At 41.8% G+C, this 69,293-nt stretch overlaps 2 protein-coding genes across 2 annotated transcripts; both read left to right on the top strand.

Annotated features, from left to right (window-relative positions):
• The first annotated feature begins 9,374 nt into the window (after nucleotides 1-9,374).
• On the top strand, nucleotides 9,375-25,406 carry LOC138620733 (sodium/potassium-transporting ATPase subunit alpha-1). Its single transcript, XM_069698152.1, has 23 exons — nucleotides 9,375-9,600; nucleotides 10,017-10,127; nucleotides 13,641-13,700; nucleotides 15,304-15,405; nucleotides 15,572-15,673; nucleotides 15,759-15,872; nucleotides 16,352-16,486; nucleotides 16,665-16,782; nucleotides 17,001-17,269; nucleotides 17,368-17,676; nucleotides 18,344-18,478; nucleotides 18,640-18,832; nucleotides 18,937-19,112; nucleotides 19,217-19,353; nucleotides 20,006-20,156; nucleotides 20,270-20,438; nucleotides 20,528-20,682; nucleotides 20,767-20,890; nucleotides 21,105-21,250; nucleotides 21,356-21,486; nucleotides 21,647-21,748; nucleotides 23,166-23,257; nucleotides 25,220-25,406. The coding sequence occupies exons 1-23, from the start codon at nucleotides 9,589-9,591 to the stop codon at nucleotides 25,246-25,248; spliced, it is 3,072 nt and encodes a 1,023-aa protein (XP_069554253.1). The 5' UTR covers nucleotides 9,375-9,588; the 3' UTR covers nucleotides 25,249-25,406.
• A 3,524-nt stretch (nucleotides 25,407-28,930) lies between these two features.
• LOC138620749 (sodium/potassium-transporting ATPase subunit alpha-1) lies at nucleotides 28,931-51,506 on the top strand. Its single transcript, XM_069698215.1, has 23 exons — nucleotides 28,931-29,162; nucleotides 39,812-39,925; nucleotides 40,589-40,648; nucleotides 41,710-41,811; nucleotides 41,965-42,066; nucleotides 42,195-42,308; nucleotides 42,577-42,711; nucleotides 43,012-43,129; nucleotides 43,220-43,488; nucleotides 43,572-43,880; nucleotides 45,359-45,493; nucleotides 45,826-46,021; nucleotides 46,107-46,282; nucleotides 46,437-46,573; nucleotides 46,874-47,024; nucleotides 48,521-48,689; nucleotides 48,795-48,949; nucleotides 49,049-49,172; nucleotides 49,754-49,899; nucleotides 49,990-50,120; nucleotides 50,476-50,577; nucleotides 50,740-50,831; nucleotides 51,141-51,506. The coding sequence occupies exons 1-23, from the start codon at nucleotides 29,151-29,153 to the stop codon at nucleotides 51,167-51,169; spliced, it is 3,078 nt and encodes a 1,025-aa protein (XP_069554316.1). The 5' UTR covers nucleotides 28,931-29,150; the 3' UTR covers nucleotides 51,170-51,506.
• Nucleotides 51,507-69,293: the final 17,787 nt, after the last annotated feature.

Below are 69,293 nucleotides of genomic sequence, written 5' to 3'. Positions count from 1 at the left end.
AGGGAAAGCTGACACGACTCATTGATAAGTTATCCATTTTTAAACTTGCTTTTTGTCACAGTTTTAGGATGCCCACATGTATTTTATTGAAACATGTTGCAGGTGTGTTTCTCTTTTTCTTTTTCATGTTGTAATTGAGTTTTATCTGAACACACATTTGCAGCCTTTTTCATAACACAAGTGGCGTGAGCATAGTTTTGGTTTTAAGACAACAATTATATGTTGCTTTGTTTTGGTAGGTGAAACCAAAATGAGTAAGCACCGGCGTGTTTACAATTATGGAAAGTCATAATGACAGCTTACTGTATAAAGTAGTTCTCTTCAGCAGAGTCCCTCAGCTTATTTTTTGATAACGGTGTCTTAAAGCAGGGGAAAGATTTCCAAGCACAGCTAATTAAGCAACACATTCACCTTATCAGAGGGCTGAGTTCACAGTTTGCAATGTTTGATGGTCATTTCAACACATTCCCTCCCATGAACTCCTGATCTTTTGACCCGAGTTTGACCCCCAGCCAGACAGATGAAGTCGTGTGTGCTTAATCAGACTATGACTAAATCTTCAGATCTTGGAAAGAGCAGTTTTGGTGCCCTTTCTTCATTTTATCTTTTATTTTGTCACACACTGTTCATAGATGATTTGTGTCAGCGTTGTCAGGAAGCACCAAAAGTTTAACAAATGCAAAGAACATCTGAGACTGACATGACATTTTTGGGATATTTATAACTTAAACAAAAGTTTTCCCACATTAAAAGGTTACCTGATAATAGGGCTTGAAGGGGGGGGGGGGGGGGGGGGGGGGGGGGGGGGGGGGGGGGGGGGGGGGGGGGGGGGGGGGGGGGGGGGGGGGGGGGGGGGGGGGGGGGGGGGGGGGGGGGGGGGGGGGGGGGGGGGGGGGGGGGGGGGGGGGGGGGGGGGCAATTGGGGGATCATAGAAACTGTTTAAATGCATGTGGTGGGGGATATAAATGTGTGAAATAAATTTAGCTGTTGAGATATTTCAGTGGAGGATTGACTTTAACATTGTGACGTTGCATCCATGACAAAAAAAAACGCAGCTGTAGTACTTGAACCTGCATGAGGCGTCAGTGTCAGAACCTTTTCTCGTCTGTAATTGTACTTTTGGTGTCTGCAGGCAGAAGTGCAGGTGTGATTGACGGCCTGCAACGGACCTGAATTAACATGTTAATCCTTAATCCAACAAAGGCTAATCTTTCCATCAATCATCCAGACATCCAGTGTTTAGAAGAAAATCACTAACATACTGTATTAGTCACAATTGGTGGCCATTTTGTTGTGTGTCTGTCAGCAAGCTTGCCTGCAGCCACACTGCAGTTTACACATTACAGTGTGCGTGCATGACTGCTGCGTGAGACACAGTGAGCAGAGACAGTGGCTCTTTGTTGCCGTTGCCAGAGTTGTGGATCAGCCAGGCTGGCAGTACTCTCCTTTATCCTGTCACTAGTTCTCTGTGCCTTTGTACATTTGCTCTGCATAATGATGAAGGATATACAACTAAAAAGTCACATATTTCATTCTAAATAAGGTGAAACCAAGCTCTTGCTGTTTATTTATCAGAATGACGGGTGCTCTTTTTAAAACATGGGATAACTTTAGGTATGTTATATTCTGTTGCGGTGTTTGTTTACGCACGTCTTCACATGTCTTTCAGTAAAAATAGAACATGAGCATCCAAACCTGCACAACAGGGTGAGCTTCAATAGCAAGATCAAGATGAGCACAGAAATGAATATGAAAAATAAAAAAACTTGATGAAGCCTATACGTTTCTGATTTGAATAAAACTGAGTTATATTGACACAAGATGTATGGAGTGAGCTGCTCTCTTCATGAATGTTGCACATGAAGGAATCTTACTGTCTTTGTGAAAAATAAAACAACTTGTACATGTGATTGAAGTTTAGAATTGATTTGATTTGTGTGTGACATTAACAGCCGTAGGCAATAATCAGAATGAGAGAAATACATCTTTCTCTCTGTCTGTCTCTGTGTCTCTTCCCCTCTCTCCCATTCCTCTAATTACAGCCCGTTAATCCTGAACCAGATTAGAAATCCTTCTTGTGTGTCTGTGTGGTCTGAGTGAACAGCGCATAGATCTCTCGGAGATTACTCGATCCCTGGCATCATCACGAGGAATGTGATCCAGCAGCCTGTGAAGCAGCTAAACCGAACCACTGAGCCTGTGCTTCATGACAGAGATGCTGCATTGTGTGTTGTTGTAGCCTCATTTGATTACAATTTGATCTGTCAGCTGTGTAGTCTATTGCTCACATCAAAGCTGATTTAGATCCTTTTCACATTCACTAATTCCACAGCAGTTTTCCACTGAAGTAAAAATCTGATTTCAGAAATTCTGCCACCTCCCTCTTTGTTACAGATTGGCCTTGTGTAACTGGAATTTCTGGCAAACGTTTAAAGCTATAAATAGCTGGGCTCTCCCCTATTTGTGTGTCTCTTCTGCTCTCCTGCATATGTCTGTGCCTTAATTGATCTACATTTGCAATATGATCCTTCAACTTAAATGCAATTTATTTTTGTCTTAGCTTCCAAAAAAAGCCATAATTCATGTGTGAACAGTGACCCAAGAAGCAAATGTCCTCACTTATAATTTCTCTGGACAATGTGTGTGTTTTTGCTGGTGGATTTTAAGATGTTGTGGAGTTCATATTTTTTTGTTTTGCAGTTGTACTGTGTTACAATCTCAACTTACTTGTTTAATGGCATTTTGCAAGTTAAGGATTAGGTCAAGGAGGTTCTGCCAACTGAGTTGTTATTAAAAAGTTTAAATGTGAGGCAAAGAAAACACCCAGGATTGCACTTTTATGATGGTCTGGGCAACAGAGGCTCAGTGTTCTTGGATGATACCACTGTTTTGCCCTTACAGTCAGCCAAAATATGTCTCTCTCTCCTTTTTTCCTCTTTCAGTTATAATTACTCTTACTTCCAGATTCTTATTGCAACTGCAAGTTGTTGATTTTTTTTTTTTTTCTATTGGGGTAGTCCTCTCCTGTTAGTAATCTCAATTTCCTTTAGCTGACCTCAGTTTGTTGTCGATAAAAGGGTGGAAGCGGTGGAGGACAAGGCAGACATACTTTTTGTGACTCTCCTTATCGGTTTCACCAGCTTGGAAAAGAGCACGTTGTTTTCTCTTGTGTCGTCGCTTTTAACTGTGTTTTTCACATATTTCCCACAAGAAGGATGTTGGACCTTGACACAGATTTCCCTACTGGCAGATGAGTGAGAAGACTGAAACTGTTTTTTCTCTCTCTTCTGTGATTTTTCTTTGTAGAGTTACAGAAATGTTTGCATGTGCACCCGACATTATTTTTTTTTTTGTCCTGGTGAAAGACATCTGTTCTATCTCTGAGCTCCCACAACAATTATCAGTAAGGTTAAAGTTTGAAAGTACTTGTGTTGTATTTAGCTGGATGATTGGCATCAAGAATCCACTCAAAAGTTCCACCTCATTTAATTTTTTTTCAAGCTTGAAGCAAACACCTCAGTTGGAAATTTCGAGCAGGTGTGTGAAGTCTCCTTTTAGAATTTCTGAACTCCTACTGGAGAGAATGCGCTCTGTGGCATTTGATCAGTTTTCACTTAAACGAAAATAACTATTACTAACAGACTTGAAGAGTTTGTGTCTGGCAATGAAAGCTGTCTGAGTCTTAGAGCGACTCTCGTGGGAACTGGGAGTGTTACCAGTCAATGGTTTCAAGTTTGGCACCGCAAAAACCCTAATAGGGAGATGATCTAGCACTCTGTACATTTATTTATTTATTTTCAGAGAAGCTGTGAAGTGTATGGTGTTTGGTTTGACACCAGAATTAAAACATCAGACTAACATGCATCCTGGGTGACTTGATTACAAGTGGACTGCTCTAGGCAGAGATTTGATCACTTGGACTGTATTCGGAGGTGGTCAGGGCCAAATAAGACTACATTCTTTTAGCAGTGTGTACGTGAGTCCTGGGCCACATTGAATACCAACCTACTCATCTGATGTCCTCTGCTTGAGTTTAAAACACACTTGTGCACTGATTAGTGTCATATTAACAACAAAAATAAGCCAATTCTTCAGATTTTCTTAATTTCTGCCAGACTCAGCACAGGAAGTGCATCACTACCTCATGCTGGTTAAAAACAAAAATGCATTCGGTCTTTGCAAAGGGAAGTAGTGCATGTGTTTATTTGCATGTAGAGCAAGGAAGTGAGATGTAATCACAAGTAGTTGCTGCACACTCATATGGAGACAGTCTGATGCAAGTTGTGAACTGTCGTACTGAGAGCTCTCCACTTGTGATCAGATTACCCAGGAGGCATGGTAATGACAAGTGTGAACAGGGCCATAGTCTTTAGTTTTCCACTGCAGAAAAGGCAGTATTATTTGTCATGCAAATCTCCAACATTAGGTACATTGTAAAATTCAGTTGGTCCACTCGGTCAACGATTAACGGTTAACTCATCCTCCTGTTTTTAATGTGTGGCAAGACAGGTTGTGCTTTTAGCTTCTACTGTAGTCTGAAAAGAACATATTTTTCTTTTCGAACCGGCTGCAATCTTGACTCTCAGTTTGACACAGCCACTGCACACAGCAGAGACAAAAGAGAAAGATGACATCATGTTCAATGTGATTTAAACTCAGGATCCTGAATAAACTTGCAGTGAGTATACTGCTATGAGGAGCTTATACGACGGAGAAATTCACATAAAATCCCAATAAAAAATAATTAAAGTGTTCAAACTGACAAAACATGATGAACCTTTACTCAGTTGTGGTAGAACATTTAATTAAAAACCTAAATTATCGTAGTAAAAAGGAGTATGTCTGCTCTGTATCAGGGAAATACGCTATGCTGACTACAGAATGATTTGCAGTTTAAATTTACTCACTAAAGTAAATTGCAGCATTTAGGGAGGTGTTACAGTTGACAAGCAGAGAAACAGTGTGTGAAGTCATAAATAGAAATCATGTGTACTGTTAGTAGTACAATAGAAGCAAAGGAAATCAGTTTGAAGAGCCAACTGTGAGGTGTCAATTTCTGTGTATAAAGGCCTACTTTCCAGATCAAAATCACATTTGAGTGCAAAGAAAAAGGTCACTGGATCATTTATGTTCGGAAATACACTTCAGATAAGTAACATTGTGCTTTTACAGTACAGTGATGTACTGTCTGAATGATGGAGGCTCAATGGGCTCAGAGACATACTGTTCCTATAAAGTGGTGGGTTGGAATTTAATTTATGTGTGTGGTTGTATTTTGCATATTTGTGCCTTCTTTCCCGTCACTCTCCACTGGAAATGTTGTGTATAATAGCACGACACAGTCAAAATCATTTAAGTGTTTTATTTAATATTACTGTTTATGGCTCCAATCCAAACCAGCATCTGTATACTGTGTGCAAAAACTCGGGGAAACTTAGAGGCCGTGTAAATAAGAACATTTTAATATATCTCGACGGCTTCAGTGAGGACAAATTTTGACAAACTTGTTACAGGTTTAGTTGAAATCTTGTGATAGCTGTTGGAGGAAACAATAGATCCTTGTCTCGTCAGGGTCCTCTGGAGGAGGAACAGCTCAACAAGGCAAGTTTTCTCCCCACATGGACCTACATTTTTCTGTCACCTTCAACAATGAAATCTCAACGACCTACATGTCCGGAATCATTGTATGTGTACTGTAAACTGTGTGCTTGTGTAGAGATGAATTACTAAATGACAGATCCAGCAACAAAGACAAGCATACTATGCTTTCAGACGAATAATCATTCTTTTATGAAACTCACTGGATGTTTATGTAGCCAGATATATTTGATATAGTCGTGTTAACATTCTGGGAAAAATATACGTCTGCAGTTTTTGTTTTGGTATACTGACCATTATTTAGTGGCAATTTCATCACTGCAATCAGCTCATGAATTTAACAGACACAAATGTGAATTGGACTTTTAATGTTTGTGCTTGTCCTGGTTTAAGGACATCTCTTTCTATAATATATTTGGTACCTTTTTTAAAATATATTTTGGTGTTTATTCAAGCCCAGTTGTGCATCTCTCTGACATCACAGAGCTCAGTTTAAAGCTTTCAACCCTGCAGTGTCACACATTTTTTCCATGCCATATATGCCCAATGCAGAATGTTTGATTAATGGTAATTAAGAGTGTCACTGCGGCAATATTCCAACATCAGGCAAGCGTGCCCAGTAATCACACGTTTATATCTTTGCCAAATAAACCCCAGACAGCTTGTCAGTGTCAAGAGTGTAAATGTAATCTCAGTCAGTGGTGTTGGGATGAGGGCGTATTTGTTTGGATAGATGGTGTCTCCTCTTTTCTTGTCAATCAGTGCTGCTCTTCTGTCAGACACTAATATATATATGAACCCCGGTGCTTTTGGTTTGATTATTAAATGCTTTAAATGCCTCAATGTCACACTTGGTCCAAAGTTCATGACAGCTGGAGTACTATGAGGACAAGCTGCAGCGTAGTGAAACATTTACAATATGGGCATGTAGACTTCCCAAAGGAAATGTTAAACGTTACCCGACAGCAACGGTAAAATGGCAGTACAGTGAAACAAACAGCATATTTAAAAAATATATAGTTTACCCAAAATAACATTTACCACAAGTGGTATTTAACTAGTCACATAGTTTTAGTTTTATTGCTAAAGTTTTGATATATCCATTGCTGATTTTTCTACCTCTCCCAAGTAATGATAATAATGAAACTCAAAAATGTAATTCACAAAAGCCAAACTATTTGCATAAGTATGAAATATATTTTTTTAAGTTGAGTGAACAACTCCTTAATTTCCATTTTAACCACAGTTTTGCCCCGAAAAGGACAAGAAACAAAGTACCAACACTAAAAACTACCAATGTTAAATCTATCACAAATATGGCTATTAAATGACATCCATGCTGTGTCACTTGCTGCTAATGTTTGCGCTAATAACATTACTATTACCTCTTGTACTTGTTACTACAGTGACATTGCAAAGGCCACGTTTTACGTCTTCAGCTCCCACAGCTGTTTATGTACGGCAGAGCGTTGTTTGGGGTTAAACAAGAACCTATACTGCATCAATTACAGAGCAGCCACGTAAAACCTCTGAGGGAGCCACTTAGGCTCAATCATGGTTTGCTGTTTTATTGATGCAGCATTTACATCATATCTGCGTGGGAGGTTAATTTCCCAAAGAATTTAATGTGCTTAAGTACAAATCCAGCAGATAAAAGTGTAAACAGGAGTTCTTGGTGTGTGTGTTTGAATAGAGGGTGTGGCCGTGTCATTGTGAAAATTAAGAGACAGGTCCTATCTATGTGTACACACACATATATATATATATAGCTGCTGTCATGGTGTGCTGTGAAGCATGTGTTGTTAGTTAGCGTCCTAATGAATTTCAGCAGATTATCATGAGTTGCCACACCACAAACCAATTCCCTTTGGGTTCTATTGTACTGTGGCGAGTTAGAGACGTGATATGAGTGGGGACACAGCCATCTGAGTGAGAGGAAAAACAGTTTTTTTTAATTTTTATTTTGGGTTGAACTGCCCCCTTAAGGGTTTCCCCAACCTTTCTACCTTTCTCTATCTCTTACATCACCGACCTCGTTCTCCTGGATCTGTTTCATCCTTGTGAATAGAATTGGAACAAATTCAATTCAATACACTGCCGGCTCTACTTGCAGGTCCTCTTGCACTATGTGCTGTTAAACCCCGCAACAACATTCATGGTACAGCTAGAACAGAAGATTTGCACTCTGTGTGTGTCTCTTATTTTTTTAATTTTGTCATTCACCTTTTTACATTTCTCTCCTGTTCATTTCTCCATTCTCCCGTCCCCTACGATTTAACAACACTCCTCCCTGCATAGTTGAGTGACTACAAACATTTGGGAGTTTACTACAAACACATCCGACCAATCCCCATCGGCGAGTCAGCCATCAAGGGCAATTCTTCCTCCTCCCTGCCTGTTTCAATGAACAGGAAATGCAGGTCTCGGTTTTGTGAGAGACTTCAGGGTCACGAGTGACCTTTGGTGCCGCCACATATCTGCAATGACATTGTGACCGAGCTGAGGCTCAAAGAACTAGTCGAGAAAGCTTTTGTCTTGTGTATTTCCTGCACAAGTATTCAGGTCATAATATTTGACATTGGTTTGTACCAATCTGATAAGAAGTGAGAGATCACTTTGTCTGTTCAAGGACACAGTGTATTTCAAGGGTATTGTGCTGCTTAATCATTCATTGAAAGCCTCTGAGTTAAACTTTATGGCTTTGATTTAGATCTGTGCTAACCACAGGAACACTGAGGTGAGGCTTCCAACTGTAGCTGAAAACCTTTTTCCTGTTGGCGTATCAGCTGAACCAATTAAATATGCCTTTGTAGTTACCTTTGCCCAAGTTTGGAAGAGAAACCAAAACCTCAGCCAACACAAACTAAGTCAAATGGGTTTTTTGTGGGTTTTTTCAGGATGATTAACGAATATTAATCTTTTAGTCAATGTAAAGGAGCAAGGGTCTTTTTGAGCAATATAAATATATGTTCAACACACTGGTTCAGCATTCCAGAGCTTCCACAGCTGCTCTTTTGACATTTCCTGAGGTGAAAGGACTTCAAAATCAAGGCAAAGCTAAAGGCTCAGTGGATTACTCCCTTTGCATTCCACGTTTTATCTTTGCTATGAGCAACAGTTGTGTTCAGCCTCTTTCTCCTGCACCTTCCCAGAAAAGAAAGTCCGTTTTAATCAGCTTCTCACCTTTTTTTTTTCCTTCTTTCTTTCACTCTTTGTTATTCAAATGCAGTGCTCCACTCTCTGCAATCAGTCACCCCCAGAGCTGCACTTTGACCTTTCTGGCTTTGGCTTTATCTGTATGTGTCTCTTATTCACTATTCCACTATCTTGCCTTTTTTGTTTTTCTGTTTGTCCCTGTTTGTACTGTAAACTAAGCACACACAGACTGAGACAGTACACACAGGGATTCACTGAAACTGAAGCGGGTTTTAGTCGTTCACACCACGTGAATGCAATGCTACCAGTGAAAATGTGGCTTAGTGAGAATGAAGGATGGATTTTAAGGCGACAGAAAGGAAAAACGAGTAAAGAAGGGAAGCAGTGAGAACAAAACAGGGAAGTTGAGCAAGATTCACCCCTCCTCTTTCTCCTGCACTCCTCCTCTAACATTACCTCCCTCTTCCAGTGCACCCCCCCACCACAACTCTGCCACTCACCTGTCTAGTTTCAGCTCCCCCTTGTCTCCTCTTCCCCCAAGCTCCACCTCTCCAGCACAGGTAGAGCAGTTTAGGGTATAAAGGTATGCAAATGTGAGCAACCTATCTTCTCTGCTCTGAGTGCGGAAGACACAGGACGCAGCAGGGCTGAGAGAGAGAGAGAGCGAGAGAGAGAGAGAGAGAGAGAGAGAGAGAGAGAGAGTGAGAGAGAGAGAGAGTGTGTGTGTGTGAGAGAGAGCGAGCGAGAGAGAGAGAGAGAGAGAGAGGCGGAGTAGGGAAGTTTCAATTTAAAAAGACAATTGGATTGACTGCTCTCAGACTTGCACTGCAACCATGGGGCTGGGAGTAAGTATGGGAACTTTGTCACATATTTTGGCCTTGTTTCTAAGAGAATTTATACTCATGCTGTTTATTCATTTTCCAGTTTTGTGCTCAGACCAAGTTTTGGTCATAAGTTATTGGTTAAGCCAGACAGTTGTGGGTTGCCTGCCATACTTTGAACCTTTAAAATCTGCTGTGTGAGCTTAAACTTTCTTTTACAGTTAAAGACATTTCTGTTAAGTCAAAACTTTATAGATTGGATCTTAATTCACCGTCCTTCTGACAATGATTAACACAAGTTTCACAGCATGTTTGAACAGTAAAGTTGACACTGCTTTCGGCTCTTACTTGTTCAAGAATAGAAGAAGTTTCAGAGCAATCTTCCTACATGTGGTCAGTCTTGCTCAGAGGCTCTTTTTGTCTCACTTTCTTCAATCCAGAGAGGGAAAGATGAGTACAAACTGGCAGCAACCTCAGATGGCGGCGACAAGAAACGCAAGAAGGGGAAAGACAAAAAGGATATGGACGATCTGAAAAAAGAAGTTGACCTGGTGAGTACATGAAATTAAAGCCAACTTGTAATTATCTAATGCTTCAGCACTTAATTGGGGGTAATCCCATTATGCCATGGTGATACTTAAGCACTCAAAAACATCTTCTAAACCAGTTGTAAAGAGCTTTTAACTTGCAAAATCCCCATTACTTAAAACTGATGGATTGAATTAATGAACTGTACAACCTCTCATACACATTGTCAGTCTTATTCAGGCCATGTTAACACTTGGTCTCTACCATTAGTCACAGCAATGACACACTCATGGCTGAGACAAACTTCAGCTTTGACCTCATGGCTAGTCACATGAGATGTCTGCCCCATATTTCATAAAGATTGCTACTTACACCACTGCATGTCCTGTCACATGTTATTAAGGAGTTCACAGCTATCATTAACTTCTAAGTCATGCTTATCTGGATTGGTTTTCAATGCTTAAATGATGGGTGAGAGGCTCTGTTGTCATTACAGTCTTTAGAGTCTCAAAACATATCCGTCTCCCACAAACAGTAAAGACTTCTAATTTCCTTTCACTCTTATATCATTGTTAGTTCAGTCAGTCAAGTAAATTTCATTTACTCTGCAGCTGTAATGTGTAGGCAGACACTGAAACATTCATCAGTGCACTAAGCTTCTAAGCTAGAAATGTGCAGAGTTGTAAAGTTGCAAACATAAAGGTCAAAGAGGGTTTGAAGTATCCTGTGTTGGCTAATTTCCACCGGTGTCAGCTTTTACTCAATCTGAATCTGTAGCGGGCTGAGGTCATTTCCCAAGGTCGGTGAGGCACTGGTTTTAACTTCATGACTAAGTACATGAAAAGGGATCCTGAGGGATTTACCATCACTAATTTTAAATGTTTCACCTGAAATAGTTTTTTTAAGCAGGAGACATTTGCCAAAAACTCAGCTCGCCTCTGTTCTTTATAACAGCTTATTAAAAATCAACATGCCTTCTAACTTTCATCATATCGTGTCCTTGACAAGGTCAGTTCACAAAGAGCCAGATTAATGTTTCATCTCAAAGCACCGGTTAGAAATTGGTGAACAAGTCATGTTGAAATGATCTGCATCACAGTAATTTACAGTTATTCTGCAGTGATGAACTTTAAATGTGAAATGACTTTGACAAGGTCATTCAGTACAGGTGTAGATACATACTGTTAGTTTGTTGAAGGTAGCAACAGTCCATCCTGCCCAATGTCATCCAGTAGGTCACACAGTCTGGCATGTTATTAGGTAATAAAATTCACATCTTGGTGACACATTTATGGTTATTGTCTCTCTGTACGTCTTAACTAGATCTCAAAGTCCTGGCGCCACTGAAGGACATTTCAATGCCATAGCAACCGTATCTCCAATCTGCCGTGACCTCCCTGACTTGGCATATCATTTCCTGCAATTAACAGCAGGCGCTGTCTTTAATGTTTCTGGCTGCTGCTGAAAGTGGGTCTGCAGAAATGATTTTAATTATAAATAAGTTTAACTTTTGGAACACAAGAGCAGCGCTGATTTACTTTAATTGATAATCCACTGATTTCTAGATTTGAACTGTGGTTAAATAATAATAGCATATTGGACAGTGGTAAAACTAGTAAGAGTAAGTAGGGAGCAAGTAGCTGACATGTTAATGATTATTGTACCATCATACAATTAACTGAGGCATCAAAGTCCAGCTGAAGACAATGGAAAGTATTCCAACATAATGCAGCTGGTGATTTGATAAAATGTGACAAAGCCTAACAGAAAATGCCAAGTATAGAAGACGTTCAGCTCGATTGAGCAGGACAGCAGTGGTGTCCACAGACTGTTCCTTATTTGGCCGTCCAAACATGATCAAAATGTTGGTGTTTAGGAGCCAGAATATCAAAGTTAGTAGAATAAATATCCACAACTGGCTTCAGAGGAACTGCTGATTAACAGTTAAAAAAAGCAGCAGTTGTTTGTGGCATGTGATAACATATTATCCACGGCGCATTTGCTACGGACCACTTTGTTTCTTATTATAATACAACACAGCGTCGGGAGAGGCAGTGCCGTGCAAATACACCCATTTCCTCGAAACAGGGCATGTAAATGTGACGGGACTCCCTTCAGCCAGTAACAGCTAAGGACAGCAACTTTTCAGTGGTCAAATTAATCAATTTTTTCATACATTATTGATATAAAATTCAAGCAGTAGAGGATTGAAACATTAAACTGCTCCAAGTGAACTTTCTGGAGGTAATATAATGGGAGACTGTCACTGAGTGGCGTGAGCTGATGCTTTCATTTGTTTATTCATTCGTTCATAGACCACAGCTGCAATTATTTGCATACTTGCACATATAATAGAGTATTATAAGAAGGTCAAAAGACTGCTTTTACTACAGATCATAATAATTAGATTCTGTAGTAAACAAATATTATTCCTCAAACATTGTAGTCTTTACTACTTCTACTCTATGTAGTCGTAATGGATCCAAACAGATGGTTACAACATGACATACTGTCCTTATATATAATGGAAAAATACAAACTATTATTGCCACACTGAAATGGAAAATTAATTGAGATTATTGTTCTTTTAGTGGTTTATTCATCACCAACCCAATCACAACAAGGATTTGTCACATATTTGAGGTCAATGTTTCACCCAAGAAACCCAGCGTGGGCATCTTTACTTCACTGGCTTGCATTCTGTATAAAGATTACAATACTTTTTTTTTGTTTTACAGTTGAAAAAAAAAAAATGAAAAGTGGGAGTCAGATATTATTGCAGATCATCCAAATTACATCGGAAAAATCTCTATTCATTCACTCGCTGTAGGCGTTATTAAAAGAAACAAAACAGTGTAGGCACATGAATGTGTCAGCTCCTCTGGTTGTTCATTTGTAGAGACACTTTCGTTACTGTTTTCCCCTCGTTGTTTTATTTAAAAAATAAAGACAGTGCTGCTGGGTTAAGACTTTTCCTTTCGTTATAGGCACTCTCTAAGAAAAACAACACTTCAGGTGATGAAATCATCCACTAAAATTCACCTTATGGCTCTGATTTTGAACCAAGTGCAGATATGAGTCTGAAATAGTGGGCTCCACTCCCAGGGGAACCCCAACAAAACGTCAAAACACATGAGCAATACTCTTGGGAGCAAACATCAGTGTATCAGTTGGGTGACATTGATTCATCAGGATGGAGTGTTTGCTCGCAGCAAACTGATGAATCCATACGTGACCGAGCTTGCGGCGGCTTGGGCCTCATGTTTGGCTGTGACTTTTCAATCATCAACACACTTTAATTTTACTCGAATGTCTGCTTTGACTGATCTTAAAATCACACTCTATGGAATGACGTGCATCCATAATCCTGATCAGATGACCCATTTTGACCTGTTATCTTTATGCTCCCTGCGTCCCTCTGGGGGACATGACGGGACATTTTTTTTAATCCTCAAAGGACATAATATCTGTGGCTTGAAAATGACAGGGATTTTGACTTGTTTTACGCAATGTAAACTCTCTCTTTCTCTCCATAGGATGATCACAAGCTAACCTTGGATGAACTTCACAGAAAATATGGAACCGATCTAAGCAGGGTGAGCACTATCAGTGTACTAACTCGCTGTTTTTGTACTGACTGCTGGTGGCAGTTTCACAGAGGAAGATAAGCCCAAAGGTCAGAGAAGATCTGCCAGCACAGATAGAGGTCAAAAGCACACAACTACAAAGACACACTTTACAGTGACAGACTTTCATGTATTGAAAGTTGTACAGATACAGATTTAGCAAAAACAATTCTCACCTCCCTCTGGTGGCATCTAGCCCTGCAGGTTTGTATGTTGGTGGCCTTTGTTTACAGCTGTCTTTTCTGCCTCTGCCTCAATATTATGGAGATTAGTGAAATTTTGTTTGACATACTTTGAGCACAGAAGCATGTCATTTTTATTCTTAACAATCAAAACAGTTTTTTTTTTTTTTGCCAGACACCGCATCCCTGTGATTCTGTGACCAAAAGCTTTGGCTAGTGACCCTTGGGTCAGTCTGCTCATGACCCACATCATATGTTGTGGCCTTAGTTTCGACATGAGTTAGAAGCAGCTCAACCACATACCAAATTGTCTAATTTGAGGGATTAAATGAGGCCTGAAAAGGTAAAAGTGTCAAGCATTTTACCCCCAAAAAATGCTGTATCATATCTTTGTTCTGTTTTATCCCTTAAATTATCTTGAGATATTTTTGCAACATCATGAGAGGGACATTATGTTAAACCGCTGCTCTGAATAATCCACAGAACACTATCAACATGCTTATTGGGACTATTTCTTTGGTATAAAGAAGTTCTACTCATGGGGGAGTCTGTAGAAACACAATTTTTCACTGCTATGAACATCACAAACAGAACTCAGTGATATTTCCGAAAAAAAATGGCTCAACTGTATGGCTAGATGCTCTTCACACACACACAAAGAATCCCATTTCACAAGCCAATACAACCCCAGAGGCCAGATTCTTGACTGATGCTAATTACCTGCTGAAATCTGATCTGTCTGAGTTTGCCCCAAAACAAAGACTTCATTCACGCAGGAACACCGATCTTATTGACTCTACCAACAAGAAAAAAATGCTGCATTTCACTCCTGAAGAGACCTTGACTCACACTTTACTCTAAATTCTTCCTCCATTTTAATACACTCTAAGAAAAGGTGATCTCAACTTTATCAAAATACACATTGTTCATTGATAAAAGAGAGACAACCTGAATGCCCTGCATTTCTCTTTTGATATCACAAGTTATGATTTACCACAAACTCAATTTTCGACTGTCTCCTTTTAAAAAGAGGAAGCTGTTATTGTAAGATTACTGAGATCTTTTCTTCCTGCGGCTGTGGTTTCTTTTGCTTCTGTGTCAACCTAACTTTAATACCTATTTACCAAATAAAACTGTTCCGCAGGAAACGTTCTCGTTCTCCGTCACGTTTCCCTCCAGTAAACGAGGACGAAGACAGATTTAGACAAACCAGACCCGCAGGTTTTTCTATTACAGTTTTTCACAGTTTACACAGAACTAACAGCACACATCACCACCTGGACAGATACTCATGACTCAACCCTGCCCCGAACTGTTAAGGGAAGCATGTGCAGTATTTATTCAACATGCACCACTAAACTTTTCTCCTTGCTATTTGTTTTTCTTTTTAGGGTCTTTCCTCCTCCAGAGCAAAGGAGATCCTGGCCCGTGATGGCCCAAACGCCCTCACCCCTCCTCCCACGACGCCTGAATGGGTCAAGTTCTGCAGACAGGTAAAAGTCTCCCTTTTCTGGGCTGAAACTCAGAGTTGGCACTGCTACATTTTCAATGCAAAGCTGGTTTTGAATACTCAAATTGTAGAAAAGCAAATTCAGTCTGATTTGTTGTTGCCAGGAAAACAAGTCTTAAAATGTGAATGTCTTTTGATGTTGTTTCCAGCTGTTTGGTGGTTTCTCCATGCTGCTGTGGATCGGAGCTATCCTCTGCTTCCTGGCTTACGGTATCCAGGCGGCCTCAGAAGATGAACCGGCCAATGATAACGTAAGTATGTCTTAGTTAGATAGTGTACGATGTGTAAATATTATCCAATAATTGAAGAATTAAGTCGAAGTCTCTCCTCCTGTAGTTGTACCTGGGTGTTGTGCTCTCTGCTGTCGTCATCATCACTGGTTGCTTCTCCTACTACCAAGAGGCCAAGAGCTCCAAGATCATGGACTCCTTCAAGAACCTGGTCCCACAGGTGAGATTTTACTGGCAGTACATTCTCATTTCTCACTTAACACATCAAAGTCCTTACAGCAGAACTTTACAATATTATACAGAGAAACCCAACAATTCCCACATAAGCTAGGAGGGGAAAAAAACAACTCCTCTTTAAGGGAGAAAAACCTCCAACAGAGGGAAGGAAAAACTCCCTCTTAACAGGAAGAAACCTCCGACAGATCCAGGGTCAGAGGTGGGCGGCCATCTGCCTCGACCGGTTGGGGTGAGAGGAGAGCAGAGAGAGTAAAGGACAGCATAGAGATACAAGAGACGACGATCGCAGAGCAGAGACATGCAGCTCCATGACGGGACATCTGCAAAAGAAAGAACAGAAACTTCGCGAGCGAGGGAACTGCTGCTGAGAATACAATCCAAACCTTCTCATTAAGTGCCATGTCTTCTGACGTGTTTAATTGATGTTCCCTTAATACACACACTTCATCTTTGATTTCTTAGCAAGCCTTGGTCATCCGTGACGGCGAGAAGAAGAGCATAAACGCTGAGGAGGTGGTGGTCGGAGATTTAGTGGAGGTGAAAGGAGGAGACAGGATCCCTGCTGACCTGCGAGTCATCTCTGCTCACGGCTGCAAGGTCCGTATCTCAACCTATCAAACATTCTTACTGAGCAGAGTTTTGAAATATCTAATATTTTATTTATGTAGATTTTATATAGATTATGTAGTTCATTTTCTCTTAATTATTTCCCTCATATATTATTCTCACTGGATATCTCTGATGTTTCATTCTCGCTGTCTTTTTCCTCTTCCAGGTGGACAACTCCTCCCTGACTGGTGAATCAGAGCCTCAGACTCGTACTCCAGACTTCTCCAACGACAACCCACTGGAAACCAGGAACATCGCTTTCTTCTCCACCAACTGTGTTGAAGGTACAGAACAAGCAACTAGTGGCTGAAGCAGAAATTGCAGGGATGGAGTTAATTTATGTACAGTTAGTTAGAGTTATCTGCACACTGTACGTGTCACAGGCCAGATTGATTTCAAGATTGAACCAAATTAAATCATGAGTTTATCAGTGAACTCACCTGAACAATATTTGCTTCTCATATCTGCTACGCTTAACCTGACTTCTAAAATCTTTATTCAGGTACTGCCAAAGGTGTCGTCATCAACACTGGAGACCGCACCGTCATGGGTCGTATCGCCACCCTGGCCTCCAGTCTGGATGGCGGCAAAACTCCCATTGCCAAAGAGATCGAGCATTTCATCCACATCATCACTGGTGTGGCCGTCTTCCTGGGTGTGTCTTTCTTCATCCTCTCCCTCATCCTCGGGTATGGGTGGCTGGAAGCCGTCATCTTCCTCATTGGTATCATTGTGGCCAACGTGCCAGAAGGTCTCCTGGCTACTGTCACTGTGAGTTGTGCTGTGAACATCCTAATCTCATAATGGATTATATTGATAAAAAGACAGTAGCCGTGACAGCTTTTAATATTTAATTTTTTTTTCTCCAGGTGTGTCTGACCTTGACTGCCAAGCGTATGGCCAAGAAGAACTGCCTGGTGAAGAACCTGGAAGCTGTCGAGACGCTGGGCTCCACCTCCACCATCTGCTCAGACAAGACCGGCACCCTGACCCAGAACAGGATGACCGTAGCCCACATGTGGTTCGACAACCAGATCCACGAGGCCGACACCACCGAGAACCAGAGCGGAGCCTCTTTCGACAGGAGTTCGGCCAGCTGGGCTGCTCTGGCCAGAATCGCTGGACTTTGTAACCGCGCCGTCTTCCTGGCTGAACAGTCCAGCGTTCCCATTCTGAAGGTGAAATACGTTTTTACAAACTCTCCTGGTTACCAAACACTAAACGTTTTGCTCGAGTTCACCTATTCTCATCACCACAAAAGAGCCTGAATAATTCACCACTGAAGGAAGATATCGGTGACATTTTCTCTTCGCCCCGGTTGTAAACAAGAACAGAGTCAATGACTTCATGGAATATTTTTCCTCCTGAAAACATTTTACTTGAATTTGATTCTATACTACAGATGGATCATGAGACGCAGTGACTGTGTGGGAAGTGTTCTTGGCGAGGAACTTTTTTTGGATCCAAACACAAATGCAGCCAAACTGCCCTGCAAATCTTTATAAAAAGCACTCAACAGAATTAAAGGCTTTTTCAGAAGTCTGTAGCTGGGGCTTTAGCAAGAGGTGGCCAGACAGACCCATTGATTTATCATATATAAGGAGTACTGGCAAGTGTATTACTTTTACAGACTGCATTGTGGCAGAGGAGGTTGTTTATGATAAACACTCGAGGGCCTAAACTTCAAAATTCTTCTCTAAATCAACAAATTCTCTAACAAACTACATGTTAAAAGAAGTGTTTATCATGGACAGCATACTTTGAAATAAACTTGGAGATGTGATGTGATTATTGTTTGGGTCAGTCCAATCGATCTAACTCATCGTCTTTTGCTTGAATCCACAGAGAGATGTAGCCGGTGACGCCTCAGAAGCTGCCCTGCTCAAATGTATTGAGCTGTGCTGCGGGTCCGTTAACGGCATGAGAGACAAGTACGACAAGCTTTCTGAGATCCCCTTCAATTCTACAAACAAATACCAGGTAAACAATCCACACTGTTTATCTAAAACTTTTGAATTATAGCCCAAAAAAACCAAGCAATTGCAAGACAACGTTTATAGTGTTAAATGCTGACTTGTGCCCTCTAGTGGTCAGTAACAATAGAAAGAGCACTTAAATGCAGCCTTTCTCTCGTCCCATAGCTCTCCATCCATAAGAACGTAACCCCTGGAGAAACCAAGCACCTGCTGGTGATGAAAGGAGCCCCGGAGAGGATTCTGGACCGCTGCTCCACCATCATGCTGCAGGGCAAAGAGCAGCCACTGGACGACGAGATGAAAGACGCTTTCCAGAATGCTTACGTGGAGCTGGGAGGACTCGGAGAGAGAGTACTGGGTACAACATTGCGCCGTTCTGCATCATTGTATCTTTAATTAGCTGGTGGATAAAAAGGGAAATGTTTGAACTCCTCATGAACATTTTCTTCCTGTCTTATCAAGGTTTCTGTCACTTCCACCTGCCTGACGACCAGTTCCCAGAGGGCTTTGCTTTTGACACTGAGGATGTGAACTTCCCCACTGAGAACCTGTGCTTCATCGGCCTCATGTCCATGATCGACCCTCCTCGTGCTGCTGTGCCCGACGCTGTGGGGAAATGCAGGAGTGCTGGAATCAAGGTATGCAGTGATTTCAGGTGTCTTCGTATTTGCATCATTTGATCTGTAAAACTCAGGACACAGAACTGCTGGTTAAGTGTTTTGTCTTACCTCCTTCCTCTCAGGTCATCATGGTCACAGGTGACCATCCCATCACCGCAAAGGCCATTGCTAAAGGTGTGGGTATCATCTCAGAAGGCAATGAGACTGTTGAGGACATTGCTGCCCGCCTCAATGTCCCAGTTTCAGAGGTCAACCCCCGGTTAGTACTTATGTAGCATCTGTGTAAAATCTTTCAGTGGCACAGCCATCAATTTTGCCTAATATCACCACTAATAAGTACAAAATTAAATCAGCGTTGGCTAACGAGGCCCTGCAATCTAGTCAGCCAAAAAGGCTTTGACCATCAATTCACTGCAGACAAATAAATCTTGACGTGGCTCTGAGCTTTGCTGTTTCCTCAACAGCAAGTTTAGTCTGTGTGTTCACATCACAGACACACAATAAAATATCACAAACACCCTCAAACACATGCAGTAAAAATATCAGCAGCCTTGGCAACATCCTCATGCAGGAAATTCATCTTTGCAGAGAATTGTCACCTGTCTTGGCAAAATATTACATAACACTCTGTGGCATTGGTACTGAACACATGCTACAAATGTGTGATTCAAAGTCTGCAGCGAGGAGCTAACATTTCATCAGGTCCCAAAGACGTAGAGCACTTTATTCTGAACCTTAGAGTTGATGATGCCAACATTTCTTTTTGCTAAGTGTGTATTTTCTGAACGAATTTCCTGTTTTCCCAGTTGGCACGTTTTCTTTTTGTAATGCCCCGAACATACCCGATCTTCAGAAGCAGGATGTTGGATTACAACTGTTATCCTAACGCTGCTGGGATTTTCCCTTTTCAGGGATGCCAAAGCCTGCGTTGTTCACGGTGGTGAGCTGAAAGAAATGACCGAAGAGCATCTCGACGATGTGCTGCAACACCACACTGAAATTGTGTTCGCCAGAACCTCCCCTCAGCAGAAACTGATTATTGTGGAAGGTTGCCAGAGACAGGTCAGAATCAGAGGGAGTTTAAAACACAAATTGGAATTGAAAGCATTCAGAAATGTAGTCTTAAATTTTGGGTTTTCATCCTAACATTACTTTCTTCTTCCCTCTGTCTGCAGGGAGCCATCGTGGCCGTGACAGGTGACGGTGTGAACGACTCTCCGGCTCTGAAGAAGGCTGACATCGGTGTTGCCATGGGTATCGCTGGATCTGACGTCTCCAAGCAGGCCGCCGACATGATCCTGTTGGACGACAACTTTGCGTCCATCGTTACAGGAGTGGAAGAGGGTAAGACGACTTGTGTGGACTGCGACGAGCATCGCTGTAACTGCAGCGGTTTACTCCTCAGAATATTAACTGATGTATGTCTTTGTCAGGCCGTCTGATCTTTGACAACTTGAAGAAGTCCATCGCCTACACTCTGACCAGTAACATCCCTGAGATCTCACCTTTCCTCTTCTTCATCATCGCCAACATCCCTCTGCCCCTGGGAACGGTCACCATCCTCTGTATTGACCTGGGAACTGACATGGTGAGCTCTTTGACTGCTGGACAAACATTCAATGACAGCCCTGATGGGATCAAACAAATGACCTCACTGCTTGTTGCCTCCCAGGTGCCTGCCATCTCCCTGGCTTATGAAGAAGCTGAGAGCGACATCATGAAGAGACAGCCCAGAAACCCCAAGACAGACAAACTGGTGAACGAGAGGCTCATCAGTATAGCCTACGGACAGATCGGTAACTAATAGTTTATTTATTATAAATCGGTTTATATCCATCCACCATCTCTGCTGTGCACCACTGTGAGGACAGTTGTTGTGTTCATTTTTGTTGCAACTGCAAGCTCTTTACCTACTTGATCATTATTTTGTTGCCATGGAAATGAATGAAACCGAGTGATACCATTAAAAATGCGTTTGCTGAAGTTTCGCTGTTGTTTTCCTCTTTTAAGGTATGATGCAGGCCACAGCTGGATTCTTCACATATTTTGTGATCCTGGCTGAAAATGGTTTCCTCCCCATGGACCTGCTGGGAATCCGAGTGTACTGGGATGACAAATATGTAAATGACCTGGAAGACAGCTACGGACAGCAGTGGGTCAGTAACGCTAATGTTTCTAGGAAACACTCTGCTCTGTTCAGTCACGTCAATGCAAGAAAAGGAAAGTTTTCTGATTTTTTTCACTTCGTTTTTATCCTCCAGACATACGAGCGCAGAAAGATCGTAGAGTTCACCTGCCACACAGCTTTCTTTGCCAGTATTGTGGTCGTCCAGTGGGCCGATCTGATCATCTGTAAGACCAGGAGGAACTCCATCCTGCAGCAGGGAATGAAGTATGTACACATAGGAACAAAGTCACCTCGCAGCGAGCCAAGTGTCTGCATGCACAATGAAGTTATGAACATTTATCCAAAAGCCAAAACATCCACTTCTTTTGGATGCTGACGTTTCTTCACTCAGTCATTGTTCTAATCGTTCTTTTATCTTCAACAGAAACCGAATTCTCATCTTTGGGCTCTTTGAGGAGACGGCTCTTGCAGCTTTCCTGTCATACTGCCCGGGCATGGACGTCGCCCTCAGAATGTACCCTCTCAAGTGAGTAAAACACTCAGACAGACTAACTAAAACACGATGTGCGGGGAAATCATGTCTGCCTGGTATCCTCCCAGAACATTTTGTGCACAATTTTCCCCGTTCACTTTTGGGGTTTGTGGCTGTCTCATTTTCCATGTCTCAATTTGTATGGAGACATTAATGAACACAAGGTGATCCCCATTAAAGCTTTAATCCGTGAAAGCCTCTTTTCTGCTCATTTGTAGACATTTCTGTTTTTTCTATACTTTTTCTTTCAGATGTTTGTTGTCCATCAGTCGGTGCAGTCAGTTTTTCTTGTTGTTTTCCAGTGATTGAATTTAAGTCGGTGCTGTTTTAGCTTTATTATCTCTGTTTGAAAAAACTAGTGTCACTGGTAATTTCTACTTCAGAGGCAGATTTGATCACAGGAGCTGTGCTAATGAGATATTTTTTGCCCAATAGAGAAAAATAGAAAGCAGTAAGGATGTGCCAAGCTCATTAGCTCAGGAGTTGCACGCACAACTGAAAACTCCTCACCTCGTTCTACTCGTTATTGTTTTGCATCTTCCCCCACTCGTCCTTTTCCTTTCTTCCTCGCTACCTTTTTAATCTGTTCCCAGTGCGTCTGCCTATTCTCTTCTATCTCACCTTCCTCAGCCACCCACTCACCTTTCTCTCTGGGTGTCTGTCTGCTGATGTTTAACTAACCTTGGCTTCTCATTCTCTGTGTCTGAGTGCTTTTCTCCCTGCAGACTCCAGCTTCCTGTCTCTGTTTCTGTCTCGTCTGCTTCGTTTTCTTCTTTCTTACTTTTTTTTTTCTTTAATTTCTGGCTTTACCTGTGTTTATATTCAGATATGACAAAGCTGCTTATTGCTAAGGAGAGTGCTTGATGTGCAGGACATCACAGCATTTACATTGACAATATTCAAACATAATTGATTGACTCAGTCAAATTTTAACAACAATTTATAATACTTTCATTCCTTTTGGATAGTTTTTTGAAAGGAGTTATATATATTGTCCCACATTTTCGGTTTTTAAAAAATATATCCTTCTGTACCAGCTGGAGCACACTGCAAAACAACACACAACCATAAGGATCATCAATAAAAAAAAAAGTGTAATTTAGAAGATAACGTTTTCTGGATTTTAAGTGTCAGCAGAGAGGATGAGCGGATCCACAGAATATGTCGTCAGCCCAAAATCTACCTACTTTTCTGCATCGTTTTTCTGACGCTTCTGAATTCATTCTAATAGTTGCTTTTCAAAAGCGTAATATTCGCCCGCAAGCTTTTCATGTCGTTTTGGAGACGCTTCAACCAACCATAATGGCATAAAACTCTCAGCCTCTCTTCACAGGCTGAGAAGAGTGCTCTTGTTTTTTTTGTCATGTTCCTGTTGTAATCCAATCTCTCTGTCTATCCATCCATACCTTAGGCCATGTTGGTGGTTCTGTGCCTTCCCCTACTCCCTCCTCATCTTCCTTTATGATGAAGCCAGAAGATATATCCTCAGACGCAACCCAGGCGGTAAGACCTTTACTCCCCCTTCTTTTTGCTTTCTATGATACATGTCTGCTTCTGTTCTCTGTATTTGAAGCTGAATGTAAGAAGGATGAGGAGGACTGCATTGTTTCATTTTCATCCAAACCAGATGCAGAGAAATGTTTTATTTCCGTCCAGAGTGCGTGGCTCACTGGACTTCAGGCTTTTTTTTTTTCTTAGCTCATGAAAAGTTGACTTTTTGGAGTTTTGCTTCAATATTTCTCCAAAACTCCAGCACTCACCACCAAAAACAACCCTTTATTGGCCTTTCCAGCAAAGTTAATTGAAATGTGGTATTTTTTGTTCGATTATATGCACCAACATACAGACCAACATGAGACTGAAATGAAAGCAAACTAAACGCCCTCCCCTCCTGCTTCCACTGCCAGAACCGGCTTGTTTTTGTTGTTGTTTCATTGGGCAGAAGGACCTCCGACTGGTCAGAGAGAATTGTCACAATCACCGTGTTACTGTGGGACCTCTGACAACTACGACAGCAGCTGCAAATTTTTTGATTCACAGACATTTTTTATTTGTTTCCTTGCTGTGACAAACAGTCACGTAATCACAAACAGCATCCACCCCCATATCTGCCATTGTTCATGTGTGTGTTGCACTGAAGATGATGTCATGGCAGCTTCGTGCAACGCCACATTGAGGGGGTTCTGTCTGCAGTAGCAGAGCCGGTGCCGGCAGTGGAAAATAGGCTGTATGATGTTTGATACAGAGAGCAAAGGCAGCAGTAGCTCAGTGCAGGTAACAAATGCAGTGTGTGAAAATGAAACACAGGTGTGTATCATATGTGCTGTGTGCACCCCTGTGCCTCTTTCTGTGCGTGTGCCACAACTCGCAGACCAGTGAACTGTGGCCGATGGAAGGGCCCGGTGGGATTTGAACCCACAACCCCGCCTTTGTTAATGCCTCGTTCCAGCCACGAAGCTTAGCAGAACCTGTACGCAGGGCTGGCTCTGATGCAGCTCTGTGTGTGTGTGTGTGTGTGTGTGTGTGTGTGTGTGTGTCTGTCTGTCTGTCTGCCTGCTACATCTGAGCCCCAGAGCACAGATCAGTGAACATCCCACTGCCCATCCACGGTGAATAATGTGTGAATAATGTGTCACAATCAGACAGACAAAAACGAGTCAAACTGACACAATGTACAACAACTTCTGGCTTTTATGAGGGAAATAAGAAGCCTAATCAATTTTACAATATGGTTTAACATTTGTTTTGATAAAGTTACTCGAAGAGATTATTGTTAACCCTGGGCTCAGTAGCGTCTAACAGGTTCACTCACAAGTGGAAACCATGATTCCAGCCCAGTGATTTTTTTTTTTGCCTTCTGTGAAACACAATCATCCTCATTGTTGTAGGCCTAAAAATAAAATGTAGCTCCGGGCTCATTGGGGCCAGGACAAAAATGCTCAATCATATAATTCAAGCATCCACATATTAAAGCCACTCTGACTTCTAATACAATTTAATACAGCCTAATGATTCAGAAGCCCTCACATAAAAGTACCTTTTGAGCATCAGGGACGGGTCAGTGTCCTATCATCCTTTTAGTCATTTCTTCTTGGGGAGATTATAAATGGCCTCGCTGATGATATCATCATCTCATGAGCAACTGTGAGACCAAAATGTCACAGCCTTTCCTGTCACTGCTGGACACTTCTCCTAATGGCATCATCATGAAAGTCACGGCCACATTTGCTCTAAATTCAGGAATGGATCTTGCTCACGCTCTCCAGCCAGGTCTCATTTCTTGGAATCCCTGACAGACAACAGGAGGGATGATATCATCCTGAGTTCAAAGTTTAAGGACTTTTAGATCGGCCTTCCTCTTAAATACCTTCTTTTGATTTGTCTGTAAAACATTTTTTTAAACCCCAAATCTAAGGCGAAACATCCCAAAATGATGTCCCTAATTGTGTCTCCTTTGGTTTCTAGGTTGGGTGGAACAAGAGACATACTACTGAGTCCACATGACACTGTCACGAAGGGAGTGCGTTTCAACATTATTTACTGCATGTTACATATTTGTTTGAGATGCTGGACCCAAAAAAATACACAGAACATGGATAAATTAATCTTTATGTATATGTCATTCACAATAAAACATTTCCATACAACAGTACACCGAGGCTGCTTGCGTGTTTGTTCCTTTTTGCACACACTTTTCTCGTCACGCGTGGAGGGTTAAAAACAGCATTTTCGGGGGCTCGGTTCAGGATGTTTATTTCAAGGTTCAGTCGATGCATACCGGTGAGTCAGGTCCCCTGACCCGTGCCGGGATTATCCACCTCAACAGGTCCTTAACTTCAGTGCTGGGGTTGAATATGACAAGTCCAGCGGGGTGCGAGCACCCAGAGACACAATTTTTTTTACATGTCTCATCGAAAAAGCGACATTTTGGGACATTTCTACAGAAAGACGTGACCATCAACAAGAGCGAATTAAAAAAAACATTCAGTCTATAAGGAGTTACACCAAATTTTGTTTTCACTTTTAGCATGTCAAAGATGTTAAGTACAATTTAAATATTAGATCGCCGTGTGTATGTGACATCTTCACGATCTATATCAGTACATTTTCTATTGATTTACTAATCTTTGAATAGACTAACCATGTCTGTGATATCAGCTACCACACTGGATTTTCATCTTTCTATTGTGTATTTTCTCCGAATTTGATCTCTACCCACAAGCATGTCAAAGCAGTGTGTGTGTGTGTGTGTGTGTGTGTGTGTGTGTGTGTGTGTGTGTGTGTGTGTGTGTGTGTGTGTGTGTGTGTGTGTGTGTGTCAACCTGGTCCTCCAACCAGCTTCACACACAGTAGGGAAACGCTTTCGCCCTCACGCAGGGTATTAGTAATAACTAGCTTTCTGCCCACTTTATGACAACCAACCAATCAGATTGTTCTCCCTCCACCTTCACAGGTGTTGTGCTTTACAGCAGAGGGTGCTAGTGTGAGGAGGCAGCAAGAATCCGCAGACAAAGGGACCAAGAGAGACGGAGAAAGAATGAGGTTGATGGATGCTGATGAAAGTGAGTCAGTGTGATAACGAGGAAGGGGAAGACTAGAGCGCCGTTTTGGAGATGCGTGATTAATAATCTTATTTTGAAACCTTATTTTTTTTAGTTTTGAAAGCGTAAACCGGTGTCGACGGGTTGGTCTCTGCTGCTGCTTTGAGCGAGACGGAGGAAAAAGAAGCTGCAGACAGACACTAACATGATCATGCCTTCAACCGCCCCCCCCCCCCCCCCACCACCTCAACAGTCCTGCCCTCCTTCACAAGCAGGGCCCCTGAACGTGCCTGTTGCTATGGCAACTCATTTAAGAGGCTCTCTTTCCCCTCTCTCTCTCCAACATCTAAATAAAATCTATGCTATTTATAGAGCGACACTGGCAACACGCGAGCTACACTTATCCACATGCACGGGCGTGACTGCGCTGACCAAAACAAAAACACGGCATGTCCACTGTGCACATGTATAAATGTACATGTATGAGCCGAAGTACACACTCTCGTCCTCACCAAATGCCAGGGCCTGCCGCTGGGTGTCCATCTGTGAATTAAGTCCACCTATGGCTTTGTTTGTTTCGCCCTGCATCATGTTTTTGAGAGAGATGAATGTCCTAAATGAACAAAGAGATACCTCGATAAGCAGGCAAAGAGCGCATGTGTGTGTTTGTGTGGAGATGAACTCCTTGCCTGGCAGAGAAATCTTCCCGTCACTGTTTGATCTATCTGGATTTGATCTTCTCAGTAGCTGCAGAGTGCTTTCTAGGTCGACTGATGAAGTCTATTAGAATACAGACAGTGAGTGGCATAGTCTTACCTATCAGGGTACAATAGCACTCCAATGGCGGGCTCATTCTGCCCGACCGGGTCGACTTCACGGTTGAAACGTAATCTATTACAGCCCGCTGATATGGCTGGTTAAAGCTGCAGACAGGAGGGCAGGGCCAGGATTTAGCAAACGCTGCAATTAGAAATTTAGAGATTTATAAGATATGAAGATCTGGTGGAGCTCTACGATGATGCATACGAGGCTGAGACTTTTCTTCCCTCTGTCCATACGTACTGCACCGCAACAAGTGACTGAATGTCTCTGGTCTCAGGCTTAGGTCCAGGGATGAAGGACTAAATCTCTCATTTGTGTTGTGGGATGAAAGGGTTTAAGAGCTCTCGGAACAGATGCAAATGGCCACAAGGGTGCTGCTGCTGGGATACTGTATAGAAAAAACTTGCTTAGCATTGGCTGCATTGTGATAATCAATGGGGTCTCTGCATGAACCCCCCCCCCCCCCCTCCCACCAATTCCCATCTCCACAGGTGGTGGCAGGTTTTAGGCAGCATCCTAGTGGTGGAGTGATCCAGAGTTGCAACTATTTGTAGCTCTTAGTGGAGAGAGAAATATGCTGGAGGAAACAATGGGCAGGGGCTCTGCTAGTCAGGGGGAGAGGGGGAATACTTTCAGGGGGCCGCAGAGCTAATAGGGGGGGGGGGGGCGTGATGTGGAATCCACAGCAGCACTGGTGATATTTGTGCATCATAAAACAACCAGACAGATGTTGAAACAGTTGACGTGGTGATGCATTGATGCTCTGCAGCCGCACCACCAGCGACATATTTGTGGCGTGACGACGACGGCGGCGTCGCTCAGATAAATCTGCTTTTGCAGCTCTGGATTTAGAGGCAGAGGGGTCAGAAGTTGGCGGCCCGCCATCAGCACGCAACAAGCTTGCCGAAGCAGCGGGGGGGAAAGGAGGTGTCTGGGAACCCAGCTGTTAAGCCGGGAGAGGTGGAGATGAATCAGGAGAGTGTGTGTGTGTGTGTGTGTGTGTGTGTGTGTGTGTGTGTGTGTGTGTGTGTGTGTGTGTGTGTGTGTGTGTGTGTGTTTGCTTAGTTGTAGGGTGGTAGGGCTGTTTTCAGTGGAGCTGAAGTTTAAAGCAGTAGTTCAACATTTTTAGGGAATAGGCCGACCTTATTCACTTTCTTGCCCTCTATTTACATGGTTGGATGATGAAAATGTAAAAGTTCCCCCCTTTTGTCCAAAATTCGATCTTCTTTTTTTGTTTTTGCATCTATCCGTAGCTTGTCTGTGTCTCTTTCTGGGATATACACTATATTTATAGGATAAGACCAGGGGCCCCCTGACCCATTGGGCCCTGGGTCCTTGGACCTGTGCCGGGTGGACCTGTTTAGCAGCTTTTTCTCCTATATTTAGTTTTTGTGCAAATATCAAAATATTAACATGCTTATTTTAAGGAATATGCAAAGATATTATATCACATTTAAAACAGTCACAAAACAGGGGATCACAGTAAAGTGTGTGTATGTGATGGTGTTTTTTCCCCCTCCCCATTGTTATTATTGTGTTCAGCTGCAACATTGTAACAGTTATTGATAATTTAGATGATATTTGTATCAAACTTCCATCATGTATGTGAATGTGTGTGTGTATGTGTGTGTGTGTGTGTGTGTGTGTCTTGCATGGCAAGCTAAAAAGGGAATAAAAAAAATAAAAAAAAAAGAAGAAAAACGCCCAGTAATGGAGGACGCCCCGCCTCCATTCGTGGGGTTACCATGGCAAACGTTGTCGACGTCACAATGGAAGGAACGCCGTCTATAAGTATTGGAGGGTCTGGAGCGGCGGTTTGCATGCTCGAATGTGTGTTCTGCAGGAGTGACACGTGCTGACGAAAAAAAATAAATAATAATAAAAAAAAAACACAAAAAAATAATAACAACGGGCATATCCAGGAGTTGTATTTTATTTTAATATTTTTTATTTTTTTATTGTACATAATTTTTAAGGTGGAGTTTTGTTTCAGAATTTCTACTTGAACTGGGAAGAATCTCATCTCAGCAACCATGGGACGAGGAGTGAGTATACTTCTTTTTTTCTCTCTCTCTTGTATTGCTCATGTTCAGCTATGTAGTGGAGAAATGTCATTTTAAAAGTTCGCCATTCAAACAAGTGGTTCAACTAAATCCACGCTGATCTGAAAGCTGTTGCTTCAAAGCACTTTAAGTGGCACTTCCGTGTTTTCTACCCTCAGAGCACAAGACTCCCCTTTTTTCTCGTTGTTTAAAGGCTGTCAGGGGGGGAAAACGGGTACTTGGAAATAAGTTTCCACAGCGCACAAAGATGCGCCTTGAAGCGGGTCGGTGTCCGGTTACATAACGGGATGTTCTCAAACGCCTGGACTGTCAAAGTTCGAGCTGCGACGTTGCAGCTGTGGAAATAACACCCGGTTGAGCTGCGAAAATAACGGTGTGCGTGGCCGCGGGGCTGAGTCGGAGTCCAAAAGTATCCAACACGAGGTGATGCCCTCCTTTGAGGAAGAACCTTTTGGTGTTTGGCGATTTTTATTTGATTTTTTTTTGGGGTCGCATTTTGCTCTTTTACTTCAGCAGCTGTGTGTTGTGGGAATAATGGCTTTGGCGGTGGGAGGGACATTTTCTCTGCTGGGAGCTTTGGAGCTCTGTGACCAAATATCTGAAACTTTATCTAAAGTCAGATCTGCACTCCTTCTAGGGAGAATATCTCTGACTGTGGCTGCTCTGCAGGGCGACACAGACACGGATAAAGGACATGCGGTGCAGTGAATGACATTTAAAGTGGTGTTTGTTGCAGGAATACAATGTAAGGGAGAACAGAAAGGTCATCACTCTTCTAAACTTCGTTTTAAAATATGAATTTTGCACCAACGAGCAATAGGAAGATCATTTTCATCATCGATTCATCTGCAGATTTTTTTTTCTTTATTATTTTGTTTGGTCACTAAAATGTCAACTGGTGTTTCCCATAGCCTTAGATTACAGCAAAAAATGTCCCGACATACAGTCCGCAAGCAAAATACATTCAGTTTAATATCATAGAGGATTAAAGGAACCAGAAAATCTTAACATTTAAGAAGCTAAAATCAGAAGATTTTAGCTTTTTTTTTTTTTTCTCAATAAAAGTCAACCAAAGCTTTTATCAAAATAGTAGGTGATTCATTTTCTTATGATCAACCAATTGTTGCAGCTTTAACTATCAATAAGCCATCACTGGCAGATCAATGAGAAGCGGTCACATGAATTGTCTTAAAGCTGTTGTTAAACACTGTAAAGTGAGGTTTTAAGCTCGGCAGAGAGATCACCATCTTTTCTTTCTTTGAAGGGCTCGTCGGCTTCTTTATTTTGTGCTTTGAACGAGTGACTTCACATGCCCTGCTATTTATCATAATCATTCAGCTGATCGTGTCAGGTCTGGACAAATCAGGCTGTCATGTGAAATGAAGAACGATACGGACCCGACCTGTTAGATTTACCGTCGGCTCTTCTGTTATTCCGCTGCTTCGTGTTATTTTTAGGCACAGCACAGCTGTTATTTTGCACAAACTTGATCTGAATGGGGTGAAATTGAACCCTGTTGTTGTATGAAATATCAGTAGTCGCCACACCCTGCCGTTCTGCGCAGCAGATTCACTCATTACAGATTCACCAGCAAGGGATGGAGAGGTGGATGAAGAGAGTGAAAGGGAGAGGAAGATGGAGTGAGAGATCTGGCGGGAGATGTGAGGCAGAATGGCTCATTCAGTCGCTTCCTCCTTTTCTGCTCATCAGTCTGAAACTCTCTCTTAGCTTCTTGGCTGCTGCTGCTTTTTTTTTCTTCTTCTTCTTTTCTCCCATATGTGATGAAAGCCATGCCCCCCCCCCCCCATTCAACCTCCCACTGCATCCCCGTCCTCTCCGACCCCTTCCAGTCCTCCTCTCCTCAGGGCTGGCACAGACAAATAGCGAGACTTGGAAGAGATAATCGCCACCACAGAGGCTTCCTGGTGTGAGGTGGAATGGACAGGAGGGGCAGGAGGAGAAGTTGTTCCACTGTAATGGAGACGAACTGGGGCAGTGGGAGGGAGCGCAGGTACGAGAAGAGCCAGTCCCCCCCCCCTGTGTTTCGGACATGCACTCCCCACTTGCTTCTAATATGAGATTACCCTTTTGCTGCCCTTTTCATGCTTTTTGGTGTTTTCTCATCACGTCCGCAGCATAGTGTAATAAACAGACAGAAGCAAGAGGGCTGAGAGGAGCGAGGGGAGGGATTCAGTGCTTCAGAGAGGGAGGTGTGTGGTGGTGGTGGTGGTGGTGGGGGGGGTATTAAAGAGAGCCAAGAGGCACCAGTTGCCGCATTGCCACTGTTGAACAACTCCGAACAACACAGACGTGAGGGGAGAAGAAGGCTGGTGTGCATTCATTTACATTAGAGAGGAGCAGGAAGCTGAAGCTGTCAATATTTGTTGTTTTCTTTTCATTAAAATATACATGCATTTTAAAATACAGAAACTGATGAGGAAAGGAACGGTACTTCTCCTCTGACAGCGATGCGGAGCAGGATCTGGGCGATAGCTGTCGAAGCTTTCAGGAGCCCGATGACGCGATTCCGACTCAATATTTTAAAATCTTACCCGAAGCAACCTTTTCTCTCCTTCCTCTATTACTGGCTGAATTATTAAAGTCTCGGCAGTTTAAGGATCATACATTCTGCAGTTGTCCCCTTTTCGGCCCTGCGTAGAGTAGAATACAACACTTTGGAGACATTTGTGCACTTTGCTGTTGCTGTAGTTGCATTTCACCCAACAACAACATATCTAACAATTCAAAGACAGGAAATGAATAAATCTGACCATCCTATTTTTTTTATCTTATTGCAAAGTTTAAAGGTACGTTAGATGTATAATAGGCAGATTAGCTCCAGAGAAGGACTCTAGTACAACCTGTCGCCACCATTAAAATCCTTACAAAGTATGTAGATTATGCGAGTGGAGTCTCAATTTTGAGTGAATTGATTTAACGGAGGCTGATGTCGCTTCTCCTCCCGCCTAAAGATGTCAGTGACAGTAAGAAAAAGAAGTTGGTCTGACTGCACTCGATCAAAACCCGGCTGCAGATTAGAGGCTCTGCTGGTTATTCTTCACACTCTTCTTCCCACTGTAAACTGACCTCGCATGTCACACTTTTATTATCAGCCAAAGAGGCACCCGACTCCACCTTCACACCCATTCCTTACAGTCCGTTTCCCCCTTGTTGTCTGTGTTTGTACCTGTTTTCCTTCTCTCTGTCCCCCCTCTCTTTCTGAGGATTTAACATTCTTTCCGCTTGGCAGTCATTGTGTATTAGCCAGAGCTTTTGTCACACACCACCCCTTGTCTGTTTCAGAACACCGTGTACTCCCCTCTCTCTCCCCTTCTTTTCCTTTTTTTACACTCCCTCGATCTGACTCCCTCTTTTTTCCCGCCTGCAATTCCCACTGCATCACTGTTGTGCCGTGTTTTATTTTATTTGCCTTTTCTCCCTTTTGCCTTTGCTTTACCGGTCTTTGCTCTCTGTCTCTCTGCACTCCTTTCCCATGCCAGCTCTCTCCTTCTCTGCCTCTGTTTGGCTTCGCAGCTTGAGCCGTGTGATTTGTTTTCTGTGGCAGTTCTTTGAATTTTCACTGCGAGCCTGTTGCTCGGCAAAAGTGGAACATTCACATTATAAAAAAATAATAACAAAACCCAAGAGCGCACTGCCTCTATGCAGCACGAGGAAATATGACATTTTGCCAAATGCAAGACATGTCCGTGTAGTGTTTCCTGAATCACTGGGTCGTTTGCTCATGTGATTATGACAACATGTAAACACAGGAAGTTCGAATATTCGAGGCAAATATATGTGACACAGTCAGCTTTTCCCGCTCTTAAGGGAAATTGTGCAACATGTAGGTATAGTGTCTTAGCTTGTTAAAGTCAGGGAGGTGTAGCCGAGGCCTATAAGTAAAAAACAAAACAAAAGAGCCATTGATTTACTTGTTCATTTTAAACTCCAAATTAGCCGCTCAGCTCTGCACTGACGTGTTTTCCTCTGACATGAAGATTACCGTTTTGTTCCAAATTGAAATATCGATGTGATGACAAAAAAAACCTGACGCTCCGCTTTAACTTTCATTTAACACTCTGATCTATCGGGAAATGAGAAATGGTTCCAGTTGTCTGCAGTGCTGGGTGAGTAAACTGCTGCAAAACAGTGGGCTGCTCCTTTAAATGTAATTTTCAACATCTCTGTGGCCTCCACACTCGAATGTAGAGGAAGGAAAGGATGAACTTTTGTCAAAGACTGAAGAGTTTTTCACGGATCCGCACACATTTTACTGCTTTTATACGGTCTCAGTATTGAACTTGAACCGCCGCTGTAAATGGCATCTAAGTGAGTTTGTCCATTTTTCAAAGCCGTGGTTGTGCGTCACCCTGGCAGTGGAGAAGTGCCCACCAAGTTTCAAACAACGGCTTTCATTCATTCATTCATTCATTCACTTTTGTTCTGTTTGGAAAAAAAAAAAAAAAAGCTGAAAGTTGCGCAGGACGTGAAGGGAGTGTTAAAGCGCCCCCCCCCCCCCCCGTGTAAATTAACACACTTCTTTCACCACTGAAACAGAAAAAGGGATGGACGGAGGAAATGGAAGGATACAAGAGGAGAGATGGAGGTGGGGGAGGAGAGAGAGGGGGGGACATGGGAAGAACGGGGGAAAGAGAGGAGGAGGAGGAGGAGGAGGGGCTGCAACATGTGACTCTGTCCATTCACATATCTCAAGAGGTGTGGCAATAGTCGCTGGTAGCAACCGGGCAAAGTCCCAGGACACTGTGTGTGTGTGTGTGTGTGTGTGTGTGTGTGTGTGTGTGTGTGTGTGTGTGTGTGTGTGTGTGTGTGTGTGTGTGTGTGTGTGTGTGTGTGTGTGTGTGTGTGTGTGTGTGTGTGTGTCTCTCTCTCTGCACAGTTGAATGAGCAGCTTGTGTGTCTGGCAAAAGACCCTGGCACCATGAAGGACTGCTCACAAGAATTCTGCCTGTAAAAACGGGTTTGGTTTTAAAATATGCGACTGCTTGACTGGACGCTCTCCTCTGATGTCCATTCGAGCCTTTAGGTGCTCTTCTCTCAGGCAAGGACAAAAAAAAAAAAAAAAAAAAAAGCAGAGAAGGGAGAAGAGGCTTCTGAAATATTGTAAAAGTTATTTTAAGAGCCTCGTTCTTGAAAGGATGCACTAATCCTCACTTTTTGTTTTTATCTTGACATTCCTCCTTCTGACTCTCTTGCTTCTCTTAAGAGTTCTTTCACACTGGTGTCACTGAACTTGACGTCACTGAATGAGTTATTTCAATCTGTAATCTCCACTAAGAATGTCCTAAAACATTATAAACCCTGCAGTCTGTTTGCCAGTTTCTGGACAATGTGGCTAATTTACAGACAAACACCCAAAAATACGCAACATTTTTGGTTGGAGTCCACTTTAAAATTCCCATAAATCTCTGCAAAGGCTAAAACAATTTCCTGTTTTGGTTGGTTGGAGTAATTGCTGGATTAAATAGTGCACACGTCTGTGGTCTTAACAGTCACATGAAACAATTTCTGATCCTTTTGTTTGTTTTTTGATTCAGATTTTATAGAAGAGGCACAAAAAGCTATTGTTCAGTGTCCATTAGGCTAAACGGTCTATTATGACATTTGGTTTTTTTTTTTTTTTTAGCATTCTTCTGTTTATTTCATTATGTCATCTTCGACTTTGAACGCTACCCTTCAAGGTTTAATTTAATTGTCTCCTGTTGAAAACTGCATAAAAGAAGAACATTTTTTCATGCACTGTAAACATAACAAACGCATAACTCGCATGCCAAGAAAGATGTTCAAAACGCACAACATAAATGTGCACTCATGCTTCCTGGTTCTCTGGAGCAGCACAGAAGAATGTAGAGGTGGCCCTGTCAGAATATCTGGTGCAGGACCTTTGTGTTAAAGGGTAAATAGTACTGATAAATATCATGTCGGTGAACTTCAATGGCATAAAACAGCCTCTCTGTAGCATATTGTATGGTGTTTGTGTCGACCTGTAAAAGAAGAAAAGGATCGGACGCTGTCCGTCTTGGACTTTTGATTTAATGTATGGTCACAGCTTTGCCAAGTAAGCCACTGGTCTGAGGGTTAAGTGCAGATGCAGCACACCGCATCATCACATTCATAATGTCTGGGCTGTCACAAACTTTCACCGGGAAGTACACGGGCCCATCCAATCATTTCTGTACAGCTTGAGCTGGCAGAATGCCTGACAGGTTTTCTGCAGCTTATTTTTAGAGGTGTGATGTATCACGCTGCTTATAAAGCATATAACAAGTTGACCTGTTGTGTTAGAAGTGATACCAAATGATCAGATGGGATTTTCCCTTAAAGGCTCTGCACACACACGGGCAGCGCAAACACAGAATGAAGCAGCAGTTGGGGATTTCTCAAGCCTCAATACATGTATTCAATACAGAACTGAGATGGAAATAGAGGAGAGAAACACAGTAGTCATGTTATCATCATTGTGATTTTTGTTCCTGTAAAGTGTTTCTCTGATTGTAAGTGACACATATCGGTGTTAAACTAATACTACTGAAGGATAGGAAAACTTTAGTTTCCAGGTGAGCTAAAGTTAAGATCTCAGTGTCACTTGAATGAACTTGTCAGTCCAATGCTGTGATTGAATAAACGGAGTCAGACGAAAGGCAGTGCTGAAATCACAGAGACATTTTCGACGGGTAACTTGACTCTTCAATTTGCTTCGTCTTTTAAAGGAAACATGAAGAGCAGAAGCAGGGGAGCCGTGCAGCAGCTCCAACTTCACTGGTGCTTGTCAGATATAAACAACTCCTGGATGAATGTGGGAGCAGCGTTGCTGAATATCAGCTTCCCTTCTTAAGTCGTCTGGGACGACGAGCTTTGAAATAGGTTCACATTTCTATTCTGGCATTTCCTCAGTGGTATTTCCAAATGTCACAAGTGAATTTATGAAGTAATACCTGAATGTATCAACATGTATTGTGTTCTGCTGTATTTAAGTGGTACATATAAACAGGAAACAATAAATATGTTTAGATGAGGCTCAGACAAATCCCTGTCATCCCTGTTGGAAACAAGTCTGCATTCCCACTTTGAGCTGTGGACCACTGTTTTGTGAATTATTTGCCGAAAGCCAGATGGCCCCTGGGGGCGCTCGGGGGCCCTCGGGGATCCAGAGGCCAAGATCTGGCCGCAGTGATCCAAAACCAGGCTCAGTGTTTTCCCAGCTTCGCCGGCTGGGGGGCTCGAGCAACAATAACAACATGTGCTGGGATCACACACTCTGCTCTGGTGACTCTATGGGAAACTTTAAAGGCTAACGCAGTAGAAAAACTATATTAGTTAGCATATTTCCATGACTAAGGCTGCCGGCAGGATGTCCATATTTGGTCATTATGTGTCCAAAACATAGCCTTCAAAATGGCTGCAGGAACAGTGTGGTGCTGCAAGCAGACAAACGGCTCATTAGCAGTCACTGTGTTTGGGCAGCCTTCCTCCCACCCTAACATGCCGACACCTCTGATCCTTGTACAGTGTTGAATTATTGATGATCCTGAACTGCTAATCGATGTTGGCTTCCAGTGGTGCGATCTCTTGTTACCTACCTGGAACCTTCTCCCTGTCTGTGATCAGCACACACCAAGACTTCTTCACCTGTTCAGTGATGTCACAGTGGTCTATAAGGGCTATAGACACTAACATGACCAGAGGGGGCGGTGTGGAAAAAGTTTGGTCTTATTATGCAGTGTAGATATAATTACATTTTGGTAATTCAACTATGAAGCCATTTATAGAAGTAGGAGTGCTTTAAGTGAAATGCTCCGATGTTTAGGTGAAGTTCACCTTCGTCTTGAATTAGTGCCAATTTGAACCAAAGACAAAGTGTGTCTTTAGTTTGGCATATAATTGTTTATATTCCAAAGTAAATAAAAATAAAATGAATAAAAATTGATCTAATCTAATAGTGCCAGATGGAAACTCTGTGGATCCCCAATGTTATTAAGATCCATCCTTCAGGCACCACGGATACCTGTGCCAAAAAACAAGAATATCAACCCCATGTGTGATGCTGGAAGAAAAGTCAGGCTTCATTTTCTGGAGAGCATTAATATCCACACAAAATCTAATACTAGTATATCAAATATTTGTTGAGATATTTTAGTCTGGATGTAAGTGGATCCCCTAAATGTCATCTTCTCAAGATGCACCTGCTTTTGGTTGATCTATTCAAATTAAATACCTAAAAAAAAAAAAAAAACAAGCCTTAAGTCTCTCCTGCTTATTGATGTGCAACATTGCCATCAATAAAAACCTCAAAACTTTGACACCTTTCTGTCATGTCGTGGTATATTTCATCATGTCACCCAGTCACAGGTTGCAGGATATTACTGTAGTTTTATTTGAGTCTATTGCCACATCGCCATTAGGGTTGTTGGTAGAAGGATGTTCATATCGTCATATATGAGGAGTGGCGACGCTGACCATCTGCTGTGGTGTCCATAAAGCAGCTCATTACACTCACCTCATTGTTCCTCCTGGAAGACAGCGGACAGGATGGAGGTGCTAAACGTCGTACGCAATCAACTAGCCCGAATGAGAGAAACGGTGGTTTTATGTTGGGTGAGCTATTTTAGTTTTAGTTTAGTTTTTTTTTTTATCTTTATAAATACTTTGATGTTCAGTTCATGACTTCACGCGTGCTTCTGCTGAATTGTATCTTTCAGGCTTTTGAAATTTCCCCCCAGCTCCTCTTCTTCTGTTCCCATCTCAGCTCCTTTCTCTTCCTCTCTATCTCACCTTCTCTCTGTGGCTCTGGCTCACGGCCATCCAGAAGACACAATCTTTTGTTGCTCCTTCAGCTACAGTGATAGTGAGGAGGGGCTGTCTGCAGAGGAGACAGTGGAGAGAAAGGGACAGAGGAGACTGTCAGTGCAAGACTTGATGGTGTGATAGGGGATGTCAAGTGAAAGACAAGGCACACAAATTAAGGACAATCTTCTTTTTTTTTTACTTCTTGAATTATTATTGGGGACCCTGTTAATGTGAGATCGGGGTCTAAACTTAGAGATATCCTGTTTATTTAAAATATTTTTGCCCACAGTGATTGAATTTGTGTCACTGTCGGGGTTAAAATCAACAAAATGTCCCCAAGTGTGATTACCAGTAAATGACTCCAGTCTGGTTTATTTTTCCACTCCGGAGTTTAGCTGAGGTACAGGACTGCTGAGGTTATGTTTAGAAAAGCTGTTGGTGTGAATGAATGCAGCTCTGTGTGTTTAAGCCTGAGACAGTGACACCCTTTATTGAAAAGTGGGGGTGTTTAAACAAGTGAAATTACCCAGCAGCCTAATCTGTCTCGGCAAGCAATCTTATCTTCCAATGGACTGAAAACCACAAAATGCTCGCTCCTCCCTTATTTCCTTATTGGTGTGAATGTCCATCTTGAGCATGACTGATCCTTTAAAACCTGAAAAAGAGTGTTTTTTTACTGTCCAAAATATTCTGCTGATCAGTAAAACCTTGCAGTTTGTGTTAATCACTGCCGGAGCAGGATGTTAAAATCTCCCTTCTGTACGGATTAGTCCGAATTAAACATCAATAATCCAAGTACATACTCATGTGAGACAGCATGCACAGCAAGCAGTCTAATTGCCAGGTGATGTAACTCGAAGTTGGGCTGAAACCAGATGGAAAATTGTTTATGAAAAAGCCACTTTTCCAACAGAAAGCCTTTCAGAAGTTTGCACATTCTGACAAAGTGTATCCCCATGGAGACCTGTTTGCAGTGACAGATGGCACGGGTGTCCACAAAGCCAGCATCCAAGATTTTCTTCCACTCTGCTCGTCCGACAGGGCTCTTTATATTACAACCTAACAGTGTGTGACAACATGAGGTGTCCTTTTTTTTTTTTTTTTTTTTTTATCATTGGCTGTCTGTTAAAGTTCGTGGCAGTTTGCCCAATTTGAGCCACGGTTTTCTCAGTTTTAGATCGCGGTGTGTTTGCTCTTCTTTTCTTTAAATCTAAGTGCAAGCTGCGCAGAGGTCTCACAAGTAAACAAAATGTTCTTTTAAAGGATTGTAAGTAGCTAATCTTAAAAAAATAACAAATATGCAGATAAAAAAAAAAAGTCTTATATTTTATTCTTTTTGTGCCAATTAATGGGCTGGATAAAGAGCTGTTGCCTCAATTAAATTTATTGAAAAAAATTATCGAGTTAATAGACCTTTGAGCATCATTGGCACCGCAGTATCCATAGTAACACTTTAGAATATCCTCCCTGTGTCATAACTTTAATCAAATATTTTCCAAAGCTTGCGTGTTGCAGACAAAGTGCTCTACAAGCACCATCAGAGGCAAAAATAAATAAGGAAAACATTCCTAAGCAGCTCATTGCCTGTGACCAGGTTGCCATAACAAAAAAATAAAGCACATGTCTGACCCTTCAGGTTGCTCAGTTGAAAGAACCCGTTGTGCTTTTACTGCCTACATTGTATCTCAGCTCCTCGTTTCATCTGAAGGCAGCGTTGCGCATCACCGATATCAGCCGGTGCTGTAATAATGGTGGGTTAGCTTGAGCCGGGAGATCATCCGGAGTTATTGCTCTCACTAAACTGTCTCTCTCATTTGGATTTCCAGGAAGGACGAGAGCAGTATGAGCTGGCTGCGACCTCGGAGCAGGGTGGCAAGAAGAAGGCGAAGGGGAAGAAGAAAGAGAAGGACATGGACGAACTGAAGAAGGAAGTGGATATGGTGAGCTTCACTTCTGTTTGTTGGGCTGTCCTTTCGCCTCAGGACCTCTTCCTCTGATTGTCCTGTCTCCTGCTCTCCACTGGAACATCCCATCCTCTCCATTGTGTTGGTTTTATGGTCTTCTACCTCTCCTCCCTTCATGTACCTCTTCTTGGCAGTTGCCTCTCATGTAAACACATTGAAGAACTAAAAATACCAAAATTCAAGTCCAAGTTGAGTAAGTAAGAAAGACAGTTTGATTTCTGGATCCACCATTGCTTAGTTAATTTGTCATAAATTCATTTCTAGGTTTCACTGTATTCACATGCCTTTAAATGATTGTTCTTTTTTCCTCCTCCTATCACTGCCCACTCATCCTTTTTGTTTTTTTCCATCCCTTCTTTTCTCTGCCTGACTCCCTCCTCCTCTCCCTCTCTTTCTTCTTCCCTCCCCGGTGTCTTTTTGTTTGTTGTTCATCCGTTCATTCCCCCACCCTCTTCATCTGTGACTGTCTCTGTCATTGACGCAGCTCCACCTTGTGAGAGGTAGTCATTGTAGAATGAAAGGTCAGCGCACAATGTGCTGTAAATGTCACTGGCTTATAACATATTGAACCCACACATACATATCGTCTCACAGGCATGAACACTGGACTGATGCCACCTTGTCTCTGTGTCCCTGCAGGATGATCACAAGCTGACCCTGGATGAGCTCAACCGCAAATACGGGACAGACCTCTCCAATGTGAGTGAGATGGAGAGGGAAATGTGCTGCGTGTGTCTGTGTTTGATTTGAAACGGGTGTCTCACCTGCAGCTTTAAAAGTCACAGTGACAGCAAATTCTGGAAGCCAATGTTCTCGTCTCCAAACTCCGGCATCGTAATGTGATTATTGGAGTATTTTTTTGAGAGCGGCCAAATTCATCATGGAGATTTGATAAAGATCAAATATCAGCTGCATGCTGGCTGCTGTTTGCCATTAACTTCCATTTTTCTCTCCAGTCTGACAGTTGACATTCAGCTGATGAATGATTAATGAGCTCAGATGAATGAAACATAGGACTTTGTTTAAGGAGGGGAGAGATCTTCTCTCAAATCATGGAGGAAGAGTTATTGAGAGTGTGACCAGTTGATACGGGCCGAGCACTCGCAGGGTTGATGAAGCAAAGAGTGGTGATCAGGAGCGAGTGGATGGGAAGAGGAGGAGGAAGGAAAAAGGACCTATGGCTTTTTTTTTAATGACCTCAATATTTATTTATTGATGCAGATTTCTCCATCCATTTTAGTCAATCATCACCATCAATTCAATCACACACCAAGCAGCCTTCTCTCCTCATATGCAAATGTGCTCCTGGACATGCAAGAGAGATCAAGGAGAATATATAATCAGTGCCTCTAACGAACTGGGGTCTCTCTCTCTCTCTCTCTCTCTCTCTGTGCATGCCTGGTGGTGAATAATTTATTTGGCCACAGAAGCCCCTTCTGCCCTGATTTCATATGATCCTATTTGCCTCATCTTCTAATGTCCTCTTCCACTCTCTGCTCTTCTTCATTCTGCTGCTTACCTGCTGATGAAGGAAATGCTTTTTGTTGTTGTTGTTGTTGTAGATGCTGTGTTGCTAGGCAACTAGTAGCACCTACTGTCACCTGTGGACTTAAGTAGACAACAGTGTACATGTGAGGCTGGCTGGCAAACAATACTGATAACTTCCAACATGTCAGCTTGACAGACAACAATCAGACAGTTGACACGGGGCAAAGTTTTATCGCCACGGTAACTTAATCTTCATCGTCTCCTCATGTCAGGGTTTGACCAGCGCGAAGGCTGCCGAGATTCTGATCCGTGATGGGCCCAATGCCCTCACTCCTCCTCCCACCACCCCAGAGTGGGTCAAGTTCTGCAAACAGGTAAAATCAGACCATGTCTCTTGCACAGTTGATATTGATGCTGTTTAGCTGCCGTGTTAAAGTACAAAAACGGCCTCGGGCTCGGAACAAATTGAGAAGGTTTGTACTTTAATTTCAGATGTGTAAAGTCACTCCTAATGTGTTTCCCTGCAGATGTTTGGTGGTTTCTCCATGCTTCTGTGGACTGGGGCCGTCCTCTGTTTCCTGGCCTACGGTATTCAGGTTGCAATGGAGGATGAACCTGCAAATGATAATGTAAGAAAAGCTCCTTCAAATATCTGAATGTAATGTCTCAGTGGTGTGTCATTTCAGAAGATATTGATGAATTTATGAGGGCAAAGCAGGAGGGTTTTTTTCTAAATGCGCTGCTTTGATGTTCACAGCTATACCTGGGTGTTGTGCTCTCTGCTGTCGTCATCATCACTGGTTGCTTCTCCTACTACCAAGAGGCCAAGAGCTCCAAGATCATGGACTCCTTCAAGAACCTGGTCCCACAGGTGCCCCTCACATTTTCAACCATGTTTCATGACATAGCACTACGCTGAAATCCGTACTGTCGTCATGTCACCACCGTCTTAATTCAAGTTCTCACCCTGTCATTCTCTTGATCCGGATCTCATTCTCCTGTTGAATAATTTAGATGCTAATAAAAACCATTATTTACATTATGTTAAAACTATTGGCCTTTGTCTGCAGGATGTGGAAACAAAACAGTCTCACTGTGTCTTACACAAGTGTCTGTCTCTGTCATGTCTTGTCTTGTAGCAAGCCCTGGTCGTCCGTGACGGCGAAAAGAAGAGCATCAACGCTGAGGAGGTGGTGGTCGGAGATTTAGTGGAGGTGAAAGGAGGAGACAGGATCCCTGCTGACCTGCGAATCATCTCTGCTCACGGCTGCAAGGTGGCTGCTCCTGAGACGAGTTATTTCCTCCATTCTACGACTCACATTTCAGACATTTGACCTGAAAACCATTATCAAAACCTTGACTTTGAATTGCAGTCTGCTGCAATTCAAAGTGCCATTTGACCTGAATCTGCCAATCATCCCACAGTAACACAGAGAAAAAGTCTGTTTTCCTCCCTTTAGAAATTCATCTTTTGGCAGCCTTTTGATCAGTTTTATATTTTTTCTGAAGGCGGACGTATCCACATTGTTTGTCTTGTTTCTTCCATCACTCACAGCCACTTTCTCATTTCGCAGGTGGACAACTCCTCTCTGACCGGCGAATCAGAGCCCCAGACTCGTACTCCCGATTTCTCCAATGAGAACCCGCTGGAGACCAGGAACATCGCTTTCTTCTCCACCAACTGTGTTGAAGGTGTGATGCCAGGATACATCAACGCCATTCAGAGACAGAGCAGCATGTTGTTGTCGTGGTGGATCACAAACTTATCTAACCCTTGTACAGGAACCGCCCGTGGTGTCGTGATCAGCACCGGAGACCGTACCGTCATGGGTCGTATTGCCACTCTCGCCTCTGGGCTGGAGGTCGGGCGCACCCCAATCTCCATTGAGATTGAGCACTTCATCCACATCATCACCGGTGTGGCCATCTTCCTCGGTGTGTCCTTCTTCGTCCTCTCCCTCATCCTCGGATACACCTGGCTGGAAGCCGTCATCTTCCTCATTGGTATCATTGTGGCCAACGTGCCAGAAGGTCTCCTGGCTACTGTCACTGTGAGTCCGGCTGTTTCATGTGTGTTAAAGATCCAATCCAGGATTACTGAACTATTTACTGACCCCAGCAATCACATCTCCAGGTGTGTCTGACCTTGACTGCCAAGCGTATGGCCAAGAAGAACTGCCTGGTGAAGAACCTGGAAGCTGTCGAGACGCTGGGCTCCACCTCCACCATCTGCTCAGACAAGACCGGCACCCTGACCCAGAACAGGATGACCGTAGCCCACATGTGGTTCGACAACCAGATCCACGAGGCCGACACCACCGAGAACCAGAGTGGCACCTCCTTCGATAGGAGTTCGGCCACCTGGGCTGCTCTGGCCAGAATCGCCGGACTTTGTAACCGCGCCGTCTTCCTGGCTGAACAGTCCAGCATTGCCATCCTGAAGGTGGGATTTGTTTACTGTCCTTTCCTCTGTAGCAGCTGTATTTCTCTTCCTGTTTATTTCAATGAATAATACCAAATAATAAGCCTTTTTGTGAGACGTCTACCATCTTTCATCCTTTGTTCAACAACCAGATCGGTTTCTCTGTTTAGTTTGTGTTCTCATTATGAGGGCAGGAGTAGAAGTCCTCTTTTGCTGTCTCATTTTTCCATTTGAATGTGTTCTTATTCAAAGAATTACAAAATTATAGTATATAGTATTGTAGGTATTTTCCAATATTGGCTTCACTTCATCCTTAGTAATACCGACACCTGTTCACGTGTTCTCCATGGACGCTGCTTATTCTCATTGTTCAGATCTGACAAAGGACAAGTCAAGAGACTGATTCAGATTTCTGAAAGGAAATATAATGCTACTGCAGCTGTAGTGCATATTTCTTCAATTTTTCAGTGCAGGATAAAACAGGTTTTTGGACATATTTCTGAGAAGAGGGCCTCTGGTTCTGCTCCTCTGTGTTGGCGTTTGCAGTGGGCTGACATTGCCAGGAGATGTGCTGCCATCCTCCACGGTGCACTTCTGACCAAAGTGTGCCATAGCTCTGACAAGATTACGATAAATGCTAGTTTCTTCTCAAAAATTGGAAGCTAGTTAACATTTAAACATTTTAAATGAAGGAATGTTCAAACTTTGGTGTCCGTTTGGCCTTAAAAAATGAATATTTCTCTCTCTATATATTAACAAAGAATGATTTTGGATCTTTTATAACAAGTATTGAAAAATTGTAAAGAAGAAAAATGGAAACAAAATGTCTCAACGTGTAATTTTGATTTTATTTAGCTTTACCTCTACTACGATGTACAACTCTGACAAACAGGCTTGTTTTCCAGTTCATATCACTCCCTGGAGTGCACACACGCATGTTGTAACTCCAACCCCCAAAACACACAGCAACACACACACACACACACACACACACACACACAGATATGCATATGTCTCTAGGTGCCCAGACTTTCCTATGAGCCCAGCTTCTGGTTTTCACCCTGTGTTAATAACCTGTTAACGTGCATGTGTGTACGCGTATCCATGTGTGTTCATCATGTGTCTCTAATTACCAGTCATTCTCTCACCGCTCATTATTTTTCCTTCAGTCGCTGTTACAAGAGTGAGAAATGAGTAAACATGGGGTTGTGTTTTTATCAAGGCCAGTAATTATGATTGAACATTTTTTTTGTTGAAAATTAGCATTTTTCTCTCGTGGCCTGCTTCCCAAACAAATGTCTCTCACATCTCATGTTTCTGTATTGTAGTTGGATACAATTAAGTGTGTAATATGCGTGCCTTGTTACATTTTGTGTCCCAAGGCAGTTACAGAAATGGTTATGGAATGAGCAATTGTAATTTAATTGAACAAAACCAACTGAACTTTTCGCTTTCGTGCCTATGATTAATGCTCTCCCCTCTCCGTCCTCCTCCACCAGAGAGATGTGGCCGGCGACGCCTCTGAGTCGGCTCTGCTGAAGTGCATTGAGCTGTGCTGTGGATCAGTCCAGGAAATGAGAGACAAAACCCCAAAAATCTCTGAGATCCCTTTCAACTCCACCAACAAGTACCAGGTATTAAAATGACCAAAGAATAACTTTGTTTAAATTTTGTTTTGAAATGTCCTGCTCTGACTGAAACATTCAATGTCGGGTTATTTGACATGCAGATAGTACATCAGCAATGCAACATTTTTGTAGAAGGACCTTGAGAGAAACTCAGCCTCGCAGGAAATCTTTTTGACTTTTAGGAACATGTTCTCTGCTAATTGTTAAAAGTAACTTTTCTGCTTATTCCCTGATAAAGCTTTTGGAAAAGCTTAAATGTCAAGGAGTGCCATAAATACCAAGTTTTTTTTATTCCTTTGTCAACTGACCTGATTTTATTTATTCTCATGTACGCTTAGCTTTCCATTCACAAGAACTCATCATCTGAAGGAGAGTCGAACCATCTGCTGGTGATGAAAGGAGCCCCGGAGAGGATTCTGGACCGCTGCTCCACCATCATGCTGCAGGGCAAAGAGCAGCCACTGGACGACGAGATGAAAGACGCTTTCCAGAATGCTTATCTGGAGCTGGGAGGACTCGGGGAGAGAGTACTGGGTAAGGGCAGACGTGTGCTGCTAATTAGATTAGTGAATTAATAAAGCGAGCTGAAACTCAAACAACCACCACATGTCCCATCCAGGTTTCTGCCACTTCAGCCTGCCTGACGACCAGTTCCCAGAGGGCTTTGCTTTTGACACTGAAGAGGTGAACTTCCCCACTGAGAACCTGTGCTTCATCGGCCTCATGTCCATGATCGACCCTCCTCGCGCCGCTGTGCCCGACGCTGTGGGGAAATGCAGGAGTGCTGGAATCAAGGTATGCTCACGAAGAACGCGAGGAAACAGACATTTTTAGACCTGTTCTTTCTGTCCCTTAAAAATGCCCTTAGTGCTCATGATTTTATATTTTGGCTTAATAAATGTGAGACTTGATTGACTGAACTAATCAGAACAAACCTCCCTTCTCACAGGTAATCATGGTTACAGGTGATCATCCAATCACAGCTAAGGCCATCGCCAAGGGTGTGGGCATCATCTCAGAAGGCAACGAGACTGTTGAAGACATTGCTGCACGTTTGAACATCCCGGTCAATGAAGTCAATCCAAGGTAACAACGTGGGCCAAAGTACAGAAGTAGTACAAACTGATTATAGTTATTATGGAAATAAAAATCAGGGCTACATGTGGAGTACCTCACAATCATATTCTGGGTCCTATTTAGTTCCAAATATGACAATAACTTTTCCTAAATCTGTTTAATCCGAAAAGGATCTGATCCGAGTTAAAATGTTTGTGTTTTTCACCACGATCACTATTGCAAACTATAATTTCCCTCTGGTTCTGCAGAGAACTGTGTAACAACTCTATCTGTGTGCGCGAGTTAAACTGAACACTGTATTTCCTCCAGGGATGCCAAGGCCTGTGTGGTCCACGGTGGCGACCTGAAGGATTTGTCCGCGGAGCAGCTTGATGATATCCTGAAGTACCACACTGAGATTGTTTTCGCCAGAACGTCCCCGCAGCAGAAACTGATCATCGTGGAGGGCTGCCAGAGACAGGTAGAAACAAAACCAGTGTGTGAGGTTGTGTTTTTCTGTGCGTGTCCTGGATGGGATTTTCCTGCTCTGTTGAGTTTCCTGTTTTGCAAACGCAGCATGTGTCTGTGCCTTATTATTTAAATGCATGAGTGAATATTTCATGTTCCTAACCCCTAATGCTTATTTATGATTATTGCTTTGGTCTGATGACTAAGCTGGCAGAATAATCAAAAATAACATCTGTGAAGCTGTGAGCTCACGTGAATATTCATGAGTGCATCAGAAGGCAGAGCGAACTCTTTTTAGTGTTGTGTGGTCTTTGACTGTGGATTTATTTATTTATTTACATGTTTTTGATCATTATTGTCTGATCACTGGTCACAGTGAAATCCACTGGTCCTCTCTTTAATACAGTTTGGATTCAGCTACTTTAAAACTCAAAAGGTCACAGGAGATGTCTGTCAATAATAACCCAAGTGCAGCCAAAACTCTGCATAAAGTTGCAGATCTAATTAACATAATGTATTCCAATGCAGCCAACTTGTTTCCTGGAGGGGGAGAGGGAGGGAGATTATTGATGACTGACTTCATTTCATTTTTGGAGCTCAGTAACTTCAATTCAATTCAATTCCTCAGTAACGCAGCCACAAAGACTTGTCCGAGTTATTTGCAGGGCAGCATTAGCTGACTGTAATATTATATGACTGTTATATTTCAAATGTCTTGCCCATTCAGTGTGAATGTACATCAGTGGGTACAATGAGTTATGGTCGGTGTAGTTTACTGGCGCACATTTACTGCACGGCTGCAAAAAATAAATAAATAAATAAATAAAGCAATGTTTCGGAGAACTGTCAGATTTAATCTTCACTCTGTCCTTGATTAAAAAAACGGAGCTAGTGAGTTGTTTATTTACTTGAATGGGGCCTGCAATATTGACCCTGTGTGGAAAACTAATAACCCATATCAATATCTAAAAATGACAAATATTAGAAATGCAATTTTCTTCGAAGGAAATTCCGCAGGCTTTTCATCTGTTGTCACATCCTATAATTACATTCAGCAACGTGCCCTCACAGCTCAGATCCCACCTCAGTCTCTGATTCACTTTCATCAGAGCTGTCAGCTCTGTCAAGTAGATCATTTTCTTTCACACAACAATAAATTACTCTACATTACTATCAAATGGAAATTTCACTCAAAAGCAAGAATGAGGGCTTTTCCATGAGAAGAAAGTGACAAATGTTAGCTTGGATTTAATGTGTGTATATATATATACACATAAATCAGCTTGAATTCTTACCTCAGATAAAGTCAAATATTTATTTTGTGGAGAGAAAGTGTTGCAGCCTTTTCTACTTATTTTAAACAGAATTGTGTCATTGTGTCTTTTCAAGTGAAATAATTTCAGATCAACCAACACTTGTAGTTTTTTTCCTCATCCAACGGTTGTTATAATTTAATTTTCTTAAATTTTTTTTATCCTTGGAACACTTTACTCTTCCCTCTGTCTGCAGGGAGCCATCGTGGCCGTGACAGGTGACGGTGTGAACGACTCTCCGGCTCTGAAGAAGGCTGACATCGGTGTTGCCATGGGTATCGCTGGATCTGACGTCTCCAAGCAGGCCGCCGACATGATCCTGTTGGACGACAACTTTGCGTCCATCGTTACAGGAGTGGAAGAGGGTAACAGATTGTACTTAATATGATACTTAAATTGTTCAGGTTAAAAAGCATTGAAACCATCAAAACATTGTCTGTATGCACTTTCTTGTGTTATATTCTCAATAGGCCGTCTGATCTTTGACAACTTGAAGAAGTCCATCGCCTACACTCTGACCAGTAACATCCCTGAGATCACCCCCTTCCTCCTCTTCATCATCGCCAACATCCCTCTGCCCCTGGGAACAGTCACCATCCTCTGTATTGACCTGGGAACTGACATGGTAAAATTTAATTTCTTTTTTTTTTTTTTACTTGTAAAAGGTTTTCTCAGTTCTTATGTCAGCTTGTTTTGCTGATTGGTGCCGTGTTCTTCCTCCCAGGTGCCTGCCATCTCCCTGGCCTATGAAGCAGCTGAGAGCGACATCATGAAGAGACAGCCCAGAAACCCCAAGACAGACAAACTGGTGAACGAGAGGCTCATCAGTATAGCCTACGGACAGATCGGTAAACAAACACTTTTCTCAGCCTTGAGTTAAATCAGAATTTAACAAACACATCACATTAACCGAACCACAACCAGAAGTTTAGTATCCAGGGTTTTTTGTGGACAGGCAGTTCAGTATCTGGGTGGTCCACGATAACAAGAGGAGTGGCATGCACCATAAATAGACCTGAGCTGATAAGGAACTTAAGTGTAAGCGTGTTGTGTGATGATAGAGCAGCACCGCTGGCTTTTTAGTTTTCCCTCTTTGGTAATAAAGCCAGGAATAGGTTTGACCCCTCTGACTGTTGTAGACTCCCTATAAGAGCAGAATACAAGAAAATAAATCTGATTATTTTCAGTGCTCCTTTTTATTGAAATTTTTCATCCCCTTTTCATTATTAAGTGAATTTCACAAATTGTTTTATGAACATTGTTACCCACAATAAAAAAAAAAGAGTATAATTTCAACCAGCAAGTACTTTCAAATTCAAATTTTCTCTGATTTTGTTTTCATCGGCAGACTATACAGAATAACGCTGATACAGTTTGGTGTCAGGTTTCCAATTTAAAGCCTTCATCCAACCACATCTGCCTCCTGCAGGTATGATCCAGGCTCTGGCTGGCTTCTTCACCTACTTTGTGATCTTGGCTGAAAACGGCTTCCTGCCTGCCACGCTGCTCGGCATCAGAGTATCCTGGGATAATAAATACGTCAACGACCTGGAGGACAGCTATGGACAGCAGTGGGTCAGTAACATCAATCAAAAAGGCCACATCTAAAGGACATAATTGGACCATCCTCATTTGGTTTAAACTATAATGTGTTCTCTCTGTCAGACCTACGAGCAGAGGAAGATTGTGGAGTTCACCTGCCACACAGCCTTCTTCGTCAGCATCGTCATCGTGCAGTGGGCCGATCTGATCGTCTGTAAGACCAGGAGGAACTCTGTCTTCCAACAGGGCATGAAGTAAGTACAACATCCACTCTTAATCCTCAACCAGCTCTAAAGTATTCAGGACTTTATCTGTGGATGTTTCAGACGGAAATACAGTCTTTCCTCCGCCATCCCGAATGTCTTGACTCTTTTTCCACATCGTACCAGCTGCTCAGTTTGTCTGCAAACAACTCCAGTTGACCTCTGTGTTTATTTTGGGCCTTAAGCTGGATGAACTTAAAAGGCACCCTGACTGTGGTTAACATCAGTTCCTTGACTCAGTTTTGGTGCTTTAAAATGGCACCAACATCATGAAACTCTTTGCTTTGTCCCTCAAATTTGTCTTATGTGGGTCTTAAGTTTATTTCACTTCTTCTGTCTGTTTCAGGAATAAGATTCTGATCTTTGGGCTCTTTGAGGAGACGGCCCTGGCTGCTTTCCTCTCCTACTGTCCAGGCATGGACGTCGCCCTCAGAATGTACCCTCTCAAGTGAGTAAAGCTTTAAAAACTCCCCCTCCAGAAACCACCAAAAAGCCCTGCACATATCTGACTGCCTACTCCACCTACCACATGTTGTTTTGGGCTCTGGATCAGTTTCTCATCTCATTTTGTGTGTGTGTGTGTGTGTGTGTGTGTGTGTGTGTTTTCCAGGCCCAACTGGTGGTTCTGCGCCTTCCCCTACTCCCTGCTCATCTTTATCTATGATGAAATCCGTAAGCTGATCCTCAGACGCAGCCCAGGAGGTGAGTCCAGAATCCATGCTTTTATTATCTTGTATTTTCCTACTTCTCTTTTTTTGTTGTTTCTCCACATCTGCTGCCTATTTCTCTCCTACATCTCCTTTCTTTTTTTTTCTTTTTTTTCCTGTGACAAGCGGATCATTTTTAAGTCTGGCGCAGGCATTCAAACTTCGGCCTCTTTTTTAAATCTTCACTGTCACCCACCAGTCTCTTTCTGTGCTTTTGAATGAAGTATTCGGTGAAATACATCCATCCTAGCCAATAAGTTGCCTCTAAATCTTGTGTGTTTGTTTTCTCTCCCTGTTTGTCTAGGCTGGGTGGAACGGGAGACCTACTATTAAAGACCCGTCAGCCTGTCAGTCCATTCAACTCGCATCTTCTCCTCCACTCCCGTCTTTGCATGAATATTGTCTTGCTGCTCGGAATAAAATTTTAACCTATGTGAAAAAAAAATTGGAACGTGTTTTTATATTAGGAAATGCTTGATACTACTATTAGACAAATACTGAGATGGAACGTGCTGATGATGATGTTGATAAATGATAATGCTAATAATGACATGAACACTGAACAATGACATGACTATGTGTGCCTTGTTTCTGAAACAGGACCAATTTTATACATGTTTTTAACAGTTATAAACGTTCAATAAAAATGCGCTCGAGTCAGGTCCCACAAGTGATTCCTGTCCTCATTTATCGTGTCTGCTTGTGTCCCATGAGAAGTTTCTTGGAGCAAAACTCAAACTGAATCCCTAAAATATACTATAAACAAAATTTTGCATAAGTGTTGTGCAAGATTTTGATGAATTTATCAGCAGCAAACTCTTTAGCTGAGCTTATATTCATGAAGATAATAAGCCAACATTTTTTACCCCATTTATTTTTGATTTGTGTAGACATTTTCTGCTTAATGTTTATTAATATATGAAGCTGCGTGGGTTTTTAAATAATGTCACGATAACCCATGAGAAAGGATAGATGAATTGGAGCTATTACTATCATTACTTGACACGTTCTCTTTGAAATGTCAATAAAGATTAACATGACAATAATACTGCATTCCAGCTCACCACAAAATCACTGCATTGTGGCTGGGAGATACTTTTTTTTGGTTTGTTTTCCTGACATTTCTTCTCGACATGTAGGTTAATCCTAATTAGAGTTAAATATAGGAGGAAAAAAAAATTCCTAATTAAACAATCCTACACAAATACAGAGGATTATGGGACCCACATCCTCATTATGATTCAATGTTTTCTCAATGTCAATGCTGGTAATACCAAAGGAATACCGGCCTGTATTTAACTCTACAATTTAAGATAAACAACCTGAACAATGTGCAAAACAACTCTTACTTTGATTTTGTGTCCAGAACCTTTTTCTGTATGATCTTTTAAGCTTTTCAGGATTTTTCTGTTAAATATTTTACATCATTTCTATACAATAATCACAAGACCATTAAATATGACTTGACATGGAAGACCTGGCTTAATCTTTCGCAGCAGTTTAACAGCTCATAATGGGATTCATTTCTTCCAGTCCTGATTGTTGATATGCAGCAGTTTATCTAAAAATATGTAAAGCAATGGTCAGATTTAACCAAAAAACAAAACAAAACTTCCATACACTACCTTTATGGTGAAGCCCACCCATGTGTCAAATAGTGAGCGGGCCTTTTATCCACACTACAAGGGAAAGTCTTATCAGTCTGCTGCTCTCAGCCGAGTACAGCCTGTTGATGTCATTCATGCAGTTAAGATACAGTGTGTGCTTACTGCTGCACTGAATGAACAGAGGAATAAAAATGGCTTCTTTGGTATAAACCATCTTCGAAAAAACATATGCACTCTTTGAGGCTGAGCAAACCAGGCCTGAAATGACAACAGATAGATGGATGGATGGATGGATGGATTTCTAACCTAACATGACCTTTACTGTAGTAGCCCTGTCTCCTCATCATTTAAGACCAGGTGGTTGTTTTAGTTCACCAGCATGTCTCATCCAATATCCATTATGTTTAAAGCAGGGAGTGTTATGCAGCTACTGTAGGCTTTACACTATGTGGTCTCAGTCCTCCCACTCACTGCTTGTTGCTGAGTCTTGACATGCACAATGAGTAAACACACAGAGAAAATGAGACTTTTAATACTTTAAAAAGAGGAGAGCAGCAGCAAATGAACAATTTCAGTCAGGGAAAAAGAAGGGCATTAAATTAACATTTGTGAAGCTCTCTGATGGATGGAAACACAAGACTAACGGGTGATTTTAATGTTTTTTTTTTTTTTTTTTTTGCCCAAAACTAAGGTTACAATCCAAATCTAAGTGATGTAGTCTGAATTACAAACACACAAGGAGCTCTTTCAGTTTTGCTTTTAGGTTTTTCTGACTGCATCGTAAAATGATTTGATGTACTGTATTCTTCTTAATCATATAATACAAAGAAGCGAATGGTTTAATCCAGGTATCTGCAAAACGTAATGCCATGTGTCCCCACCCGCACGGAACTCATCATTTGCACCTGCGCAGGTTTGCTGTCCACGCCGGATTACTCCACAACTACAAAACAAGGCGTGACCAAGTTTTGTCGAAAGAAAAGGCAAGTTTGGAAAGCCTTTAACACTGTTGTGTAAATAATTGAGTACACATGTCTTAGTTGACCTGTTTCGTGGTGGACATTTGTACTTGTCGAGTGCTTAGGGTGCATTTACGTGCCTCACTTAAATCCAAATACCTCGCACACAGTACTAAGCATCATATTTTGCAAAGTCATGAGGTTTTACTTTGAAAATGTTCGTAAGAGGTCTGTCAAATGTGAATGTAAAAGGGTGTCGGTGCACGCACGGTAGACCTGGCAGACCTCAAGTATTCAGGGAGCTGGTTTCACAGGTGGGAGCAGTGCTTCTCACTTCTCTTGTAAATTAGCTGTTTTCAAACAGGTGTGCTCGTATATGCAGCGAGAGTAATATTGTTTCATTTACTTGTGGTTCTTACCCGTGTATGACCAAGTTTAATGTCCATAATCAGAAAGGTGTGTGTGTGAAATACAGGTACTGCACATTACACAGATGAAATGGAAACTATCTAATGTAATATTTTATTTGTAGCACGGTATAGTGATATTTTTACATCACTTTTGAACTGCAATATTATAACATAATCCTCCTCAATCTACAGAAACAGCTACGGAGTGAAACAGCACTGATGTTCCCGAAGACATGACAGAAGGAGAGGTCATACAACATGCAGGTGAAAGTGACTGCTAAAAGGTATTCTGATGAAATTCACAGTCACAGCTGTTAAGATGCATTTATGTATATTTATGTGTTGAGAACATACTGTGTTTTATTGTTGTTGTTGGGTTTGAAAGTCACACAATGTCAAACTTTGACTCTCTTTAGTCCTGAACTCACTTCAGTGGCTCAGTCCTGTCATGTCAGGTTAAAAATGTGTAAAAATACACGATTGTCCGATTGCAATTTCGTTAACAGGAAGACATATAACACTTACAGTGCAATGGAATCTAAATATTTGGTTTATCTAAAGCCTTACAACATTTTCCAGTATTGGAGACTCATCTTTACTTAAAAGGGACACGCACATTCTTTACCAAACACTCATACACCCTGTTGGTCACACAAAGGGACGGGAACAGACTGTGAGGCTCGGTGGCGTGTTGTGTGTGTTTCTGTGTCAGTGAACACTTCAAATCTGTCAAGAAATTGCACGTCTCCCAACTGACCCCAGTGACAGCTCTGGCACTCTGATCTCCAGAGAGTAGCTGTGCGTATGTGTGAACCCGGCGGTCGGCGGAGCATGCGCTTGCATGCTGACAAGGCAACGTTAACTCGGCTCACCTCTCTCCGTCTCTGAGGACACACTTTGCTCAGAGTGGGTTAGTTTGTGGTGACGGATATCAAATCGGCTGGTGAGGAGGCACCTTACGGAGGGAAAGAGATTCAGAACAAGAGAAGGGCCTTCAAACATCTTCCTCGTGTTGTGCCTGAATATTCAGATTCAGTCTGTCGATTGAGTTCCAGATGACACACTTCCCTTGGTACACTTACAATTTATATTTAATACTCTTATACTAAAGTTTAAAGTCAGGGTTCAGGCCTTTTAAGATCAAACAGTTAATTAACTAATCCCCCAAAAAGCAGAGGATTAATTGATAATGTAAAATGATCATTTGTTGCAGCCATACAAAACACCACTGGACAATAAATGATAGTGTTTGAAAATCAGAAAAGCTTGGATTCCAGAGAGAAGAGTAAAACCAGAGGTTTTGTAGAACTAAATTAGTACACTAACAAAGACACAAAAGTACATAATTGTCAAATTATATTGTTTTATGCCCGGAAGAAACAAAGTATCATCAGTGAACACTTTGACCTTGTAGACTTAATTTGAACAGAAATAGTGCATCACAAACCTGACTTTTAAAGAATGAGCCTGAAAGGGTCAAATGAAAAGATGCTGTCGAGCTGCCAACTCTGCACACTAAAAGCCTCGGGATGTTTCTGCCTGTGCTGCAATCGTTTTGGATATTTGGCCTCTTGCAAGTCTGCAAACATTATAAAATACTAACTGGCATGATTCATCAGTGATATTGACAATGTAACCAGGTTTGTTTCAAGTGGGTTGACGTCAGTGTGCTGCTGACCGCCTGATGGATATGCAGGTGGTCACATAGTGTCTTTTAGTTTCTTCTCTACAAGAAAGGGCAGCTTTCAGACTAAAAAAAAGAGATAAGAAGAGCAAGAAAATATAAACTAAACTTAAAAAGTCACGCTCAAAATGTTTTATCCTTTCTGATAATGTCAACCACACCGAGAGGCCTTTGTTTAGCTGTTTAGGAGTAGCTCTGAAAGTTGGTGAAAACGTAATGCAGCTGCAAAAGGGAAGCTTTAACTGCCGTTAAATCAGGTTAAAATGAGTTTGGCTTTCTGTTTAAAGATTTTAGTTTCTCCTCCGTATTGTGATTCAGGCACCAGCAATTGGTGATTGCTTGCCGTCTGGATCTATATTGTATCCGTTATTGCCGTCCTGTCTACCCTTGAATGAAATCTGGAGTTTCATTTTGCCTTGTCAAACTGCCGCTCTATCGCACCACCAGTCTGCATGAAGGTTTAGAGTCCTCCTCCTGTGTTGCGTGTCAATCCTTTCATCCTGTCTGTAATATCTTTCGTAATGTTATAAACATAATCATGTAAAGAGGGAACCTGTCCCCGGCTGAGCTCTGAGATTTCATATCCTTGAATGAGATTACTATCATGATTTCCTACCACGTGATGGGTCAGCAGATTTTGTCACGTTGACATGATATACAACAGTTTTTGAACACGTTTAGATTTTTTTTTCCAGACCTATCACTGGATGAACAGCTTAGTTTAAACACTCTCATCAAACAAAATGTGACTTTTATCCTGAAACAGGCCTGTGCTGCATCACTGCTTTCTTTCTGGAAGTTCTAAAATGCAGTCACCTCGTATCCATTTATGTCCTGTAAAGACATGTAAACCTGAGATAAAATGGCTTTGCTGCTTGTTGGTACAAATAATTACTGTAGATATATCAAAATATACTTTGATTTATCTTCTAAAAAAATACATCCAAACATGAGGATTGCAGGATCTTCCTTGTGCTTCACGGTTGATCATTTATCCTTTATGAAATCAAGTCTGATTTGCGGTTTAAGTTAAAATGAAGTTGAGCTTAATGTTCACTGTTGCTGTGTGTGAGTATCTCTTCAGACAGTCCGGGTTTATTGTGGAGCCATTTTTGTGCTGCGACTCTGTTTTTAGTCGAGATAACTGTCTCCTCTCCTTATAAAGTCATGTGGCACAGCGAGGCAGACTGACGGGGACACACACACACACACACACACACACACACACACACACACACACACACACACACACACACACACACACACACACACACACGCATGCACAGAGGAACAGATCAAATAATGAAGAGAAACAGGATCTCAATAGTGAATACTGACTCAGCATTCATAATACATATGCAGACTTTATGCCCAATCACTTTGCAGAACATTACTCACATTGTACAGATAATAGATTGATGACTGTACGCACTTTGTTGTGTTGGTACCTCCGTGTCTTCCCTGCATGCCTCACAGGAAGTCCTCTGCAGGCTGGAACTGTTGCAATGTCCTCAATGTCCAGTCTTGTTGGAAATATTGATAATAGACTCAGTAGAGTTAGCTGAGATGGCAACTAGCTGCCTCTCCCACTTCAAGCACCAGTGAAACAGATGACAGCAGTCATATATTAACCCACATGAATGCCCTTATAGCATCCTCGTCCTGAAGAAATCTCAGATCCACTTATTGGCCTCGGTACCACGCTGTTATTGACGGCCAGCTTTATGTCCCATGTGTGCAACATGTGAAATGTCTCCTGGCGAGGCTGAGGTATCTGAATGAGTGACCGACCCAGGAAATCAATGTTTTGTCAGCTCCTGGAAAATGAACCTGCTGAAGATAGGCTCCAGGGAGTGTTCAGGGGCACAATTTCCAGTTCAGATGAGGCGCAAACGGACATGGCTCGAAAGAAATAGGACAATAAATAGACATTTATGAGTTTATGGCTTTCATTGTCGTTCTAGCTTGAGGCAGACCCTTGTAATAGCTGCTGCCCGCCCTTTCTAAAAGGGCCCAATGAGCCAGAACATTTTTCCAAGAGCAAAGAAGGAGCCACTTGTCCGTGTGTTCCTCTTGGTAGGACGTTGTATGTGTGTCATGGAGTGGATGGGTTTCTGTGTTGTTGTTCAGCTCAATCTCTCGAGGGCTAAACCAAGACACAGAAATGTCTCTCTCTCGCCATCCTATTGTGCTCTTATTCTCTCTCTGAGTAAGTGGCAGGAGGCAGCCCTCAGGCAGAAATGATTTCTTAGGAAACTGCAGCTGTTTACTCTCCGTGCTGCACACAAACTCACACGCTGGAACTTTCCAGATGAATAAATCATGTCACCGCTGCAGAAATAATAACAGCCACCGCAATAAGATGAAAAATCCCTCTAATGACAGAATTGTCAGCTGCCGTAGCGTAACTGTCGAGTTTAGTCGCTTAATTGGAGCACGCTAAGATGGCACAGATCTACTCAGACATTTCAGGAAGTTACAGGATGAGATGAGCTAACTTGCACTGCTCGGTGTATCCTCGGAGTGTCTGCTGGTATCATCACTTTTCTCATTTTACAGTGAGTTTCAAGTCTCATTGTGGGGCTTCATGACTGAGTTTACAGCACCGTGAGCTCTAATTGACTTGACTTTTGTGCCACAACACAAAGATTAAAGGAGAACATTAGGAGGGGATTCACTGTCTCTGAAGTCGTGCAGCTTTTTGTCTCATCGTGTCTGTTAAAGACAAACACAAGTTTGCATTTATGCTTGTTGAGAAGTTTGTTAAGCAACTTTATCTTCTGCAGGTGACCTACAAATGTGGAACCCAAGAGCATACTTGTACTGGCCCTGTTTGAGGTATGTGACACGCACTTTACACCCTTTTTATCTGTTTGAGTATTGAGCAGTGATTTACATGCAACTCTGTCAGGAGGATGTCAGCAGACCTGGAAATTTAGATGCCTAATAGTTGTTTTATATCTGTAAATAAGCCACAAGAGAATGATTATTCCAGATTATACCTCATTTAAACTTTATTGTACAGCATTAATAACTGTTCATGTCTATCCTCAGTGTGGTTTTGGGTTAATATTGTTTTTAATTTATTTTAATTTGTTTGAGATGTGAGTGCTTCACATCACAAACAAATTAAAATAAATTAAAAACAATTGTTCAATGTATTTTGTGTAGAAATGTGCTATGTAGAAAAACGAATAGGACTTGACTGATACCAGCCTGCAGCTCTACACTGCATGAGTACAGATGCTGTTTCTTTTATTTTGTATTTATTATTTTCATTGTAGTTTCCTAGTTTGAATCTTTGCTATGTTTTGCACAAAACGACTATGTTTTGCACATAGCAAAGACAAAAAAATATACAATAGAGTTCAATTATAAAGGCTTAAGGGAGTATAGCCTAAACCCCACAGGAATATGATAATGTCATCACAAATGAAAACGTGTTAATTGTGAACTGTCGCAGAGCGTAAATGGAGATGATAACAGTTTGAATTCTTTTTGAAAACAGGTGTGAATTAAATCACAAATCTGAGGAGGGGGGGGGAGAGAGCAAATCTGTGGTTAATTAAGATGAAGGGAGCGAGGGAGGAGATAAAAAAAGGAAAAATGTGCGTGTTTGTGTGTGTAAAGGTTTGTGCTAACCCACGAGGGAAATTGAAGCTGGGTGGTTTGATTAGATTAAACCTAGTTTGGATCTACAGACTGTTAATTACCTGACCCAGTGTATGTGTGTGCATGTGTTGTGTGTGTGCGCGCCCTTGTGTTTGCGCTGCTGCAGCGCTGAACAGAATTACGGAGCTGTGAGTGGGGGGAGCATCTGGTTTGAGAAGGATCAGAGACTCTAGCAGCATGTTAATAATGAGTATGCATGTTATTATGCATTCGTGTGTTCGAGTAATTGTGTTATTGCTGTAAAAATATTGTAGCAACACAAAAAAGAGACGGTAAACGACAAAGTGCAGCTGCATTGTATTCACATCGTCTGGAGTTTGTCGTTATATTTTAAATTTTTTATGGTTTTATAGTTCTTATAAAACACTCTGTCACATCTTGAAGTTGCAGTCCTAGAATGCCTCTTTTAGTCATTGTGGTTTTTTTGCTGTTTGCTGCTGTAAACCTTTTTAAAATCAAACCTGAAGCCACAATGAGTTAAAAAAAAAGAAGTCTAAGCTGGAGCCAGTGAAAGAAGCCAAAGAGAGAAGAGAGAGAGAGCTGGAGAAGGTCTGCTGGAGAGAATGTTTAGTCAAAGTGTTGAATAGGTTTTCAGGAAGTAGTTTGTTCTTCTCCACTCGGCCAACGTCATCGTCTCTGGCTCGCACATTTTCCACTGCCTCGGCCAACTTTCTCTCTCTCACTCTTAACTCTGACAAACACACAACTGCGTTCAACAAGGCACAGATCGACAGGCTACAGTAACACACGTGAACACACACCAGCAGGCGTGCAGGGGTTTTTAAACAAGCAAACTAGTTCTGAAAAATGACCCGACTCGCTCTCTGTCTTCACTGACCACACACAGATGCACACAAAGTTACGAGCCGGCTCTGAGTTACAAACGGAAGCTCTCTTGTGTTCCACTGTGGCGAGTAAGCCAAGCGTTTATCCACCAGTGATGCTGGTGGCACCAAAACAATGTGGTCGTTATTGGACTCGACACAAAGCCACGAGACCGGGGGAGAGCACAGAAACGGAGCGCACAGAATGTGCACAGGAGCTGAACCAGCTTTATAATGAACACAATGATGGAGGGTTTTTGTTTTTTTTATCCATATCCACTCCAAAAATAGTTCAACATTTACAAAATACAATTTTAAGTGTGCTTTCATGAACCTGAACCCTGCAGCCTTTCACACAGACTGACGATGTCAAAGAAAACAGACAAATCACAGGATTGTGTTTACAGGAGATGTCTGATTTCAGCATGATTTCAACCACTGATTAAATCTTATTATCAACCTGTATAATGCATTGATATAAATCAATCTGTAACCATGGTAACACGCATATGTATGCTTGCCTGTTGGTGCAGATTTTCCCCTCAAAAATAAGTCCAAACTGCAGTCTGCTGTGCTTGCATTGGACTCCATGTGCTTTGGCAGTTGATCAAGATAAAAAAAATGTGTGTGGCACATTGATCCCACAGTTATACCTTCAGGGGTATTGATGTGCAAGATGGTCACTTTTTGTACTGTCTCTACCTGTTAGTCATTATTTATAGCAGTCTCATAATAATACTTTATAAGCAGGTATTTATCTTTCTATGGCACCACAGAACAGAAGCATTGAAGTGCTGCATAAACATCGGTATGGGACAAATAAACTGAGCTGCAGGTGTGAAAGCACCCAAAGATACTGGAAATAGTTCACTCTTAAGTAGCATTTAGGATGCAGTACTTTTTTTTATGGCATATTTCCACTTCTGTGTTCTTGCTTTAAGCGTTTGTGTACCCTTGTGTGTGAATCAGTGAATAATTTGACTGATAGCAGATGTAAAACTACGTTAGAGTAATTTTCATGATTTTTCAAACAACTTGAGACTACTTTCTGTGTTTCCAGGATGCATTATTGTTAGAAAATTATACTAAATGTGCCTTTTTGTTGCTTCACTAAGTTATGGTTTGGATATATTCTAAGCCGTGTATTTCTGTGAGGGTGACTGAGTTCAGCATCAGCAGGAAACGGTGTGTCATCTCCTGGTTACACTCTCCTATTCTCTTTGGTCTTTGTGCTGTGGGGTTCCCCACAGTAATTACAGCAACCAGTGGCCCCAACAACGACAACAACAACAACAACAGTCCACTGTGGCTGTATGTCAAGACAGGAAACTAACTTTTCTGCTCCGCGGCCTCGATGGCAGGCAGATACAAAGACGAGCCCGTTTGATCAACTGTCTACTTCCCTTTGACTGTTTTTGTTTGCGTTTACTCATTCAAATCTTGGAAAAAGTGCGATATTGTGATAGTGGGGAACATTTATCTTCCAAAATTTTATCCCCAAGAGAAGCAAACTGACAGAATTTGGCTGCAGCTCTTTGCACTTGAGAGCTTTTTCATTAAAACTGATTACCAACCAAGCTTGTTTGCAATATTACTGCATTATATCTTAAAATAAAACAAAAGAATACCTTAGATCTCTGTCACGGTGATTGTAAAACACTGCTGTGTCTTTCCAGTAACTCTCCAAGTGCTCCCTGGAAGGACCAAAGCCAGTTATAATCAACCAACATGGGTGAAATAAGATTTGAGTAGCATTTCTAAATGTGGCCAAGGAGGCAAGATCCACTGTGCCAGTAAAGTGATAAGACATCACCGCGCATCCTCAGGAGCTGTGCATCTCCAGTTACTCCCTTACACACGACTTAATGTTGGTACATTTTTAGGATTTTAAGGTTCCACATGAATGACTGGGCTTTAGTTCAGCAACAATATAATGTAATATTGTGTACAAATGTATATACAGTGTATATTGTTGTCAGTGTTCTGTTTGTAGCTGTTTTGAAAATGGCTTTAGGTGTTGAGGTTTTGGAAAACCCATCTCGTTCCTGGGAGTAGGCTGGTAAACTCGGTTAGAGGCCAACAGGGAAGGAGAAAATAAGATTTAATAGCCATTTAAGTGCGGGTGAGCCCAGATGAAATAAGATTTGAGTGTCCTCTTGATATGCACCTCAGGGCCAAAGTAGATAACAGATCAAAGATCACAAGTAACAGGAAACATAAATTCACTGAGAAGATGATGGAGGGCAGAGACCAGAAGGGCAGAAGGCTAGATGCTGTTTGATGGTGCTGAATGGAAGGGGGATTGGTGAAAGATTGGTTTGAGGAAAAACTCCACAGGATAAATAAAGCTCTTTTTTTCCTCTCTGTTGCATAATGTATTTTTGGATAGATTTAATTCATGAATCTTTCCTTTGCAAGAAAAGCACATCATACAAGAAATATGTGATCCTGTAGAACATATGTTGAAATATATAGTCATCAAATGCCAAAGAATATAGGGTCATAATGTTAAAAACTATTTAACAAAAGCTCGCGTCTATCCTTCTAATGACTTGATTGATGACTGATACATTTTTGCTGAACTGATAGTTTAATTAATAGATATCTCCATTTCTAAAAGATATTACAGATGATTTTCTTACCATATAGCAGCTACAGCTCCTGTAAGCCTTCGACGTCTCTGTGGAAACGCTTATATTTATCATTATATTCATAATTATTAATCATACCATTTGGCAAACGGGCACAAGGTCTGAGAGTCACATTAATCAAATACACTAACATTAAAATCTCATAATATAAATGAAAGTTGAAGATAATGACAGTGGAATATGCATATTCTCTGTATTATGCAAACAGATTTATTTTTTAGGTAATTGATTTTTTTTTTGTACTGCTGGTGTCGGCGTTAATGGTGATTCTTTACCATTTACACAAACAAACAAAACAATCACAAAAAGGATTAATAGATTTGTGTATGGTTGTGTGCTTGGATGGCTCTCCTGCTCTCTGTCATACATGGCCCCATTTGTCAGTGTGCACATTGAATATGTTTGTGTGTGTATTAAGATAGATGTGTGTTTATGAATAGGAAGAGTTACAGCAGTGGAGTTATAGGCCAGGCAGCCTTTGGCAATACAAGCACCAAAGGGACCACCACATACCTCAACTACTGCCTTTCCTCAAGTGTACCGAGAGATGTGTGTTTCATGGTTGCAGGAGGTGAGGCAGGTATGCTCACACCTTGGGACTGACACTAAAAAGAGTAATTATTTTCATTGTAATTATGGAGTGGAGCTTAGGAGATGGAGTAAGAATAAGAGATGGAAATGATTTGGAAGTGAATGGAAAAGGAATTAAGAGATGAGGAAGAAAAGATGCTCGCAGCCCACAGTAGGGGAGCAATAAGAGGAAATGAGAATAAAAGAGAGGTAATGCCTCACCTGGCACACAGAAAGAAGCATTACTTTAGACACGAGGCTCCAGCACTTGGGAGAGCCGAGAGAGTATTACTGACAAATCTGTTCAACCGAAACCAAAGGCGTCACTTCAAATATGTCCACGTAGAAGCGATTAAAAAAACAAAAAATCATCTTTCTTTTCAGATGTTGCTTTTCACTCTGCGAGAGCTTCATTAAAATTAGAGAGCGTAAGAGATAGTTGTGCAGACAAGACATTATTTTTGTCTTAATTATGAAATATAGCCTCATTAATTTTCTGACAGCTTCAGGGGAGAAAATTAAGGAGGTAGAAAACATGGGAGCAAAGAATGGGTTGGAGAAGAAAGATGGAGACTAAGAAGGGCATAGGAAACTGTTTGATAGATTTTAGGAGGGAAAGGTAGACGGCACAAACAGGAGCAGGTGTGAATAATGTGTTTGGGGGCAGATTCATACCTCGAGGCTGACAGGAGCCATTATTTATGTTGCAATGATGATGATATAGAGCGCCACACATGTTGAGAGTGGATGGAGGTTTTGCTCTATCAACTCAGGCAAGCAATTGTCACCACTTTTTTAATAGTGCCAGGAAATAATTCCATGTACTGTGTTTTTTTTATGAGAAAGTTTCTCAGAACTCTCCACCACAACACAGTTTTAGTGAGCATCATTTACATATGAAAGTTGTCCGATTTTTACATTCCTGTTTAAAAAAAACTTGCTTTTTACAGCATTCATGTTTTATTCTAACAGGCAGATTCAACCATCCAAAGTGAAATATGTTCCAAAGTGGATATTCCCCACAAGGGGAAGCTGCAATGTTGTCTCCTGCTTTTACTTTTGTGAAAACATCCTGCTTTGGAGATAACAATTTATTCAGTGCACAGATTCAAATTGCATTTCACTTTCCTGAAATACTCTTTTATAGGTAGAAAACACCGTGAATGTAGATCCAGCCAACTGTTTGAACACTTCTAAATAATTACACCAGATTTATTGCATTATGGTTCGCCATAACAATACTCAGACTATTAATTATGAAACCGATTTACACATAATTCCCTCTACCTTATATTTGTATTATTGTGTGGACAGGATAGCTTTGTTTTATAAGATGCCCTATTGTGTATTATTTTTTTTAATTAAAAACAGCTGTAGGGCTGCTTCTTATAATTACTTAAATGTTGGGTCTATACAATGTTTGCAAAGAGTTTTTCTTTTATTTAATTTTTATAATGATGACACCTCAAAAAACAGCTATATGTAGAAACATTCCTACAGTCTGCTCCTATTACATTATTTTTACCTATAATACCAGTAACACCAAACCCTCTTAATATTATCAGCATTGCATGAACAAAATAGGGCATTTATTACACTAGGGGAAAAGAAGAAAAGAGGAGGGGCAAATTCAGAAAGAGGGCAGGAGAGAATGAACTGTTCTGGTTGGTAATGAGGTGCAGGGTTTAGCTCCAAAACTGCATTTTGATCGGGAAGCTTCGTTCTAATGAAAGAATTCATTAAAAATGGTCGGCGTTGTAATTGGTTTGGGTGCTCTGGGCGAAATAGTTACTGTAGCCCTGTGATATTGGGAGGGATATAACATATCTGCAATCTTTATTTTATGGAAGTGTGTGTGTGTGTGTGTGTGTGTGTGTGTGTGTGTGTGTGTGTGTGTGTGTGTGTGTGTGTGTGTGTGTGTGTGTGTGTGTGTGTGTGTGTGTGTGTGTTAGTGTGTGTGTGCGCAATTGTCCATTACCTTGACCCTTCCTAATGTATCCTCTGCAGAAATGATGCCCAAGATGTCTTGTCCTCTCCTGCAAAGAGCTGTCAGAGGTGGCAGAAGCATATGTGTGAGAGACATGGCGAGGGGCTCGCTGAGGATTTTTCATTTGCTTACTGTTTAGTCTGTTTGGTAATTATCATATCCACCATCTGTTAGAGAGCATATGATAAGTAGGAGAAGGAGCAGAGCTGCCAAAAGGAGATGGAGGAAGAGAGGGAGCACAATGGAGAAAGGGAGCACAATGGAGAAAGGAGGGAGGAAGGAGGAAAAGGATGTCACTGTGGTGGCGCGTGCATCAATCTATGATTGTTTGTGTGCTAGTGTGGCTGCTTGCATGCATGTGTCACTGCATTTATGCAGGAGTGTGTTTGTGTGTGTATGCAGCATGGTGGGTGTGGTGGGTATACAGCAACAGCTATTTATAGCAGCTGCCTTACCTAGCTGTTTGCATTGTGTTTACCAGGAAGCGAGAGGCATCATGGAGGTCCCAGCAGACAGACAGAGCTCTGCCTCGCAACATTATGTCACAGCTCACCCCACCTCCCTCCTGCTGTCTACCTCTATTGCTCCTCAAGCCTGGCGAAAATTCAGGCTGAAAAGCTTCCAATCCTGCCCTCAAATAGTTAAAAGTCTCTCTGCAGTTAGTGCAAACTGAAAAACCAAGCCAAAAAAAGCAGGCTTACTTGAGAGTCATCTTTCATAGATGAGCTCGTTACCATGGCTACATTTTGGGTCCTGCAAAAATGATAATTGTGTACCAAACACCTTTTTAAAAACACAAGATACGAAGGGGTATACAAAAAGGAATAAGAGGGAAATAAATGAGAGAATATATATAAAAGAATAAATCAAAAAAGTAAATGTTAAAAAATACAGAAAAACGGCAAAAAAAAAACCAAATACTTTTTTAAGAGGTGTGTCCTGTTTAGAGTATTGGACCAACACCTGTCGGTCACCTTATACCAGAATGATCCTCTGTCATCTGCAACAACACTAATGTGACTGCACAATCATGTGTCCAGGGCGACTTCGGGAGCGGGAACTCTTGGAGCTGCACCAGCTGGTGGAAAACTTATTGAAGAATTGGGTGAACTATGTAACTTGAATTTGGTCTTTTTTTCTCCCGCCTCCACTGCCATGTGGTAAAGTCATCTAGAAAAATACAAACAATGCCATTAAAATCTTGATTCTTCCGATGAGAATTACAAGGTTGCATATTTCAATGAGACTTTTCAGACACTGACAGGATAAGAAGCAGCAGATTGTCGTGTCAGTAATGTGGATTTGTTCTCATACTTTTGCAAAGTAGCTCACAGCAGTTAATCTATGATTTATTTTCCTAATCAGTGTGTTTTCCTGGTCCAGCTGATAATAACTGAATTACTGTGTGTTATTTGAAGTGGAATGGATTTGTCACTCAGATAAATGTGGGTGGAATTCAAAATCAGAATGTAGTAATTTATTTCCGTGGTTTGTTTATGCTGGTGCTATTACTGACACTCATTGAGAAGGAGGACTATTTTTAGCCACTGAAAAGCAGTTTGGTGTGTCACTTTGAATGCATTGAGTTCAGAATGATTGGAGCCTCTTTGAAGCTGCCTGAAACAGCCTCAAGAGTGGACACAATACTTGGAAGGGATGATAAAGCAGGCGCTCCACTTGCAGAGCCAACGGGAAGAGCAGACCCGCAGCTGGGCAAATTGATCTTAATGAGCAAAACTGTAATTCATATTGAAATGATCCTAATCCAAAACAGGCTCTGAAGCATTTAATCAGTATTGCTGACACAGTAAAATAAAATAAAAAAAAACCTCAAGTAGTAACGAAAGGAAGAAACTTAAAAAAAAGAAAAAAGAAAGAGGGTCGAGTATTCAACACATCCCAGATTTGCTTAATCCGCAGATGAAGGGGTTCTCTATCATATTGCTTAAACTGGTCTCTATGCAAATAGTTTTTGGCAAGTGGCTTGTTGCTTGATGAATAAGAGTGAGTACATCTTAAGGAGATGGACTTGTGTGTTTGCAGATGTGGGAGCGTGTCAGTCTGTATTACAGGGGACAGAAACAGCTTTGGGCACAGCAGGATCTAATTATGGGAACAGTGTGATGCTTATTTATAGACACACGCTGTATAGCTGAGATCAATACTGCATATTAAACAAATCACAAATGATCAAAGGCACATTTTCTGTGCTTTTCATGCAGTCAGTGGGACAGTACAATCCCCATATAAAGATGTAAGATATCTATAGTTGAATTTTTTCATTTCATGTTGCCTTTTTCTTGAATTTGAATACTTCCTCATATAATTTGTGTGAAGCTTTGTTGTTTCCAGTGATGTCCGAAAAAAAGTTAACTGTGAGCTCAATTTATCTTTAATGTTAACAGGATTTATTTTTACTTTACTGTATATACAACCTCGTATATAAATGTCCCTTCATGTTGTTGTGGTGGGCTTCAGCTGAGCTGCTGTAAATCCTGACTAACTGCCTGCGTTGTGTAAGAAATGTGGTTGATTTGCTCGAATGTGGCATCGAAAGTCTCTGGAGACTCTGACACCCAAACAACCAGCTAGCGGACAGACAGAAAGGGATGCCTGGGATTTACCCCAAAAGCTCAGAAAAAATTGGTTGCAGTGATTCTGTAGTGCAATTTGTTGTCACCATTCAAACGTTTTGTGCTTAACTTCCTTTGTATTGGCCTCAATTTAACATTCACCTAACTGTTTTAAAACAGGATTTTTATTTTTATTTTTTATGCTCGTCATATATTGTCTCGTTGCAATCGTTCCCAAATAGTTCTGCTTAGCTGAACATCATCATCACATTCATCCTGTATTTTTTGCTCAAGCAGTCAAACGTCTCACCGAGCACACACAGCAGCAAGCTAAGTCTGAAGCTGCTTCACTGCGCTAATTCAGCAGCAGCCAAACACACACACACACACACACACACACACACACACACACACACACACACACACACACACACACACACACACACACACACACACACACACACACACACACACACACACTGGCAAAGAGGTCCTCTTGAAGCTGCAGATGCATCTTTATTCTTTTTTCTCTCTGAACCAGCTTCATGAATAATGAATACCAACGGATGGAGAGTTGGACAGATAAAGCAGATGTGATTTGGAGCGACACAGGATGAAAGAGGAGGATCAAAGGGGTGGAAAGAGAAAGAGGGAGGGTACCATTAAGACAGTCAGTGACACTATGGGAAACTGGATCACTACGATTAAGGTGAAGAGATGGAGGGAGGGAAGAGTTAGGGAGGCGGGAAAACAAGAGCAAGACAAGAAATCATTGCAAAGGGAGGGACGAGAGTCGGAGAAATGAAAGTGTATGACAGAGGGATTGGGGCCGGACAGGAAGATGGAGCGGCAAAGCTGGTGAAGAGGGGGAGGAGAGGAAGAGGTATCAGTGGGATATGAACTCTACTTCTGAGCAAGGAAGCAGTCAGAAATGAACAAAATCATCAGGCTGATTCCTCATCTGGTTTTTCACTGCCAGTCTAATGTAGTGATAAACATATCCGGGCTCCACAATTGCCTCGACATTTAGAAAGAATAGCTGCTTAAACATTAAAACCCTTTTTCTCATTTGTCAGTTGGCGCTCCATCTCTGAGGCACCCCCACCGATTAGATCATCTCTCTTCCACTTTTCTCCTCGTTCCCTCTGTTGTTGCCTCATCTAATATAAAAGAGAGAAGCAAGCAGAAACATAAAATGTCATGGAGTGCCTTTAGCACACCTCTAATGGTCGGTAATGGGATCTCTCTTTCTCTCATACTTAAAAACTGTTTTCCTCTCTTCATTATAGATCGTGAGATTGGATGAGCGGTGAAACAGAGGCTATCCTTATTGTCAGTGTATAGAAATACAGTTAATAAGACAGGAGTGCTTGAAGAAGTGAAGGAAATAGGAGAGAAAGGTTGGTTGGAAGAATATGCGTAGTTACTAGTTTGCATAGCGTAGATCACAACTGGAAAAATGTACTGTGTGTTATTCCAGTTTCTGAAATTAAAATAGACACCTTACATCTTCAGGCATT

The sequence above is a fragment of the Brachyistius frenatus genome, unplaced genomic scaffold, assembly GCF_029030835.1.
Source record: "Brachyistius frenatus isolate BFR_SWC_R1_liver_20210118 unplaced genomic scaffold, ASM2903083v1 Contig_26, whole genome shotgun sequence".
NCBI lineage: Eukaryota > Metazoa > Chordata > Actinopteri > Embiotocidae > Brachyistius > Brachyistius frenatus.
The sequence above is the reverse complement of the archived record's forward strand: the minus strand, read 5'-3'. Positions and strand labels throughout refer to the sequence as shown.

Coding starts and splice junctions, on each gene's coding strand:
- LOC138620733 (XM_069698152.1), top strand. Junction 15,406..15,571: donor GGGTCAAGTTCTGCAGACAG/GTAAAAGTCTCC, acceptor TGTTGTTTCCAG/CTGTTTGGTGGTTTCTCCAT. Junction 23,258..25,219: donor CCTCAGACGCAACCCAGGCG/GTAAGACCTTTA, acceptor TTTGGTTTCTAG/GTTGGGTGGAACAAGAGACA.
- LOC138620749 (XM_069698215.1), top strand. Junction 42,067..42,194: donor ATGAACCTGCAAATGATAAT/GTAAGAAAAGCT, acceptor TGATGTTCACAG/CTATACCTGGGTGTTGTGCT. Junction 42,309..42,576: donor TCAAGAACCTGGTCCCACAG/GTGCCCCTCACA, acceptor CTTGTCTTGTAG/CAAGCCCTGGTCGTCCGTGA.